Source organism: Triticum aestivum, chromosome 2A, assembly GCF_018294505.1.
Source record: "Triticum aestivum cultivar Chinese Spring chromosome 2A, IWGSC CS RefSeq v2.1, whole genome shotgun sequence".
NCBI classification, from domain to species: Eukaryota; Viridiplantae; Streptophyta; class Magnoliopsida; order Poales; family Poaceae; genus Triticum; species Triticum aestivum.
In genome coordinates, this window is record NC_057797.1 from 546,478,622 (window position 1) to 546,549,380 (window position 70,759).

The 70,759-nt window shown below is 45.6% G+C and overlaps 4 protein-coding genes and 1 pseudogene across 7 annotated transcripts; 3 read left to right on the top strand and 2 right to left on the bottom strand.

Annotated features, from left to right (window-relative positions):
- Positions 1-5,959: 5,959 nt before the first annotated feature.
- On the top strand, positions 5,960-11,020 carry LOC123189353 (mitochondrial phosphate carrier protein 3, mitochondrial). Its single transcript, XM_044601746.1, has 6 exons — positions 5,960-6,425; positions 6,948-7,309; positions 7,398-7,441; positions 10,073-10,287; positions 10,387-10,511; positions 10,618-11,020. Exons 1-6 carry the CDS (start codon positions 6,120-6,122, stop codon positions 10,676-10,678), a joined length of 1,113 nt encoding a protein of 370 aa, XP_044457681.1. The 5' UTR covers positions 5,960-6,119; the 3' UTR covers positions 10,679-11,020.
- A 970-nt stretch (positions 11,021-11,990) lies between these two features.
- Positions 11,991-18,125, top strand: LOC542878 (zeaxanthin epoxidase, chloroplastic). Of its 2 annotated transcripts, none has more exons than XM_044601747.1 (16): positions 11,991-12,642; positions 14,476-14,638; positions 14,749-14,823; positions 14,925-15,025; positions 15,111-15,226; positions 15,373-15,584; positions 15,764-15,855; positions 16,028-16,142; positions 16,349-16,452; positions 16,671-16,716; positions 16,807-16,871; positions 16,978-17,067; positions 17,160-17,214; positions 17,347-17,435; positions 17,528-17,615; positions 17,748-18,125. In XM_044601747.1, the coding sequence occupies exons 1-16, from the start codon at positions 12,164-12,166 to the stop codon at positions 17,826-17,828; spliced, it is 1,971 nt and encodes a 656-aa protein (XP_044457682.1). In that variant the 5' UTR covers positions 11,991-12,163; the 3' UTR covers positions 17,829-18,125. The 2 variants fall into 2 exon arrangements, with proteins under 2 accessions (XP_044457682.1, XP_044457683.1); XM_044601748.1 differs by lacking the exon at positions 11,991-12,642 and adding an exon at positions 13,289-13,993.
- A 166-nt stretch (positions 18,126-18,291) lies between these two features.
- LOC123189355 (mitochondrial uncoupling protein 3-like) lies at positions 18,292-21,211 on the top strand (annotated as a pseudogene).
- A 676-nt stretch (positions 21,212-21,887) lies between these two features.
- On the bottom strand, positions 21,888-27,214 carry LOC123189354 (probable protein phosphatase 2C 40). Of its 3 annotated transcripts, none has more exons than XM_044601750.1 (9): positions 26,692-27,194; positions 26,432-26,603; positions 26,055-26,205; positions 25,891-25,954; positions 25,237-25,344; positions 24,579-24,704; positions 24,221-24,468; positions 22,533-22,735; positions 21,888-22,453 (listed from the first exon to the last, which is right to left on the bottom strand). In XM_044601750.1, exons 1-9 carry the CDS (start codon positions 26,911-26,913, stop codon positions 22,419-22,421), a joined length of 1,329 nt encoding a protein of 442 aa, XP_044457685.1. In that variant the 5' UTR covers positions 26,914-27,194; the 3' UTR covers positions 21,888-22,418. The 3 variants fall into 3 exon arrangements, 2 of the variants coding, with proteins under 2 accessions (XP_044457685.1, XP_044457686.1); XR_006495709.1 differs by lacking the exon at positions 21,888-22,453 and adding an exon at positions 22,808-23,032 and having other exon boundaries at positions 26,692-27,214; XM_044601751.1 differs by lacking the exons at positions 21,888-22,453; positions 22,533-22,735 and adding an exon at positions 23,046-24,002 and having other exon boundaries at positions 26,692-27,212.
- Positions 27,215-50,349: 23,135 nt separating this feature from the next.
- Positions 50,350-55,353, bottom strand: LOC123189356 (uncharacterized membrane protein At3g27390). Its single transcript, XM_044601752.1, has 9 exons — positions 54,820-55,353; positions 54,610-54,718; positions 54,158-54,353; positions 53,930-54,063; positions 53,164-53,452; positions 52,937-53,043; positions 52,642-52,819; positions 50,895-51,349; positions 50,350-50,809 (listed from the first exon to the last, which is right to left on the bottom strand). Exons 1-9 carry the CDS (start codon positions 54,944-54,946, stop codon positions 50,644-50,646), a joined length of 1,761 nt encoding a protein of 586 aa, XP_044457687.1. The 5' UTR covers positions 54,947-55,353; the 3' UTR covers positions 50,350-50,643.
- Positions 55,354-70,759: the final 15,406 nt, after the last annotated feature.

The following is a 70,759-nucleotide window of genomic DNA, read 5'->3' on the forward strand; positions in this document are numbered from 1 at the left end:
CATAAGGCCCATAACTTCTCTCGGGGGGTTCCGGTAACCTCCCGGTACTCCGGAAAAATGCCCGAACCACTCGGAACCATTCCGATGTCCAAACATAGGCTTCCAATATATCAATCTTTATGTCTCGGCCATTTCGAGACTCCTCGTCATGCCCGTGATCACACCCGGGACTCTGAACAACCTTTGGTTCATCAAAACACATAAACTCATAATACCGATCGTCACTGAACGTTAAGCGTACGGACCCTACGGGTTCAAGAACTATGTAGACATGACCGAGACTCACTTCCGGTTAATAACCAATAGCGGAACCTGGATGCTCATATTGGTTCCTACATATTCTATGAAGATCTTTATTGGTCAAACCGCATAACAACATACGTTGTTCCCTTTGTCACCGGTATGTTACTTGCCCGAGATTTGATCATCGGTATCTCAATACCTAGTTAAATCTTGTTACTGGCAAGTCTCTTTACTCGCTCTGTGATGCATCATCCCGTAATTAACTCATTAGTCACATTGCTTGCAAGGCTTATAGTGATGTGCATTACTGAGAGGGCCTAGAGATACCTCTCTGATAGACGGAGTGACAAATCCTAATCTCGATCTATGCCAACTCAACAAACACCATTGGAGACACCCGTAGAGCATCTTTATAATCACCCAGTTACGTTGTGACGTTTGATAGCACACATGGTGTTCCTCCGGTATTCGGGAGTTGCATAATCTCATAGTCAAAGGAACATGTATAAGTCATGAAGAAAGCAGTAGCAATAAAACTGAATGATCATTATGAAGGAAATATGCCCTAGAGGCAATAATAAAGTTATTATTTATTTCCTTATATCATGATAAATGTTTATTATTCATGCTAGAATTGTATTAATCGGAAACATAATACATGTGTGAATACATAGACAAACAGAGTGTCACTAGTATGCCTCTACTTGACTAGCTCGTTGATCAAAGATGGTTATGTTTCCTAACCATGGACATGAGTTGTCATTTGATAAATGGGATCACATCATTAGGAGAATGATGTGATTGACTTGACCCATTCCATTAGCTTAGCACTTGATCGTTTAGTATTTGCTATTGCTTTCTTCATGACTTATACATGTTCCTATGACTATGAGATTATGCAACTCCCGTTTACCGGAGGAACACTTTGTGTGATACCAAACGTCACAACGTAACTGGGTGATTATAAAGGTACTCTACAGGTGTCTCCTAAGGTACTTGTTGAGTTGGCGTATTTCGAGATTAGGATTTGTCACTCCGATCGTGGAGAGGTATCTCTGGGCCCACTCGGTAATACACATCACTATAAGCCTTGCAAGCATTGTAACTAATGAGTTAGTTGCGGGATGATGTACTATGGAACGAGTAAAGAGACTTGCCAGTAACGAGATTGAACTAGGTATTGAGATACCGACGATCGAATCTCGGGCATGTAACATACCGATGACAAAGGGAACAATGTATGTTGTTATGCGGTTTGACCGATAAAGATCTTCGTAGAATATGTAGGAGCCAATATGAGTATCCAGGTTCTGCTATCGGTTATTGACTGGAGACATGTCTCGGTCATGTCTACATAGTTCTCGAACCCATAGGGTCCGCACGCTTAACGTTCGGTGACGATTTGTATTATGAGTTTATGTGTTTTGATGTACCGAAGGTAGTTCGGAGTCCCGGATGAGATCGGGGACATGACGAGGAGTCTCAAAATGGTCTAGATGTAAAGATCGATATATTGGACGACTATATTCGAACATCGGAAAGGTTCCGAGTGATTCGGGTATTTTTCGGAGTACCGGAGAGTTACGAGAATTCGCCGGGGAGTATATGCGCCTTATTGGGCTTTAGGGGAAAGAGAGATGAGAGGTTGTGCGCCCCCCAATGCTTAGTCCGAATTGGACTTAGGGGGAAGGGCGGCGCCCCCTCCTTCCTTCTCTTCTCTTTTCCCTTTCCTTCTCTCCTACTCCTACTACTTGGAAGGGCTCCTAGTTTTACTAGGAAAGGGGGAATCCTACTCCCGGTGGGAGTAGGACTCCCCTAGGGCGCGCCATAGAGAGGGCCAACCCTCCCCTCCTCTACTCCTTTATATACGGGGAGGGGGCACCCCTTGGAGACACAACAATTGATCATTGATCTTTTAGCCGTGTGCGGTGCCCCCCTCCACCATAATCCACTTCGGTCATATCGTAGCAGTGCTTAGGCGAAGCCCTGCGTCGGTAGCATCATCATCACCGTCATCACGCCATCGTGCTGACGGAACTCTCCCTCGAAGCTCTGCTGGATCAGAGTTCATGGGACGTCATCGAGCTGAACGTGTGCTGAACTCGGAGGTGTCGTGCGTTCGGTACTTGGATCGGTTGGATCATGAAGACGTACGACTACATCAACCGCGTTGTGCTAATGCTTCCGCTTTCGGTCTAAGAGGGTACGTGGGCACGCTCTCCCCTCTCATTGCTATGCATCACCATGATCCTGCGTGTGCGTAGGATTTTTTTTGAAATTACTACGTTCGCCAACACATTATGCTAAGCTAATGGATGGGTCTTGTCCATCACATCATTCTCTAATGATGTGATCCCATTCATCAAATGACAACACATGTCCATGGCTAGGAAACTTAACCATCTTTGATTAACGAGCTAGTCAAGTAGAGGCATACTAGGGACACTCTGTTTGTCTATGTATTCACACATGTACTAAGTTTCCGGTTAATACAATTCTAGCATGAATAATAAACATTTATCATGATATAAGGAAATATAAATAACAACTTTATTATTGCCTCTAGGGCATATTTTCTTCACCTTGTGGGTCCCGCGGAGCTCCTCTAAACCCTAATCTTTGGCCTATAAATTCCCAAATATCCCCAAACCACCAGAAGCGTCCACAAAAAATACTTTTCCGCTGTCGCAAGCCTCTATTCCCGTGAGATCCCGTCTTGGGGCCTTTTCTGGCAATCTGCCAGAGGGGGGTTCGATCATGGAGGGCATCTACATCATCCCTATTGCCCTTTCGATGAAGCGTGAGTCATTTACCTCAGACCTACGGGTCCATAGCTAGTAGCTAGATGGCTTCTTCTCTCTCTATGATCTTCAGTACCATGTTCTCCTCGATGTTCTTGGAGTTCTGTCCGATGTAATATTCTTTTGCGGTGTGTTTGTCGAGATCCGATTAATTGTGGATTTATGATCATATTATCTATGAATATTATTTGAATCTTCTCTAAATTCTTATATGCATGATTTGATATCTTTGTATTTCTCTTCGAATTATCGGTTTGGTTTGGCCAACTAGATTAGTATTTCTTACAATGGGAGAGGTGCTTAGTTCTGGGTTCAATCTTGCGGTGTCCTCACCCAATGACAAAGTAGGGGTAGTGAGGCATGCATTTGTATTGTTGCCATCAAGGATAAAAAGATGGGGTTTTCGTCATATTGCTTGAGTTTGTCCCTCTACATCATGTCATCTTACTTAAAGGCGTTACTCTGTTCTTTATGAACTTAATACTCTAGATGCATGTTGAATAGCGGTCGATGTGTGGAGTAATAGTAGTAGATGCAGAATCGTTTCGGTCTACTTGACACGGATGTGATGCCGATATGCATAATCATTGCCTTAGATATCGTCATAACTTTCGCTTTTCTATCAATTGCTCGATAGTAATTTGTTCACCCATCATATTATTTTTCTTCAAGAGAGAAGCCTCTAGTGAAACCTATGGCCCCTGAATCTATTTTCCATCATATATTTTCAGATCTATAAACCACCAAAAATACCTTGCTGTAATTTATTTAATTTACTTTGTTTTACGTTTTAGTAATCTTTTATATCTATCTCTATCATATCTCATCCTTGCAAGTGACCGTGAAGGGATTGACAACCCCTTTATCGCGTTGGGTGCAAGTGTTTGATTGTTTGTGCAGGTGCATAGATTGGAGACTTGCTTATACCTCCTACTAGATTGATACCTTGGTTCTCAAAACTGAGGGAAATACTTATCTCTACTTTGCTGCATCACCCTTTCCTCTTCAAGGAAAAAACCAACGCAAGCTCAAGAAGTAACACACGACACTTAGCAGGAATCAATGTCCTAAGACAGTTGATGAGCATGTGTAGATGACTGGAGCTCCATATGCCTAGGCAACTTGATCCATCATGTATGCTATGACATGTAGAAGACCAAATGTTTCTTATGCGCTAACTGTTAGTAGAAGGTACCAAAGTGATCCCGAAGTGGCTCACTGTTAAAAATATTCTTAAGTACCTTAGAAGAACAAAGGACATGATCATTGTCTATGGAGGAGATGAAGAGCTTGTTGTAAATGGTTACACCTCTGTAGATGAAGAGCTCACTGATAATTTCTCCATTGCCACCTCTGTATCTGTTCTTTATATCTGCAACGACTTGCTTGGCGTCGAAAGTGATGACCAAATGATGCAACTAGAGATCCTTCACCAAGGCAAGGGCCTCTCTACATGTGATAGTTTCCAGGGTCGATGGATCATCGACTCCTCCAATAACCAGTGAAGAACCGCCAAGATAATTTCCTTGTCTATCCCGATAAAATGCAGCCCCAACTCCTCCTCTCCTCCTTAGCACACTGGCATCAACATGTATCTTTGTGTAGCCCTCTAGTGGTGCCTTGGGGCGATGCGGGCGAGCCCCACTGAAGCCAACGGCTTGAGTCGCTTCTGGTTTCTTTTCCTTAAGCATTTCCAGTTCACTAATGAACATTGCGACAAACGCATGTATCGACTGGGGGTTCTGAAACACCCCTTCATGGATTGCTTTGCGGCTTGCCGACCACAACGCCCAGAGGGTAACAGGAAGTAGGACAAAGAGGTCATGAGGCAGCTCCTCCATGAGAGTAAACAACCAACACTTTGCATTAAGTTCTGTAGTTGTAGTTATTTTATGCGCCAGCTCTTCATCTGCTAACACCCACGTGCATCTCGACATGGTGCAATCTACTAATGCGTGTCTCCACGAGTCTGGTGCCCCGCACAACCTGCATGTTGTAGTGCCGGATATGTCTATGAGCAATCACGTCTTCGGCTGACAGCGAATGTTTAGACAAACGCCAAAGGAACATCCTAACCTTGCCCGTGACCTGCGTTTTTCATAAATACTTCCATGAACCTTCATCACTATTTGTACCGGACGAGCCGACATCACCGTTCAACCAAGCTTGCCACCTTGTTTTTGTGGCCACTAACGTTTTATAAGGTGACTTAACTGAGAAGCATTCATTCCTCTCAAATTTTGAGCACCAAAAATATGCCAGGTTTCGTGTACACACGGGGATCCCCATAATAACCTTTGCATCCATAGGCATGAATATTTGTTCAATGTGTTTGTTTATCCATGTTGTGGAAGTGGCGTCGATGAGATCGGAAACTAGTTCCAGTGGGTTGGGTACTAGACATCTATAAGGCATCTTAATGGTCTCTCTGCTACCTATTCGTTTTATTAATCCTTTCTCTAGGATATGCCAGCCCTCAACAATAGCTAGCTCTGCACACTTGGCTCGGGTGACCTCCAAGTGTTGCATCAAGAACAATGGCATCTGAATAATATATACTCTTTAGCAGACGTGCACCAAGAGATTCAGAGTGTTGAAGTAAGCGCCACGCCTGCTTGGCTAACATTGCCAAATTAAACAATTCAAAATCCTTAAAGTCGAGACCACCCATACCTTTTGGCTTTGTCATTGATTTGGAGGAGACCCTTTGCTTTGAGTAAGAACATCTTTCTCCTCATATTTTGTTATGCCTGAATGGGCTTTATTTTTGGTAGGTTTTCTTACTGGGTGGGCCGGATCAGCAGAAAATCATGCCCACCATTAGACCCGGCCCACCATCTTACATGAAAGAGAAGAGGTGCCCATCCGTGTCCTCCGTTATAAAACCACCACTTCCTGGGAGCGAGGTGCCCTAACAAATCGCGCAGCCACCGGTCTCCCCTCACCGCGAGCAAGTGGCGGCGAGCCTCACGCTCGCCTCCCTCCCCGCAACCCACAAGACAACCCAGCCCCGACCCCGAGGGGAAGAACCAAAGCACCCGCGACGAGCGCACGCGTAGCAGCCCAACCGCAGCCATGGCCGTCTCCGATAGGTCGCGCAACGCGCTGCTCCCCAGCTTCCTCTACGCGGCCCCCTCCGCCGCCGCCGCCTCCACCCCTTTCTCTGCGGCCGCTGGCATTGGTGGCCGCGGGCTCGTCGCACCGTCCCATGCGGCGGCGACGAGGCCGGCGGCGTGGGCGCGGGCGCCTAGCGAGCCGTCCCGGAAGATCGAGATGTACTCGCCCGCCTTCTACGCGGCGTGCACGGCCGGTGGCATCACCAGCTGCGGGCTCACGCACATGACCGTCACGCCCCTCGACCTCGTCAAGTGCAACATGCAGGTAAGCTTCTATTAGAGCCTTCTTGTCCCCGCGGTGCGTCAATGTATCCCTGATATAAACGAATGATATACCGGAGGCTGGTTAGGTTCTGATCGCGTGCGTTTGTCTCCAATGCATAATGCGTCTGGAGTATGCTACGTAGCATATCCTATGCGTTATGTGGTTCTGTTGTCAATGGATTCGTACACATCGCATATTATTACATCAGTTTGTCTTATGATTCCTGTACGTGATGCTATCTGGGCTAAAATGGTCCTGACAATGTGTTTGTTAACTGCTTGTGGATATTTCTATTTGGTTGGGCGGGATACTGCAAAGCTGCTTGTCCGTAGACCCAGGGTTGGATCATGTAATTGTTTACATTTGTTACATTTTCAGCAATTAACTGTTGTTGCGGACCAACTGTGAATGATTTGTGTATGCGTGCGTGTGTGTTTTGTAGGCGCAATTGATCGCCCTCCTATGTTTTATCATTGTACGGAACCAGTTAGTAATGAAATGTCACTTTGCCTGTTTTATTAGATTGATCCAGCCAAGTACAAGAGCATCTCTTCTGGATTTGGTGTTCTCTTGAAAGAGCAAGGGGCAAAGGGTTTCTTCAGAGGCTGGGTGCCTACTTTGATTGGTTACAGTGGTCAAGGCGCCTGCAAATTTGGTTTCTACGAGTTCTTCAAGAAGTATTACTCAGATATTGCTGGACCTGAGAATGCAGTCAAGTACAAGACTTTGATCTATCTTGCTGGCTCTGCTTCGGCTGAGGTTATTGCAGATGTTGCCCTCTGCCCTATGGAGGCTGTGAAGGTTCGTGTGCAGACACAGCCTGGTTTTGCAAAAGGTTTATCTGATGGGCTACCTAAGTTTGTCAAGGCTGAAGGATATGCTGGGTAAGTCAAGGCAAGTGACTGAAACATTGAAATCTATTGTTCTCTGTAACTGTAATCTCACTCTTCTGAAACAATGCTGGGTATGCAGATTGTACAAGGGAATTGTTCCTCTCTGGGGCCGTCAAATTCCATGTAAGTATCTACTATCTACTCCCTGCTCTGTTGTCACCATGAATCCAGATTGCTTTCCTTAGGAGACATTTGCTAGTTGCTACTCTAAATCATATAATGTTTGGGCAGTGGGCACCCTACTAGACAGTCGCTACTCTTAATAATATAATAAATGTCGAAAACTAAATTTATTTGAAGAATGTAATAACCAAGTTGCTCTGTTATTGACGCATAAGTTGTGCCCCCTAGAGTGCATATGGTGATAGGAGTGTTACTTCTGCTATCAGGGATACAGTGGAGTGCACTAATCATGCCTTATTATATTCTTGATTTTTGAACATGGTACTATACATTCACGTAATTAAGGGAGCCTAATTATTTGCATGGACATCACAGTCATGCATTTAATTGCACACAGTTCCTCTTGAGATCATAGTATGATTTCCAAGATTTTATGTGTGCATATATTGATATTTCCACACTGCTTGAGCTATACCCATTAAACTGGGCATAGGCTCCAATGGAGTGGTGTACACTATTTATGGACAATGGTCTCATTTCTTGCCGGTGACAAATCTTATTGTCTTTAACATACAGTGATATCATGCATTTTCATCATCGCTTTAAGTCTTTTAAGTGTTACACTTCAATTTACAACTGTCTTGTGTGTGTGCAATTCTAGTATATTTTCGCTAGAATTTTTGTGGCACATTGTTCCTGTTATTCGTGAAATCATACTATGATTTCCAAGATTATATACGTGCATATATAGATTTTCCACACTGCTTGAATTCTCTCTGCTGTTCTGAAGTGAAAGTCCAATTAAGTACTAGCATATATTTATGTGTGGGTAGCAACCTCCCAACATTTTTTTCATTTGTTAAAACATTCTTTCATGGTAACCCCAGTATGGTTTTTTCTTGAATATTAACTCTGTTGCACATAGTCATGTTCTTCTCGAAGTCACACAATGATTTTCGAGATATATTTGTGCATATACAGAATTTTCACACTGCTTGAGTTATCTCTGTTATACTAGAGCGAAACTCCAATTACGTGGCGTACATGTTTGTTAAGATTTTACTTTTTGTTTGTTAACACATCTTTCATTGGGACTCAAGTATAGTTTTTTCTAGAATATTAACTCTTCGTTGCACATAGTATTGTTCTTCTTGAAATCACGCAATGACTTTCAGGATTTATTTTGTGCATACACAGAATTTTCACACTGCTTGAGTTATCTCTGTTATACTAGAGTGAAACTCCAATTACGTGGCGTACATGTTTGTTAAGATATTGCTTTTTGTTTGTTAACACATCTTTCATTGGGACTTCAGTATAGTTTTTTTCTAGAATATTAACTCTTCGTTGCACATAGTATTGTTCTTCTTGAAATCACGCAATGATTTTCAAGATATATTTGTGCATACACAGAATTTTCACACTGCTTGAGTTATCTCTGTTATACTAGAGCGAAACTCCAATTACGTGGCGTACATGTTTGTTAAGATATTACTTTTTGTTTATTAACACATCTTTCATTGGGACTTCAGTATAGTTTTTTCTAGAATATTAACTCTTCGTTGCACACAGTATTGTTCTTCTTGAAATCACGCAATGACTTCCAAGATTTATTTGTGCATACACAAAATTTTCACACTGCTTGAGTTCTCTCCGTTGTACTAGAGTGAAACTCCAATTACGTGGCGTACATGTTTGTTAAGATAGATTGCTTTGTTTATTAACACATCTTTCATTGGAACTTCAGTATAGTTTTTTTCTGGAATATTAACTCTTCGTTGCACATAGTATTCTTCTTGAAATCACGCAATGGTTTTCAAGATTTATTTGTGCATACACAGAATTTTCACACTGCTTGAGTTCTCTCTGTTGTACTAGAGCGAAACTCCAATTACGTGGCATACATGTTTGTTAAGATAGATTATTTACTTTTATGCTATGAGAATTTGCCGCTCTTTGGTGTTTCCGTACACATTTATCTTTGGTTGTTAGCACTTGAGCTTTATTACGCTTACGCAAAAAGTCAAATACTAATAATATTGCCTTGAATCGGGACTTGCAAGTTGCAACTGTTTAAATGTGCGTAATTCTGAGACCACACTGATTTTACATATTTTGTTTGCCTGCACAAATATTGCACCCTACTTGTGTCACTCTGGTGTTGTGAAACTAGACTCCACTGGAGTGTTCTGCATTAGACAAATATTTATGATGCCTGCCTCAAAGCAGGCGAACACGATGTCCCAAAAAAAGAAGCTGCAGTATAGTTGTTTCTTAGTTTCATTTCTTTTGTTTCTGTTTGCTCCTTTTACCTTTTATGTAGGCAGCTAGAGCTAGACTCCAATTAGGTGAATTCTGAACTACTCCCTCTGTAAAGAAATATAAAGAGCAAATGGAAATAGTAACAGCACCATTGCTGTTGTGGTTTTCTGTTGTCTCCTTGTTTCTGGCATAGCCATGGTCAAGTCAATAGTAATGGAGAATTACTTGCAGTTTAGATTATTTTTCCTTTTGGTAGATTGGTTATGTATATTATTCTTTTGCTTCAACACTGAACACTGGAGATGTGGTAGTCTGCAGCGCGATCAAACTACTAGCTTAATCAGCATCTGATCATTTTGTAAAATGCAGACACTATGATGAAATTTTCCTCCTTCGAGACGATTGTTGAGATGATCTACAAGTACACAATTCCTGCCCCCAAGAGCGAGTGCAGCAAGTCTCTCCAGCTCGGAGTGAGCTTTGCAGGGGGTTACGTTGCTGGAGTGTTGTGCGCAATAGTTTCGCACCCAGCTGACAACCTTGTTTCATTCCTCAACAATGCCAAGGGAGCAACTGTGGGCGACGTGAGCTTTCCTACCTTGTAACTCAAGTCATTGGCCACCTTTTATGTTTGTCTTGGTTTTGTTTCTTATTACAGTAGTATATATTTTTTGCGTGTGCAGGCTGTGAAGAAACTTGGTCTGTGGGGTCTGTTTACTCGTGGTCTCCCTCTGCGTATCGTGATGATTGGTACCCTCACTGGAGCTCAGTGGGGCATCTATGATGCTTTCAAAGTCATGGTTGGACTGTAAGTATTCCATTTTTGTTGGTCCTCGTGCGCATTGGGCCAGCTATTAGTCTTGCTCAGGGTAACTTACCCTAAAAAAACCTTAATTGTGCTTTGGCTTGTGCAGGCCAACTACTGGTGGAGTTGCTCCGACTCCTGCTGCCGCTGGAGAGCAGCTCAAGGGCTGAAGCTTTGATTCTATACTGCATATAATATCTGACAAGACTTTTTGGCGCCGAATTGGATGAGATGACGAAATAGCTCATCTTTCATCCTTTTAAGAGCAAAATTTGATTTTTTTTTCAGGACTGCCTAGCCGCGGCCCTGGTAATTAGAAGTCCAAGACAGTTTAGGAACAATTTTCGGCACATGATCGTCTGGTTTAGGACGATTGCCTGGAACCATAGCATACGTTGCCCATTTTTTTGAATTGTTATTATATGTCTCAGCTAATCCTGGCAATAAAAGCTGTAATTAAGCGCTTGCTTAGGGTTATATATTGCTGGACTGGCTTCACCATCTTGTTGTTACATTGCTGTGTTTTGAGTCTGCTGTGTTAGAAGGTGTTGTTGCGATCTCGCGGAAAATGCGCAGAGCAACACTGCAATTGACTTACTGGCGCCCGATCGTTCATCAACCAAGCAAACCGCCATTGTCGGCAATGCGCGTCTGGGTACTTCGTACAGCTGTTGTACCGTCGACCAAGTAAAAACCAAGCGTAGGGTTGTTCTACAGTCGACCAAGTAAGAAAGGTTTGAAACAAGGCGCTATTTTCGTACGTAGTAGAATGGCAAGATATGCTGGAGCGTCGCTCTCTGAAACAGACGCCCGGCACTTCCTCAAAAATAATAATAAAATGAAACAGACGCCCGGCACTTCCTCAAAAAAAATAATAAAATGAAACAGACGCCCGGCAAGAGAAGGGATGAAGCCATACGCCAAGCAGGAAAAAGATCTCCGGACTCGTATGAAATACCAAGCTGCCACGTCTCATCGCCTGCTTCTCTAGTTAGTCTCCCGATCCCATGTGGCAGCCTACTGCTGCTACACAGAGGCACGCAACGCAAACTCTGTATGTAGCATCTGCAAATATAGAACGAAAGATTACTCCATACCGCATGGTTAGCGTGGCTGAATGGAGGAAAGACCCGCAGACACATGGCATGGAATCAACGAAAAAAATATGAGAATATGAAACAACGAAATACAACTTTATTAGAAAAATAAGGCCTTGTATAACTCTTGCATGAATACAGGGGGTTGTGTCGATTCTAATAATCCAACTTTGAGTTGTCAATAATCTAAAATGGGTAACACCGTAACAGTGAGTTGTTTTACTCGGTAGCTTTTAGTACTAATAACTACCTTTGCACAACGGTATAAACTTTGGCACCCTGTGTTACGCGCGCAGAAGATGGCAGGCCAGGATGATCAGTCCGATCCGACCTTCCAAATGGAATCCAGCGACTGGCTGCGGTTCGTCCTCCTCTCGGTCGCTCACCACCACCAGTCAGTCCCCTCCCCTTCCCCTTCACAGCTTCACTCCCTCTCCCCCTTCCACAGCCGAGAGTTCTAGAAGCCAACCATAACACTTCCCCTCCGGCCACAGCCTCTCCATTCTCCTTGGGCAATCCCGCGGTAGCGAGCTCGACTCGATCGGACCAGCGGGGTCCATGCCCATGGCGCTCCTCTCCGCCACCTCCCCCGCCAAGACGCTCTTCTGCCACGAGGAGCAGTACCCGGCGCAGAGCGGCCTCCTCCTCTCGGCCCCGCAGTCCAGGAAACAGAGGGCGCGCACCAGCGCCAGGCTGGTGGCGGCAATGCGCCCGGCGGGCGCGGCCGCCACGGAGACGGCCTCTACGGCGGGGGCGACCAGGAGCGGGAAGCCTCGCGTGCTGGTGGCGGGCGGCGGCATCGGGGGCCTGGTGCTGGCGCTGGCGGCCCGGCGCAAGGGGTACGACGTGACGGTGTTCGAGCGGGACATCAGCGCGGTGCGCGGGGAGGGGCAGTACCGCGGGCCCATCCAGATCCAGAGCAACGCGCTGGCGGCGCTGGAGGCCATCGACATGTCCGTGGCCGAGGAGGTCATGCGCGAGGGCTGCGTCACCGGCGACCGCATCAACGGCCTCGTCGACGGCATCTCCGGCTCATGGTACGTCCGTCCAACTCGACTCAAATCAGCCGTGCCTTGCCTGCTTATCAACCGCTGCTCACCTGCTCTCTCCCTGCCTGTCGCTTGCTTGTTGTGCCTTGGCCGTTGCGGCACTGCTAGTAATAAGTGGGCAACGTGCGCAAACCGATTCCACTGCTGATCCCGCGACCTCCACCGCGCACCCAGACGAGACGAGACGGCGCCGCCCCACCCGGCCGGGCAACAATGAAATGAAAAGAGCCTGCGCGCGGCGGCTTCCCGTTCGCCCGTAGGCGTGCCCACACGGCCGCCCAAACGCACCGAGGAGGCCACCACCACCAATCCTGGACTGGACTCCTTTTCTCACCACCACGGGACACCCACGTACACCACCGACTCGGCTCACCTCCGGGCTCCGGCACAGGAGAAATCCATTCCTCCGTTTCCGTGCCCGGTCCGTGGTGTCGGCCCGCATAACAAAATGGGAAAAATTCGCTATCCGGGCACGGCACGGCGCGTCGGTACGGTACAGCCCCCCCTCTGCCGGGTTGCGCCCAATGAATCCATGTTCGCGAGTACCGGTGCCCGGCGGTCTCATCCCCATCCCATGTGTCTCTCGCCTAGTAGCTGCCCCATCCCATGTGTCTCTCGCCTAGTAGCTGCCCCATCCCGATCGCCAGGCTAAAATAGCCAGCCTCCCGGGGACGTCTTCTCCTTCTCCTTCTGTGAAGCCAGCCTGACTGACTGCCCATTTGGAGCTCCCTCCAGAGCATGTCCACTGAGACTTTTTAGAGAAAGAAGAAGGAAGAGTCAACCCAACGCTGAACGGCAGCGAGCATACTCTGCTTATCACAAGCTCCACAGCTTCCACTTCCTGGCTGCTTGTCTACTGTCGCCAATTCCTCATGCCATGCTCCAGCTGCACGCGAGTGTCTCCCACGGCGATCTCCGCCACCTCTTCCTCCTCCCGGACAGTGCTCCGCATACTCCCCTTCCGCTCCCCGCGCGCGCCGTATGGACGCCGGCTCTGCCTTTCTGGCTCCGTACGGTGCACTGCGGAGGTCGTTGACGCGGCAATGCACGCGCCCAAGGCGACGGGGCCAAAGCCGCGCGTCCTGGTCGCCGGCGGGGGGATCGGCGGCCTCACCTTCGCGCTCGCGGCCAGGCGGAAGGGCTTCCAGGTGCTCGTGCTGGAGAGGGACATGAGCGCCGTCCGCGGGGAGGGCAAGTACCGGGGCCCCATCCAGCTGCAGAGCAACGCGCTCGCCGTCCTCGAGGCCGTCGACATGCCCGCCGCCGACCAGATCATGGACGCCGGATGCATCACCGGCGACCGCGTCAACGGGATCGTCGACGGCATCTCCGGCTCCTGGTCGGTACTAATCACGTCCCGCTTCCACTCACACGAGCAGCCCACTGCTTGGTTGCTTGTTGGGATCATGAACTACTACCAAGGATTTGTCCGCTTGCGCCTAAAAATGTTGGGATTTCTCTCTGGCATCAAGTTCTTGTGCAAGCTAGCCTAACAAGACTCTGTTCACGTGGTACAGTGCACTATCGCCACTTGGTACAACCCGATTGGTAGCAGTTCATGCTCACCTGCTTTAGTACGCCATACCATGGCAATTAGTACAGCTCACACTTGATTGGTTAATCGTAGTAGACCTACAATTAGTCAATGATAGCAACACGAGCGAATGAATAACACAATGTAATTTGTTGCTTACTTATCGATGTTGATTTGTATAATTAAATTACATGTAGAGTACTTAGTTGTGCTTATTCTACTGCATATTTGAATTTGCTAGTTGATCAGCTTCAAGATTCATTTGACTGAGCCATGTTGGTATGCAGGTACATCAAGTTTGATACCTTCACTCCTGCGGCTGACAGAGGGCTCCCGGTCACAAGGGTCATTAGCCGCATGACGCTGCAGCAGATTCTTGCCCGTGCTGTCGGCGACGACGCTATAATGAACGATTGCCACGTTGTCGACTTTACTGATGATGGCAACAAGGTGAATCATCAATTCAGTTGTCTTTGAGTGGCCATCTCCGTGCAAAACTGGTTCTCAATGTTATTGAAAAAGTCCAATGTTTGTTTGTAACATTCACCGGATAAGTGCAGGTTACCGCGATATTGGAGGATGGCCGGAAATTTGAAGGTGATCTCTTGGTTGGAGCAGATGGCATATGGTCAAAGGTAATGCAGTCAGTTGCCTTTTCAAAAACAGGATCAAAGTTGACCTTAATAGAGATTTATCTTTTTGAGGGACCTGAATTAATATTTACTTCATTGGATAGGTGAGGAAGTCGCTTTTTGGCGAAACGGATGCATCTTATTCAGAATACACTTGCTACACCGGAATTGCAGACTTTGTGCCTCCTGATATTGACACAGTCGGGTATGTGGCTCAGATCTGAGAAATAAGTGCTGTCATTTCCTCTGATTGGAAATACTAATGCGCTTCCCCTTCTTCCTCTGTGAAGGTACCGAGTGTTTCTTGGTCACAAACAATATTTCGTCTCTTCAGATGTTGGTGGTGGTAAAATGCAGTGGTATGCATTTCACAAGGAACCTGCTGGTGGTACCGATCCTGAGAATGGTGAGTGTCCAGAGGGAAGGTTTTGCACTAAGTTAGTTAAATGTTACCTTCCTCTATAGTCTATGATGCCAATGAGGGACATATAGTTGATAGGCATTGCCTATGTGCTTGTCATCCATGCATCCACTAATGCTGTATATTGACAGGCAAAAAGAACAGACTGCTCGAGATATTTAGCGGTTGGTGTGATAATGTCATAGATCTGCTAAATGCAACTGAGGAGGAAGCAATTCTTCGCCGGGATATATACGATCGGCCACCTACTATCAACTGGGGGAAAGGTCGTGTCACCTTGCTTGGTGACTCTGTCCATGCTATGCAGCCAAATCTGGGACAGGGTGGTTGCATGGCTATCGAGGTACATAATTACTTAGCCATGCGTATGATATCATTGTCATTATCAGAAATTCAGCATGGTGGATAGGTTTCCTGCCTTGGTGTTGTGAGATACAGTACTCGCTGATCAATAACTTGTCACTTGTTATAGGATGGTTACCAGCTACTTGCTGCTCTAAAATAACTTGTCACTTGTTATAGGATGGTTACCAGCTGGCTGTAGAGCTTGAGAAGGCCTGGGAAGAGAGTGTCAAGTCTAGAACTCCTGTGGACGTTATTTCCTCCTTGAGGAGGTAACTATTTCTTTCCTTGTGTTGTACTCGTAGCATGTTAGTTTGTTCAGATGGTATTGCTTTTAGCATCCAGTAGAATACTAACAGAATCCAATTCCAAAGCTGCCCTATTATTATGTCCTTGGTAAGTCTGACTGATGGGCATGGTATTTGTTTGCATGTTTGTCTGCAGTTATGAGAAGGAGAGAAAGCTACGTGTTGCTATCATACATGGATTGGCAAGAATGGCGGCAATCATGGCTACCACTTACAGACCATATCTAGGTGTGGGTCTGGGACCTTTGTCGGTAAGTCAAGAACTACACAGCTTTGTACTTCTAAACATATTTAGTTGGTTTTTGTCTCTCGGCCTGATTAAAACTGCTTGTTGAGTTGGCCACCCGTGATTTTATTGGACATATGAAGCAAGGTTTAAAACTAGATTACCTGCTTCATAAGAGTATTATCAAACAATGCAGACTAAAATTACTATATGGATATTTGTCACATGTAGTTTTTGACAAAGTTGAGGATACCGCATCCTGGAAGAGTTGGCGGCAGATTTTTCATCAAGGTTGGAATGCCTTTGATGCTGAGCTGGATTTTAGGTGGCAACAGGTGATTCTTTTGAGCTATAAGTTTGTTTCCATTTCGAGCTCATAAGTAAATAGTGCTATACTTTTTAATGGAATTTGTAAATACAGAACAATATTTGATTTTCATTAGGGTTAGATACCTTCTCACCATGCACAGAAGGACTTCCCAATTGTCTCTTCTTACTCACCATCTATTAATCATGATGGAAATACGATATGAATATTGTTTTTGATATGCAGCTCAAAGCTGGAAGGAAGACCGTTAAGTTGCCGGCTTTCTGACAAGGTATATTTCTAAAAGACATGTAAACACTAATAACTACTACAAAACAAGATAACTATTTGAAAATCTCTGACATTTAGCATCCCACTGTAGGCAAGCAACCAGCTTGGTCGATGGTTTCAGGATGACGATGCATTGGAACAAGCTATGGGTGGAGAGTAAGTTCATTGCCTATCCTCTGGTTTCATTTTGAACCAGACATGTTCTGCATACTACTTTCAGCGCCTTTGAAAAGAGTAGTTATTTGAGTGACACTATTCACAGGTGGTACCTCTTCCCTATGAGCTCTGGAGGCGACTCTGCCTTGCAGCCCATTCGTTTGATCAGGGATGAACAGAGGACACTCTCTATTGGGTAGGTGTACATAGCAAAAATATTTCTCTTTATACAGCACTTTTTTCCTCAAGGCGTTGCAGAATAAAACAAATGTCTCTTTTTCTTGGCAGAAGCAAACCAGATCCGAGCAATTCTGATTCTTCGTTGTCGTTCCCCTTGCCACAAGTAAGTTATTAAGATGATATGTGGCAAATTTTTAGTGTAACCCGTTTAATCCTCAAAATTGCACACATGGCTGCATTTTCCTTTGTCGATAAACTTGTTAACTTCCCTTTGATCTGTTGAACTTCCTTGCAGGTATCAGAGATCCATGCTACTATCACATGCAAGAATAAGGGTTTCTATTTGACCGATCTGGGAAGCGAGCACGGTACATGGTTTAACGAGTAAGTTCTGAGAGCAGCCTGATTCCACTCTCTTGCTCCAGAAGTCGAAACTTTACAATGTTAACCCGTTCTCTTGCGTGTGGAATCTCCAGCAACGAAGGCAGACGCTACCGGTTACCTCCAAACTTCCCAGTTCGTTTCCACCCTTCCGATGCCATCGAATTTGGCTCAGACAAGAAGGTAGCCATATCCTGTTCTCCATATCTTTCTTACCTTTGCTTCCTATCTGCCCGATGATCCAGTCAATCATGATTCGTCGTGGAATGCCCACTTCTGGATTCAGAACTCTGATCAGTTTGTGCAAATTTGCAGGCCATGTTCCGGGTGAAGGTGCTGAGCACGCTTCCGTACGACTCCGCGAGAGGAGGGGGAGAAGTTCTGCAGGCAGCATGAGTGGGGACTTCAACGACCCCTTGTCACCAGCCACTGTACAGCATTCTTCAGTAAACAGCCGACACTGCATCATGGAAAGAAAAAGAATTGTAACTTTTGCACTCATCCAGATACCCAAAGCAGGATTTTGAGTAGCTTCTGACAGAATTACTACGTTGCAGTTCTACGAAAAAGAACTGAGGGTGTACAATAGGGTAGGCAATTTTTAGCTGTTGCCACTGTAATACTGTACCTAGTACAGTACATTGTTGTGCCTATTAACACGTGTTCATACTGAAAGATAGAAATATTGCGTAATCAAGCCGAAGGCAATTATAGCATGAACACCATGACGCAATGGACCAAAGGAAAAACACCATGATTCGTTCCAAGGCATATGCACCAGTAGTCTGTAGTTCGATATTTTCTCTTCGTGGTAAGAGCGAGAGTTAGGACTTAGGACCCAGGAATCAACTTAGTAGAAAAAAGTAATCGTCAGCAGCTGAACCTTAGGATCATGACGGCGGATCCAAGACACGCGGTGGTGTGGTCTTCGCTGCCGCGGCCGTGGCTCGCCGTCGAGGTGCGGGATCTGGGGCGGGACCACTCGATCGTAGCCCCGCGCAGACCGACTCTACAGCCGTTGGATCATCCTTGGTCGGCCCAGATGTACGCTCGGTAGGTATGTATACTCCACCGGTACGCCGAGTGAGGTGTCTGCCCTCGTAAGCCATGTCACCTCGGGCCGCCGGCGACCGCCGCGAGAGCGAGACCCTAGCCAAGGTCTCCCTCTCGTCGGTCTCGGCCGCCGCGGCGGAGGTCTCCACCTTCCCCCTCGACGCCCTCAAGACGCGCCTCCAGCTCCACCGCAGCACCGGTGTTGGTGGCGGCGGCGGCGGCGTCGTACGCGTCGCGGGCGAGCTCGTCCGCGACGGGGGGCTCTACCGGGGCCTCTCCCCCGCTGTCCTCCGGCACCTCTTCTACACCCCGCTCCGCATCGTCGGCTACGAGCACCTCCGGTCCTCCCTTGCCGGCGGGGGCCGGGAGGTGGGCCTCCTCGAGAAGGCGGGTGCTGGGGGAGCCTCCGGCGTCGCCGCGCAGGTAACATGTCTCTGTGAATATCAGATCCGTCGAAGTGCTTTGCTCTTGTGCCTGCACGGCGGTGTGCCATTCGGCTTAGCTAATCAGGGAGCTTTTGATCTGTGCTATGATGGAGAAATGTGATCTCCTGAACTAGATTGAGAACTTGGTAATATTAGGCTTTCAAAATAGTAAATCTGAAATCATGTCCGTTGGAGAACTGAGAGAATGTATCTCTGAAACTAGCATGGCTGTTTGGATGCCGTAACAAAGCTATTCATTTTAAACACTGCTAACCATCGCCATTCTTTTACATACTCCCTCTGTAAAGAAATATAAGAGCGTTAATGATCTATAAATGCTCTTATATTTCTTTACGGAAGTAGTGGTGTAAACGCTCTTATATTTCTTTACGGAGGTACTAGTACGTATGAAGAAGTGTATTAGGGTGTATCTTTTTCATTACAACTTAAATTCCAAATATTGCCGGCATTCCACCTTATCCTCATGTGATGACTATATTTGGTAATACCTCCGTGACACATGAAGCCACAGTGGGGTCCATCTTGGCTGTGGCATCAACCTCAATCATGTCCGTTACATCGGCTGATAATGCTTCAATGAACTATAAGATTGTGATCAAAACTTGTAGTGGACACGGTGCGTGTCACACACTCTACTTCAGTGTGACTAGGGACTAGGGATTGCAATTCACAGTGTAGGATTTGGGACTGAGGTCCAGGGTACTCAGTGATGCCCCATCATGGTTTTTTTTTTGAACCGGGCATAACCACTTTCCATGAACTGAATAACGGAAATACACATCAAACTAGTGTCAACAGGGGATGGGAAAGGGGAAAGCGAGTTCAACGCATCGCCGGGAAACCCACCACAGGAACTCCCCTATGAGATACCTGCTATGGGGCGAAAACCCGACGACACCCAAGCCTCACAAAAGAGCTACGCAGAAAGTTCAGGGAACAGGCTCCACACACGAGCACTCCCAACACTCACGCAGGAGCTGAGGACACACACAGTTTAATCCAAAAGGAAGGCAATGCCTAGCAGAAAGCTAAAGTAAACCCTGCAGCAATATGAAAGATGACGCTGCTGTAGCTCATCGATCAGGTCGCTGCCCAGTCGTCCGTGCCCCATCAGGGTTGTGAAGTTGCTGGATACAATATTGTTTGACTAGCACTCTCATCCAGGCCTCAATCGTATTCCTCACTGCTGGCTTCACAATGGGCAAATAAGTGTGAGGTGCGGTGTTTCTGATGGCCAGATGAGAAATTATGTACGGATTTGAAACAGTATCATCTAACTGGACTAGTCAACATAACCCCCTCCCCCTCCCCCTCCCCTGAACAGTTGGCAGTTCATCACTACTTGTATGGTTGTATCCCTGGAAAAATATGTGATTTGAAGAAGGAGAGACAGCCAGTGATGAGCATGTTATAGTCCTTCTGATCTGGAGTCAGAGGTGCTACCATTGAGCAGTGTTATAGTTATCTGCTAGATTTAGAATCATGGTCTCTTAACAAATGTAAGTATTGCCCTATATATTGCTATCTAACGCAATAGTTAATGTGCCTCCTACTTTGCAGTGCAGGTGGTGGCAAGCCCAGCTGATCTCATCAAGGTAAGGATGCAAGCAGACAGCAGATTGTTGGCCCAAGGCATCCAACCTCGGTATACAGGGATCTTAGACGCCTTCACGAAAATCACCCGTGCAGAAGGTCTGTTAGGACTTTGGAAGGGGGTTGGTCCTAATGCCCAGCGAGCATTTCTTGTCAACATGGGCGAGTTGACCTGCTATGACCAGGCAAAGCATTTCATCATCCGCAAGCAGATCAGCGACGATAACTTGTATGCTCACACACTAGCCTCTGTTGCCTCTGGTCTGTGTGCGACTACATTGAGCTGCCCAGCGGATGTGATCAAAACCAGGATGATGAACCAGGGCCTGGAGGCGAAGGCTCTATACAGGAATTCTTATGATTGTTTGGTCAAGACCGTCAAACATGAGGGCCTGACAGCATTGTGGAAGGGCTTCTTACCTACATGGGCCAGGCTTGGCCCCTGGCAGTTTGTGTTCTGGGTTTCCTACGGAAAAACTCCGACAAGCATCAGGTATTTCTTCGTTCTGATAGTGCTGGCTGAGTTTTCATGCAAGAGGCATACGGATCAAAGACACTGTTATTTCTGAACCTTTAGGCTGTGGCTACGTATTACTGTGCCCTTGTGCATTTACGTTTAAATTGGGCCTGAACTCTGTATATCTGATGGTGCAGCAGCCAGCGCATAGATTTGTCATCCCTTACAAATCACATTTTCTCATTTTGGGTGCTATTTATGCACTCCCTGTTCAGACAAGAATTCGAAAGCTCGCCCTTTTGTGTTCATGTGCGCACAAGCAGTCATCTTGCTCTGCAGAGCTGTTGCAGATGGTTGGTATCTCTTGCACCACAATATGTGTATGTGTGCAGACCAGGTCGCTTCTGTCCAGTTCTTTTGAGGAGCTCAAGTGGATCCTCGGAGCCATTTGCCAGGGCGATGTACCTGCTCTATCATCTTCGTAGAACAGCGACTCATGAGCATTCGAATTAGATGCAGGGAGGAATCTAAGTCGTTGCGGGAATCCGTTAAGCATGCGCATAAACAAGGAGGTAAATCCCGGTAGGCACATAAAAATTACTCCCTCTGTAAAGAAATACTCCTACTAACTACTGTACTAGTGATCTAAACACTCTTATATTTATTTACAGAGGGGGTACAACCAATTCAAACACCCTTACAAGTGTAACACAGACTGAACTGTAGTGCTGGGCAATTATCAGCAGTTCCTATGGCCATCTAATTGAGCAGCGTGGAGGCAAAGAATCCATGCTTTATCCTCTTGCCCATATTGTCAAAATCTAGAGACAAGGAAAACCATAAATTTTGCCAGCTGGAAGAGTGAGCCGTCACGTCATTCACAAGGAAAACAGGGGTACAAAGAAATGGTGAACATGTCCTGTTTACTCACAGCTAATCCTTAGGTGTTAATTACAGTATTGAATCATGGAAGATACGGCATGATTCTGACAGGGAACGGGCCGAGTGACCTTAATTCAGATCTGCCCAAAATGAAATTCAGGATCTCACAGCTAATCCTACTTGACAAATACAATGCCGCGGCTATGTGTCACACTTCTATACGATGGATAATTTACATGATGGCTGGCTGACCTTAGAAGAGAACAGCCGTTCTTAGTTAAACATGCCTTTGGCCTGAGAGAAAGCCCACTGAACATGTTGGTACCAACAGGCAATTCCCTTTGCTCCATAGCATTACAAGACGAGTATCTTGTGCTTTGGCTCTTCAACACAGGTCCCTCCCTCCCTGTCAATCCAGTTGTTCATCTTACATCCTAACTCCATGATAATACATCTAACAGATCAACCATTGCAAGAATGCCAAGTGTCAGCTATGCATCGGTCTTTCGGAATATCGTTAGATGGTTGCTTCAAGATGACTCTTGCCCTCGGTTACTACTCGCTTGACCCACTGTTTCTTGAGGAGGAATCTGCAGGTATAGCAAGATTTATTCCAAATGTGGCTTTCAACCTCACAAATAGCTCACAAGATGGTGGAAGATATAATACCGCGTGAGGGCCGCTTTCCCTCCATTGCTTCTTTCTTTTCCTGGCAACTGTGACAAAGGAACGGACCATCCCAGGGACACACCTTTCCTGGCTTTGACAAACCCTCGTGTATCGATATCCCTTGACCAGACTCTAGCTCTACTTGACAAATTGCACATACAAAGAGCTTGAACATATTTCGGACTGGATACTCGGAGTCTAGCCTGCATTCACCAGAAGTAAAATGTCAGCAATTAATAGACAATGACAATAAAAAAGTTTGAATGAGACCCAACTGGTAAGGCATTCAGCTTCATAAGGTGTTTCCACATAGAGCGAAACAGGCGCTTTGCTTTTCTGCTTGTTTGCATTTTCATCTCACCCCTGAAACTCTAGAACCGCTTGAATTACAACCTCAAACTATTGAAATATCCACTTTTTACCCTCAGCTGGTTCCATGAGTAGTTTTGGGTGGCAGGCCGTCCAAGCATTGCCATGCCACTACCGTGGAGAAACAAACACTACGAGAACAAGCAATATAAGACAAACAGAACCATTGGGATAAAATAACTTCCACAAAAGAGAAAATACTTAGAAGCCAGAGAAAAATAGTACAACAACAAAGCCGTTCAGTCCCAAAGAAATTGGGGTAGGCTAGAGTTGAAACTCGTAAGATCTCGAAACCAAGTCATGGATAGCTAACTTCCACGCAATCCTGTCCATGGCTAGTTGAAACCCTGTCCATGCTTGAGAGAAAAAAAGGCAAAGGCAAAGTTTTTTTTTACGATGTGGAAGTGAGGTTGCAGACCTGTGGCATCCATGTGGGCCGCAAGGCACTTGTGAAACCACTTGAGGTGAAACTGAAGCATTTCAATAGTTCAAGGTAGTATTTTAAATGGTTTTAAAGTTCAGTGTTGAAAAGTGAACTTTCGCCATAAGTTTAGGATTGGATGGTTGACATTTCTTTCTCTTTTGATGTTTGTGTCAAGTTCTGGATGAACACTATGGTTGGGGAGTTTGAGTTGTCCCGTTGTTGTCAATCTATGGTGGAACCCAACAAGGCTTATGGCAAAATATGGTGTTTTCACGAGACATGACAATTGTTGCCAATCAAACATCGAATCATATTTTTTGACAAAATAATCTTGAAGGACTGAATCCAAATATTTAGCAATGCTACAAAAGAAGTATAGCGTCCTACAATAATAATTGTCGAAAGAAGACTTGTTGCCTGGTTGATAAAATGTAATGCTAGCCAAATATACTAAATTAAACACAAATGTAACATGTGGTACCCAATCACAGCAACACCTGTACCAACCTGACTTCAGTCTAAAGGGCTATGCCCTGTTTCATTGAATGGTAAGGTGTTATATAGTAGAAAACCCATACCCAATGCTCAATCGAAATGATATTTTCTATTAGATGTATGGCATCGACCGTTGTCACAGAATCTAACAGAACCTGTGTTCCAGCATATACAATTTCAGCCTGCAGAGTAAGGTCTCTTCAGTTGAATATGACAAGGTGTAACTCAGGTGACATCTTCAGCTCAAATGGTATGTCACATGTTACCAAAAAGCTAAACCACTGCTAAACTCAGGTTTCCCAAGTACGAGTTATTGTTTAGTCAGGAAGCTTTGGGTTCACCATATAATTGTGTGTGAACTAGTATGGATCCATCGACACAATGGAGAAAGGGAACATACCATCTTAGCAGAGATGGGCATCCATCCTCAAAGACTTCCTCCACCAAGTCGGGCTCAGAAGTACGCTCCGTATCAGCACGTGATAATGTGTCTGATGTTCTTTTTCTGATGAATATATTTTTCAAAAGACTAAAGCCATTCCGTGCCTTCTTTCGAGAATGTATAGTGGATTTCGGTTTTTCTGGCGGTATTATGTCAATAACAATACAAGTTGTATCATCCCTTAATCCTTTTGCATCCACTGCTTCCTGCAAAAGATCAACAGTAAATAACAGTTTTATTCTAATGCACAATGACACACGGTACAAACTGAGGATTCCAGGTAGTGTGCCAGAAATGAGGGGTTAAGTGGCTGTACTTTGACAATTTGATCCGCTGCAGCCTCTGGAGGAAGCCCTCGTGCGCAACTAAAAGCCATTTCCGCAGTCAAGGCATCCCAAACACCGTCACTTGAAATAATTAGACGACCTCCAGCACTAGATAGCTGCAGCAAGCATTAGAAGACATTAGTATTTCGAAAATATGATTAAAAAATCTTCAGAAAAACACTTTATTATGCCGACTTTTCACACATGGGTGCAGACAAAACTTTTTGCAAAATGCACCTTGTATATTTCAAAAGGCAATAGGGATTTTGTGTAGATGTGCCACATACATGTGCACTTGAGAAACATCAAGCAAAAATATGAACTATTGTGAACCACAAAAATCTGTACTGCTACAAGACACTTGGTATGTTTGCAATATGTCATATCTTTTCTGTACAAATACACAAAATAGAACTAGGATTTTTTTTCAGATGGTGTTGAATTTTACAGGTTGTGCTTCTGCAATAGGTTGCAGAAGCACCCATGTCTATCAAATTTACACAAAAAGGACATTTCACGAAGTGACAAGAAAATAAAGATGACAAAGACAACGAGAATATTCAGACAGTAGAACTTCTGGTGCCTATCACTTTTATTGTGACGTTTTGAATTTGGTTCTGTATAGAACAGACATGAAGAATTTTTTACCTTGATCTGCTTCACAAAAGGAACAGGAATGATAAATTCACCAACATCCTGATCACCAATTGATCTTGATAGGCATAAACCTCCTGGCCAACATCTAAGGGGGCCAATCTGGTTGGGCAATAAAGGAAAGAAGGGTCAAGCTAAAGGTGTGAATCAGACCTATTAACACAATTATGGTTCAGGGAAACATGAGAAAATATATATACAACATATGTAATCGGGATAATGTGCAAGCGCAAAGTTTTGAAATGAACCACCGAACGGTGAACACTCAACGGCATGTAGAGTAAGGCACTCATTAAAATTCCATAGGTACACAAAATATGGAAAGAGTGGTTCTAAACCAAAATTAGTACTTGTATAATAAGTAAGTCGATTCATTAGTCCCCACAGATTAAAATTACAAAGAAACTATCGAACAATTAGAAAGGGGCGAATTTGAAGTAAACAGCAAGCCCTGGTCGCCAAATGAAAATTCCACGCTTAATAACTTGCTACAAGTCAAATCAGTCGCTAACGGATAGCAACACTTTCGTAGCTACATCTTTCCAAAGTCATCAAAATATAAAGATTCAACTTTAGAAAGTTCCTTGGCTGCCAACACGTAAAATAGAGGGAAAAACTTGAGCAGAAGCAAAAGATGAAGAGCAAAACCTCAGCTCCACCAACAATATTTAGCCTGCCAACTTCACCTCCACATTCTGTTACACGTCCAACTCTACAAATGGAAACCAAAAAGTGATAAGAAGCAGCGACATATATTCATGAATAGAGCAACGGAATTGATGAATTTGTGATATAGTATAAACAAATCTTACTCCTCCCCGCTAGCATCAAAACGATGATCAGCCGACAAGTAGTAAATTGAACCCTCTGCTTCAAGGACACATCGAGAATCACCGACGGATGCGGCGGTCACAACGGAGCCGTCGATTATGACGAGCGTCACGGTTGTCCCCGAAGAGTGCGCTGAAAGGCAGGAGTGGACAAACAAGGTTCAGCACTGGTACTACTGCACCGGTGTACCAGGAGAGCATGGACATGCACAAATTTGAATTGATGACCTCCCAACTGAGGTGGGCATAGAGCTGTGTGTACTTGTAGACATGGCAGTAATTGGTGGTGGTAGTAGTACTACACTAGGAATGGAGGGTCTTAATTAGCTCCATGTATAAATGGTCGCAGGGGATTTGACCTCTTGTCTGGAAATCCTTGTCGGTCTTGACGAAGCCGGCGACGAGCGCCCTGGGCAGCGCGGCGAGCCACTCGTCCCTGGTGAGGTGGGCGGGGACGCAGCCGAGCACATTGGCGAGGAGCCGCTCCTTGGCGTAGACCGCGGCGGCGGCCCCGTTGTGGCCGTCGAACATCTGCAACCAGGCAGGCACCTGTCAGAGCAGATCACCGGGCGAGATGAACAAGTGAAATGCAGCGGACGCGTGGGGAGGGGGAGCTTACGGCGAATGCGGAGAAGGAGGCGCCCGGGTGGCGCTCGCAGCCCTGCTTGAGCAGCGCGTAGTCCTCGCCCTTCCTGGCCCGGGCCGCCTGCCCCGCCGCGACCCCGGGCCGCTCGCCCCCCGCCGCGTCGGCCCGCTCCGCCGAGGCCTCCCGCAGCAGCAGGTCGGCGAGCGCCATGCTCCCGTGGCGCCGCCGGGGCGTCCTCGCCTCCGCCACCGCCATCGTCGCTCAGATCCCCGCCGCGGATCCTGCGCGCATGGCAGGCGGGCAGGCGGGCGGGCTAGCTGGGTGGGCGAGAGAGAGCACGCGCGCGGGACGGGTCTCTGGGTCGCGCTGGCAGGCAGGCAGGCAGGCAGGAGGGTTGGCCTGGCGGTGCGGTGCGGTGGTGGTGTGGTCGGGTAGCAAGCGGCCCCGAACCTTTCCGCTGGCTTTTTTGCCTGGGCGCGCGCGAGCTGTTGCTTTGCGGGATCGGCGAGGGTGGTGGGGGTGGGGGGGCCGGCACTCACATGGGGCGCGCCGCTCCGGGAGAGAGAGAGAGAGGAAGACGACGCGCAAATCCAGCCCGCTCCCACGCGCGCCGTCCCCGGCCGGACAAATTTATTGCGCGCCACCAATCAGGTCGCCCTGCCTTGCGTTTTTAACGGACGCGCCGCGGCAGGCAGCCAGGTGGGCCGCCTCTGGCTCTGCCGTTATCACACCACGAGGTCCGGCATTTTTCTTTTTCCTTTTTTTTTTGGTAGACAGAGAAGAGAAGAGAAGAAGGCGTCGTCGTCTACGTGCCCGATCGTAGTCCCGAGTGAGTCCCGTGAGTATCTACAAAAACGAGTTTGGACTATGCATGGTTGGATCGACATAGGGGAAGAGGACGTGGAAAAGTAGCAGCAACAGGTGGCTGCGACCTTGATATATTCTGAAATTGGCTTCACCAAAGTACCCCACTTTAGAAAATCTTATACCTAAAGTTTGTATGTGCGACCATTTGCTTGGAACTTCACCGGTGTGAGTTCCCCGTTGGCTAAGAGCATGTACAACCGAACTTTGCAAATCTGGCCCCTCAAACGTCCGCGAACGCAGACAGTAACCGGTCATGCCTCAAATTAGCCATTCTACGTTCGTCTCTCATATTTCAACCCTTAGATTCATAGAGAGCATGGTAGCGGGCAATGTGTGCCATGGCCTCCTCCTCCAGTGGGTCAGGCGGCGCTCTCGGTGGATGGTTCCTTTTCTGTTCATGATGGCTCTGAAGCGACTGGTATGGTGCTACGACGTCATGATGGTTCGGTCATCTTTGCTGCTTATAGGGTTTTATTCAGATGCAATGATGCTCTTGAAGCGGAGATCCATGCGCTTATGCAAGGCATGGCTTTAGCTCTCCAACACACAGAACTGCAAGTGATCGTCCAGTCAGATTCAATTGAGGCTTTGTCCATCTTATCAAATGAGAATCTCTCACGTTCAGCTTATGGGCACTTGGTAGTTGAGATCAAGGCCCTGATGGAGGAGAGGGGGTTTATTCCCCAGAAGATTTGTAGGGATCAAAATAGGGTAGCAGATTGTCTGGCTAATTGTAGTCGTACTGCTGTTTGGCTTTAGAGAGGCCCTCCATGTATCGAGGATCTCTTCCCAGTAGATTGTAATCCTATAATTTTGAAATAAAACTCCTCTTTGCCGCAAAAAAAAAGACTCATACAGAGCATGCAAAAAAATAAACCCCTGCGTGCTACTATTTGGCGCCGACTGGACGGGCGGGTAGGAGGGTTGTGGCTCATCCTCCTCCTGCTCTACCTCATCCATGTAGGCGAGCATCTCCGCCCCCTCCGCGGCCTGCTGCGCCTCCATCTCTTGCCGGCGACGGCGTCTGGCCTCTGCAGCCGACCCCGACCGGAGGGAACCGAGGATGGCCTGCTGCTCCGCCTGCAGATCCGCATCGCCAGCGTCTCCCACATCCTCTCCTCCTCCTCCTCCAACTCCTCTCCCGGATCACTACATCCGGAGGCAGCTCCGCGGCGATCCAGGCTTCGCACCTAGCCCAGATCTGCTCAAGGAGCTTGAGCCGGCGCTCCGACGTCAGAAATGGCTCGCTCCTCACCCAGTGGCGTGGGGCATGGCTACTAGGCGGACAGGTGGAGTGGAAAGTGGCGGCGGCACCGGATAGGTGGAGGGAAATGTGGATGGATGGTAGGGTTTCGGTGCCGCCGATCGTCTTAAATAGCCAAGCTAGGCACTACGCGGCCCGCCGGAGCTGCGCCACATGGCGCCAGCAGTCCGATGGAGGAGACGGGCTTCGGACCGTCGGGTTCCCGGGCATTTCCAGGTGGGTCCCCGCCGTCAGTCCGACGTGGCGGGCGCGCCCATATCTATCTCATGTTTGGGCTGGATATAAGGGGCGCCGATCAGCCCGGGCGTTTAAGACCTGTTTGAGGCATCCGTCTGGGTCAAAAATGAAGGAAATATGCCCTAAAGGCAATAATAAAGTTGTTATTTATATTTCCTTATATCATGATAAATGTTTATAATTAATGCTAGAATTGCATTAACCGGAAACTTAGTACATGTGTGAATACATAGACAAAACAGAGTGTCCCTAGTATTCCTCTACTTGACTAGCTCGTTAATAAAAGATGGTTAAGTTTCCTAGCCATAGACATGTGTTGTCATTTGATGAACGGGATCACATCATTAGAGAATGATGTGATGGACTAGACCCATCCGTTAGCTTAGCATTATGATCGTCTAGTTTTTTGCTATTGCTTTCTTCATGACTTATACATGTTCCTATGACTATGAGATTATGCAACTCCCGAATACCGGAGGAACACATTGCGTTCTATCAAACGTCACAACGTAACTGGGTGATTTTAAAAATGCTCTACAGGTGTCTCCAATGGTGTTTGTTGAGTTGGCATAGATCGAGATTAGGATTTGTCACTCCGTATATCGGAGAGGTATCTCTGGGCCCTCTCGGTAATGCACATCATTATGAGCCTTGCAAGCAATGTGACTAATGAGTTAGTCACGGGATGATGCATTACGGAACTAGTAAAGAGACTTGTCGGTGACGAGATTGAACTAGGTATGATGATACCGACGATCAAATCTCGGGCAAGTAACATACCGATGACAAAGGGAACAACGTATGTTGCTATGCGGTTTGACCGATAAAGATCTTTATCGGTGTCAAAACCGGCGGATCTTGGGTAGGGGGTCCCGAACTGTGCGTCTAGGATCGATGGTAACAGGAGGCATGGGACACGATGTTTACCCAGGTTCGGGCCCTCTTGATTGAGGTAAAACCCTACGTCTTGCTTGATTAATATTGATGATATGGGTAGTACAAGAGTAGATCTACCACGAGATCGGAGAGGCTAAACCCTAGAAGCTAGCCTATGGTATGATTGTTGATGTGTATATGATCTATCGACTAGCCTGGCCCTGGTTTATATAATGCACCAGAGGCCTAGGTTAACAAGAGTCCTAGCCGAATACGCCGGTGGGAGAAGTCCTTGTCTTGATCGCCAAGTCTTGTGGAATCTTCCTTGTATGCGGCAGCTGTACGAACTGGCCCATGAGTATACGGCCACGGGGGTCCTCGGCCCAATCTATTAGATCGGGAGATGACATGGTGAGTACCCCCTAGTCCAGGACACCGTCAATAGCCCCTTGAACCGGTCTTCAAGTTAGGGACGCTCCTCGATTCTTTCGAACTGTTCTTCATCTTCGATCGTCGGTCTTGAAAACTGGTTCAACAAATCTTCTTTATCTTCGATCTTGAGGATCGTCGAAATTCATTTACACATCGGGTATCTGAGAGCCCCTTTAAGTTTCCGGCCTTTACCAATGCCTTGTTATTTTTATGCCACACCTCGGGTTTGAGGTTGTTCCCGGGCGGCAGCGTCCTCTTGCGTCCGAGCTCCAACGCTGGACTGTATTCGAGGTATCTTTTACAACCGAGCACCAACGCCGGACCGCTTCCCAGCTCCAACGCCGGACTGTATCCGAGCTCCAACGCCGGACTATATCTGAGGTGTCGTAAATCACCTTGGTTCAAAGAAGTTTGAAGGAGTTTAGCCGAGCTTAATGCCGGAAATGCCCTCTATGGAGCCAGCCACTAGCGCCCGAGCTTTATGCCGGGCTGCTTCCGAGGTGGTGCACCACCCCGAATGTGGGCCGATTTTTGTGAATATTTTTTATTGGTGCAATTTATTCTCTGCCGAGATATATAGCCAGTAGACCTCAAGGTGTGTATCGGTCTAAAACCCGAGATGCACCTGAAGGATGGCGTAAGACCGCTGATCCCAGTAGCCGCTGAGACCCAGGTTGATTTGCAAAATCGGCCTGAGGATCAAGTCCAAGCTCGGCAGAATACTTCGGGGCACTAAAAGCGGCGTGCTCAGTCCTCGAGACTCGGTTGGGTGCGGCCGACCATCCTGAGGATCAAAATCTCCTCGAAAAATATATTGCACATAAAATTTTCTGCATTGGACAAGCAATGCAGTAGCCCCCGAGACACTGGTCGGGTGGTAACACCAAATCAGGGGATCAATGTGCCCCTTTAATATTTGTAAATAATAAGCCCAAAGCCCAGTAGCCCCCGAGCCTTAATGCGGGCATGGGTGGCCGAATTAAGGATCAATATCCATAGTAAAATCACAAATTATGTGTAATGACTCTATGTATCCAAGTACTTCACGTCATTAATGCTCGGATCCGCATTGTACAAAACTTTGTTGACCGACCATCGGCTTCCACCTCCTCGGCCAGTAGCCGAGGAGTGTTTGTCCTACTATATAAGGCCTTTATGAGGGCAAAGATTTATAACAAACAAGGCAATCTGGCCATACGGTTTTATAAACAAAGGTACGCAGAGAGTTATATTACTGTTTAATAGAAGAAATGTCTTCCAAAGAAAATAGTCCCGCTACCGGTTCCTTTCTTTGGGTTGTCATGCTAAGCATGATCATTAAACCTCAGCTCTAATGTAAGAGCAAAATATTGAGGATTTAGTTTGGGAGGCCAGTTAATAGCCCCCGGTAGTGTTCGGCGACAGTCGGGGCCAAGCCGTAAACACTTCGGCCAATGTTATGAACGACCCATCATTTAACATAGTCATCGGATCACTGACCAGTTTACGCTTATTGTAAAAGTCAGTTTTCAGCTTTCTCCACTGAGGTGCTTAACCATGTGAGCTGGAAGCACAATCGCAGTGGTTCTCCCTTTGCACGCCTAGCCGAACAAAACGGAACGTAGGAAGCAAGTGCAGGAGCCGGGCAACCCAACTATTGACCGAAGACACAATTCGAAACCGATGCATATATAGCAATATCTGAGAATGTTTTTGCCGAATCCCTAAAGGTGTCCAGCGTTGCACTGCGAGACTAATGCTGGAAAAGCACAAATAGTTTAAAAGTGCACAAAAGCTTGGAAAACCAAGAAACGTCAGTAAAAACATGACGTCCGAACAATATCAAGTGTTCGGTGCCAATCCGAAAGTTGGTCTTAGAAAAAAGAAGTGCTTATGTCGTGCTTTAACATGATACATCCTATCTCAAGAGTTCGAGCGGGTCAGCCTACGACTTCAACCTCCTATCCCGAGGGCGGAGTACTTCTCATCAGGTCAGTTTAGCAAACTAAACTCTAGCGGCTTTGAGAGAGAAATTAGGCTCCCCGGCTAGTGACCGCACACTCGTATCGAAAAAAGGAGTGATAAATAATAATAATAAAACTTTGCAACAACTAAGAAGAAGAACACTTATTATAAAACGACTCAAATAAACTTAAGAGCCCCCAAGTGACTTGGGTAGAAGAATGATTGCATGTACCGAAGTACTTATGTCATATCTATGTTCAACCGAACTTTAAACGCGTCTTAACCGACCGTCAGCTTCTCCCTCTTCAGTTAAGGACTGAAAAAGTGTTATGTACTCCATCGGTCGAGAATATCGACGGTGTTTCCAATAACCAGGCAATCAAGCCATAAGGCTGTAACAGACAAAGCGCCCTCAGGGAACTCATGCTATATTATCGTGAAGTGTAAGAAGCATCTTCGAAGAAAATAGTACCCCCACCGATACCTTTCTTCGGTGCTCATTGTTATTATGAGACTTGTGCAATAGATTTTTTATACTCATGAGTTCCGTTGTGTGCCGACCATCATTGAAAACAATAAGAGCGCTAGCTTTCGGCTTCACCCAGTCTGAGGTCCGGCTCGGGTGACCCAATCGTGACAATCGCAGAGGTGCTCCCTTTACTCCCTAGCCGAACAATCGAGAACGTAGGGGTAAACACAGGAGCGAGGCAACCCAGCTTGCAAATTGCTTAAGTCAATATGGTGCATATTGTGGCGTAATACACGAACAAGGAACGAAGCCGTACAAGTATAATCATATGCAAGAGGAAAAGCTTCATAAAGGAAGCCCCCAAGTAAACGAGGTATTTGAATTTATGCGTCACAAACAAAGTTTGGACAAGGAAATTTTTACACGCAACTTTTTGAAGGAAATATGCCCTAGAGGCAATAATAAAGTTATTATTTATTTCCTTATATCATGATAAATGTTTATTATTCATGCTAGAATTGTATTAACCGGAAACATAATACATGTGTGAATACATAGACAAACAGAGTGTCACTAGTATGCCTCTACTTGACTAGCTCGTTAATCGAAGATGGTTATGTTTCCTAACCATGAACAAAAGAGTTGTTATTTTATTAACGGGATCACATCATTAGACGAATGATGTGATTGACATGACCCATTCCATTAGCTTAGCACCCGATCGTTTAGTATGTTGCTATTGCTTTCTTCATGACTTATACATGTTCCTATGACTATGAGATTATGCAACTCCTGTTTACCGGAGGAACACTTTCTGTGCTACCAAACGTCACAACATAACTGGGTGATTATAAAGGAGCTCTACAGGTGTCTCCAAAGGTACATGTTGGGTTGGCGTATTTCAAGATTAGGATTTGTCACTCCGATTGTCGGAGAGGTATCTCTGGGCCCTCTCGGTAATGCACATCACATAAGCCTTGCAAGCATTGCAACTAATGAGTTAGTTGCGAGATGATGTATTACGAAACGAGTAAAGAGACTTGCTGGTAACGAGATTGAACTAGGTATTGAGATACCGATGATCGAATCTCGGGCAAGTAACATACCGATGACAAAGGGAACAACGTATGTTGTTATGCGGTCTGACCGATAAAGATCTTCGTAGAATATGTGGGAGCCAATATGAGCATCCAGGTTCCGCTATTGGTTATTGACCGGAGACGTGTCTCGGTCATGTCTACATTGTTCTCGAACCCGTAGGGTCCGCACGCTTAAGGTTTTGATGACAGTTATATTATGAGTTTATGCATTTTGATGTACCGAAGTTTATTCGGAGTCCCAGATGTGATCACGGACATGACGAGGAGTCTCGAAATGGTCGATACATAAAGATTGATATATTGGAAGCCTATATTTGGATATCGGAAGTGTTCCGGGTGAAATCGGGATTTTACTGGAGTACCGGGAGGTTACCGGAACCCCCCGGGAGGTATATGGGCCTTAGTGGGCTTTAGTGGAAGAGAGGAGAGGTGGCCAGGGCTGGGCTGCGCGCCCCTCCCCCCTAGTCCGAATAGGACAAGGAGAGGGGGGCGGCGCCCCCCTTCCTTCTCTCTCTCCTCTTTCCCCCTCCCAAATCCTATTCCAACTAGGAAAGGGGGGGAATCCTACTCCCGGTGGGAGTAGGACTCCTCCTAGCTGGCCGCACCTTCCCCTGCTCCTTTATATACGGGGGCAGGGGGCACCCCTAGACACACAAGTTGATCCATGTGATCATATTCTTAGCCGTGTGCGGTGCCCCCTTCCACCATAATCCTCGATAATATTGTAGCGGTGCTTAGGCGAAGCCCTGCGGCGGTAGTACATCAAGATCGTCACCATGCCGTCGTGCTGACGGAACTCTTCCTCGACACTTTGCTGGATCGGAGTCCGGGGATCGTCATCGAGCTGAACGTGTGCTAGAACTCGGAGGTGCCGTAGTTTCGGTGCTTGATGGTCGGGCCGTGAAGACGTACGACTACATCAACCGCGTTGTGCTAACGCTTCCGCTTTCGGTCTACAAGGGTACGTAGATCACACTCTCCCCTCTTGTTGCTATGCATCACCATGATCTTGCGTGTGCATAGGAAAATTTTGAAATTACTACGTTCCCCAACAGTGGCATCCGAGCCTAGGTTTTATGTGTTGATGTTATATGCACGAGTAGAACACAAGTGAGTTGTGGGCGATATAAGTCATACTGCTTACCAGCATGTCATACTTTGGTTCGGCGGTATTGTTGGACGAAGCGGCCCGGACTGACATTACGTGTATGCTTACACGAGACCGGTTCTCCCGATGTGCTTTGCACAAAGGTGGCTAGCGGGTGACAGTTTCTCCAACTTTAGTTGAATCGAGTGTGGCTACGCCCGGTCCTTGCGAAGGTTAAAACAATACCAACTTGACAAACTATCGTTGTGGTTTTGATGCATAGGTAAGATTGGTTCTTGCTTAAGCCCGTAGCAGCCACGTAAAACTTGCAACAACAAAGTAGAGGACGTCTAACTTGTTTTTGCAGGGCATGTTGTGATGTGATATGGTCAAGACATGATGCTAAATTTTATTGTATGAGATGATCATGTTTTGTAACCGAGTTATCGGCAACTGGCAGGAGCCATATGGTTGTCGCTTTATTATATACAATGCAATTGCGCTGTAATGCTTTACTTTATCACTAAGCGGTAGCGATAGTCGTGGAAGCATAAGATTGGCGAGACGACAACGATGCTACGATGGTGATCAAGGTGTCGCGCCGGTGATGATGGTGATCACGACGATGCTTCGAAGATGGAGATCACAAGCACAAGATGATGATGGCCATATCATATCACTTATATTGATTGCATGTGATGTTTATCTTTTATGCATCTTATCTTGCTTTGATTGCCGGTATCATTTTAAGATGATCTCTCACTAATTATCAAGAAGTGTTCTCCCTGAGTATGCACCGTTGCGAAAGTTCTTCGTGCTGAGACACCACGTGATGATCGGGTGTGATAGGCTCTACGTTCAAATACAACGGGTGCAAAACAGTTGCACACACGGAATACTCAGGTTATACTTGACGAGCCAAGCATATACAGATATGGCCTCGGAACATGGAGACCGAAAGGTCGAGCGTGAATCATATAGTAGATATGATCAACATAGTGATGTTCACCAATGAAACTACTCCATCTCACGTGATGATCGGACATGGTTTAGTTGATTTGGATCACGTGATCACTTAGAGGATTAGAGGGATGTCTATCTAAGTGGGAGTTCTTAAGTAATATGATTAACTGAACTTAAATTTATCATGAACTTAGTCCTGGTAGTATTTTGCAAATTATGTTGCAGATCAATAGCTCGCGTTGTTGCTTCCATGTGTTTATTTTGATATGTTCCTAGAGAAAATTGTGTTGAAAGATGTTAGTAGCAATGATGCAGATTGGATCCGTGATCTATGGTTTATCCTCATTACTGCACAAAAGAATTATGTCCTTGATGCACCGCTAGGTGACAGACCTATTGCAGGAGCAGATGCAGAATGAACGTTTGGCTAGCTCAATATGATGACTACTTGATAGTTTAGTGCACCATGCTTAAACGGCTTAGAATCGGGACTTCAAAGACGTTTTGAACGTCATGGACCATATGAGATGTTCCAGGAGTTGAAGTTAATATTTCAAGCAAATACCCGAGTTGAGAGATATGAAGTTTCCAACAAGTTCTATAGCTAAAAAGATGGAGGAGAATCGCTCAACCAGTGAGCATGTGCTCAGATTGTCTGGGTACTACAGTCGCTTGAATCAAATGGGAGTTAATCTTCCAGATAAGATAGTAATTGACAGAATTCTCTAGTCACCATCACCAAGTTAGTAGAACTTCGTGATGAACTATAGTATGCAAGGGATGACGAAAATGACTCCCGAGCTTTTCATGATGATGAAATCGATGAAGGTAGAAATCAAGAAAGAGCATCAAGTGTTGATGGTTGACAAGATCACTAGTTTCAAGAAAAGGGCAAAGGGAAAAAGGGGAACTTTAAGAAAAACAGCAAGCAAGTTGCTGCTCAAGTGAAGAAGCCCAAGTCTGATCCTAAGCCTGAAACTAAGTGCTTCTACTGCAAAGGGACTGGTCACTGGAAGCGGAACTACCCCAAGTGATTGGCGTATAAGAAGGATGGCAAAGTGAACATAAGTATATTTGATATACATGTTATTGATGTGTACTTTACTAGTTTTCAAAGCAACCCCTCAGTATTAGATACTAGTTCAGTTGCTAAGATTAGTAACTCAAAACGGGAGTTGCAGAATAAACAGAGACTAGTTAAGGGTGAAGTGACGATGTGTGTTGGAAGTGGTTCCAAGATTGATATGATCATCATCGCACACTCCCTATACTTTCGGGATTAGTGTTGAACCTAAATAAGTGTTATTTGGTGTTTGCGTTGAGCATGAATATGATTTGATCATGTTTATTGTAATACGGTTATTCATTAAAGTAAGAGAACAAAATTGTTGTTCTGTTTACATGAATAAAACCTTATATGGTTACACACCCAATGAAAATGATTCATTGGATCTTGATCGTAGTGATACACATAATCATAATATTGAAACCAAAAGATGCAAAGTTAATAATGATAGTGCAACTTATTTGTGGCACTGCCGTTTAGGTCATATTGGTGTAAAGCGCATGAAGAAACTCCATGCTGATGGGCTTTTGGAATCACTTGATTATGAATCACTTGATGCTTGCGAACCATGCCTCATGGGCAAAATGACTAAGACTCCGTTCTTCGGAACAATGGAGCGAGCAACAGAGTTGTTGGAAATCATACATACTGATGTATGTGGTCCGATGAATATTGAGGCTCGCGACAGGTATCATTATTTTCTGATCTTCACAGATGATTTGAGCAGATATGAGTATATCTACTTGATGAAACATAAGTCTGAAACATTTGAAAAGTTCAAAGAATTTCAGAGTGAAGTGGAAAATCATCGTAACAAGAAAATAAAGTTTCTACAATCTGATCGTAGAGAAGAGTATTTGAGTTACGAGTTTGGCCTTTAGTTAAAAACAATGCGAAATAGTTTCACTACTCACGCCACCTAGAACACCACAATATAATGGTGTGTCCGAACGTCATAACCGTACTTTATTAGATATGGTGCGATCTATGATGTCTCTTACTGATCTACCACTATCGTTTTGTGGTTATGCATTAGAGACAACTGCATTCACGTTAAATAGGGCACCATCTAAATCTGTTGAGACGACACCGTATGAACTATGGTTTGGCAAGAAACCTAAGCTGTCGTTTCTTAAAGTTTGAGTTTGCAATGCTTATGTGCAAAAGTTTCAACCTGATAAGCTCAAACCCAAATCGGAGAAGTGCGTCTTCATAGGATACCCAAAAGAAAATGTTGGGTACACCTTCTATCACAGATCCGAAGGCAAGATATTCGTTGCTTTGAATGGATCCTTTCTAGAGAAGGAGTTTCTCTCGAAAGAAGTGAGTGGGAGGAAAGTAGAACTTGATGACGTAACTGTACCTGCTCCCTTATTGGAAAGTAATTCATCACAAAAACGGTTTCTGTGACGCCTACACCAATTAGTGAGGAAGTTAATGATGATGATCATGAAACTTCAGATCAAGTTATTACTGAACCTCGTAGATCAACCAGAGTAAGATCCGCACTAGAGTGGTACGATAATCCTGTTCTGGAAATCATGCTACTAGATCATGATGAACCTACGAACTATGAAGAAGCGATGGTGAGCCCAGATTCCGCAAAATGGCTTGAAGCCATGAAATCTGAGATGGGATCCATGTATGAAAAACAAAGTATGAACTTTGGTTGACTTGCCCGATGATCGGCAAGCAATTGAAAATAAATGGATCTTCAAGAGGAAGACGGACGCTGATAGTAGTGTTACTATCTACAAAGCTAGAATTGTCACAAAAAGGTTTTCGACAAAGTTCAAGATGTTGACTACGATGAGAGTTTCTCACTCATATCTATGCTTAAATCTGTCAAATGGATAAACAAAGCTGCATTCCTTAATGGATTTCTTAAAGAAGAGTTGTATATGATGCAACCAGAAGGTTTTGTCAATCCTGAAAGTATTAACAAAATATGCAAGCTCCAGCGATCCATCTGTGGACTGGTGCAAGCATCTCGGAGTTGGAATATACGCTTTGATAAGTTGATCAAAGCATATAATTTTATACAGACTTGTGGTGAAGCCTGTATTTACAAGAAAGTGAGTGGGAGCACTACAACATTTCTGAAAAGTATATGTGAATGACATATTGTTGATCGGAAATAATGTAGAGTTATTCTACAAAGCATAAAGGAGTGTTTGAAAGGATTTTTTCAAAGAAAGACCTCGGTGAAGCTGCTTACATATTGAGCATCAAGATCTATAGAGATAGATCAAGACGCTTAATAAGTTTTTTCAATGAGTACATACCTTGACAAGATTTTGAAGTAGTTCAAAATGGAACGGTCAAAGGAAAAGTTCTTGCCTGTGTTACAAGGTGTGAAATTGAGTAAGACTCAAAACCCGACCACGGCAGAAAATAGAAAGAGAATGAAAGTCATTCCCTATGCCTCAACCATAGGTTCTATAAAGTATGCCATGCTGCGTACCAGATCTATTGTATACCCTACCACTGATTTTGGCAAGGGAGTACAATAGTGATCTAGGAGTAGATCAATGGACAGTGGTCGAAATTATCCTTACTGGAATAAGGATGTGTTTCTCAATTATGAGGTGAAAAAAGGTTCGTCGTAAAAAGTTACGTCGATGCAAGTTTTGACACAGATCTGGATGACTCTAAGTCTCGATCTAGATACATATTGAAAGTGGGAGCAATTAGCTAGAGTAGCTCCGTGCAGAGCATTGTAGACATAGAATTCGCAAAATACTTACGGATCTGTATGTGACAGACCCGTTGACTAAAATTATCTCACAAGCAAAACATGATCACACCTTAGTACTCTTTGGGTGTTAATCACATAAACGATGTGAACTAGATTACTGACTCTAGTAAACCCTTTGGGTACAGGTCACATGACGATGTGAACTATGGGTGTTAATCACATGGTGATGTGAACCATTAGTGTTGAATCACATGGCGATGTGAACTAGATTATTGACTCTAGTGCAAGTGGGAGAATGAAGGAAATATGCCCTAGAGGCAATAATAAAGTTATTATTTATTTTCTTATATCATGATAAATGTTTATTATTCATGCTAGAATTGTATTAACCGGAAACATAATACATGTGTGAATACATAGACAAACAGAGTGTCACTAGTATGCCTCTACTTGACTAGCTCGTTAATCGAAGATGGTTATGTTTCCTAACCATGAACAAAAGAGTTGTTATTTGATTAACGGGATCACATCATTAGAAGAATGATGTGATTGACATGACCCATTTCATTAGCTTAGCACCCGATCGTTTAGTATGTTGCTATTGCTTTCTTCATGACTTATACATGTTTCTATGACTATGAGATTATGCAACTCCCGTTTACCGGAGGAACACTTTCTGTGCTACCAAACGTCACAACATAACTGGGTGATTATAAAGGAGCTCTACAGGTGTCTCCAAAGGTACATGTTGGGTTGGCGTATTTCGAGATTAGGATTTGTCACTCCGATTGTCGGAGAGGTATCTCTGGGCCCTCTCGGTAATGCACATCACATAAGCCTTGCAAGCATTGCAACTAATGAGTTAGTTGCGAGATGATGTATTACGGAACGAGTAAAGAGACTTGCCGGTAACGAGATTGAACTAGGTATTGAGATACCGACGATCGAATCTCGGGAAAGTAACATACCGATGACAAAGGGAACAACGTATGTTGTTATGCGGTCTGACCGATAAAAATCTTCGTAGAATATGTGGGAGCCAATATGAGCATCCAGGTTCCGCTATTGGTTATTGACCAGAGATGTGTCTCGGTCATGTCTACATTGTTCTCGAACCCGTAGGGTCCGCACGCTTAAGGTTTTGATGACAGTTATATTATGAGTTTATGCATTTTGATGTACCGAAGTTTGTTCAGAGTCCCGGATGTGATCACAGACATGACGAGGAGTCTCGAAATGGTCGAGACATAAAGATTGATATATTGGAAGCCTATATTTGGATATCGGAAGTGTTCCGGGTGAAATCGGGATTTTACCGGAGTACCGGGAGGTTACCGGAACCCCCCGGGAGGTATATGGGCCTTAGTGGGCTTTAGTGGAAGAGAGGAGAGGTGGCCAGGGCTGGGCCGCGCGCCCCTCCCCCCTAGTCCGAATAGGACAAGGAGAGGGGGGCGGCGCCCCCCTTCCTTCTCTCCCTCCTCTTTCCCCCTCCCGAATCCTATTCCAACTAGGAAAGGGGGGGAATCCTACTCCCGGTGGGAGTAGGACTCCTCCTGGCGCGCCCTCCTCCTGGCCGGCCGCACCTTCCCCTGCTCCTTTATATACGGGGGCAGGGGGCACCCCTAGACACACAAGTTGATCCACGTGATCATATTCTTAGCCGTGTGCGGTGCCCCCTTCCACCATAATCCTCGATAATATTGTAGCGGTGCTTAGGCGAAGCCCTGCGACGGTAGTACATCAAGATCGTCACCACGCCGTCGTGCTGACGAAACTCTTCCCCGACACTTTGCTGGATCGGAGTCCGGGGATCGTCATCGAGCTGAACGTGTGCTAGAACTCGGAGGTGCCGTAGTTTCGGTGCTTGATCGGTCGGGCCGTGAAGACGTACGACTACATCAACCGCGTTGTGCTAACGCTTCCTACAAGGGTACGTAGATCACACTCTCTCCTCTCGTTGCTATGCATCACCATGATCTTGCGTGTGCGTAGGAAAATTTTGAAATTACTACGTTCCCCAACACTTTTTTTCCAAAAAAGTATAATTCTTGGTCGAACCGAACACAAGTTAGAAATTAAAGCTTTGAGCATGAAAGCGACTTAGCTGGTTGATGTGTTCCGTATTGATGACGCGGTCCGAGCTTGATGCGGGGCAAGGTTCCATCCCCCAAGCCGGTCCCGAGGTGGTGGAGCGGAGAGCTCGACACGCTGAAGTGGTGACATAGCACGGTCAGTGCAGACCGGCAGAGTGACGTCGAAGTCCCCGGATCATTTTCCTGTGCACAAAAAATAGTGCAAACCGGAGATAATAATAGTAATGATAAATTAAAAAATGTTGCATAATAAATAATTTATGCAAAGTAAGGAATATAAGAAATATGGCCTAGCGGCGAAGTCAATGTCGATGCAGGGCGTCGGCGTGATGTAGTAAAGGTGTGGCAAAGTCTGAATCACAGGTCGGTTCGAGCTCCGGATGTGGCGTTCGCCGGACTATGTACGGAAACTGACCGAACCACCACGCGGCCGTCGTTAATGCGGTCACCATTTGATAGACCTGTGTACATATCATGGACAAACCAGAGTAATAATTCCTTAGAAAAAATGAACCCAGCAAGCAAAAAATACTGGAATTAATAGAACCTGGTTTATTTGTTGTAGCAATCCGAAGGAAGATGATTTCCAAAATTGGGACTCGCTCCGCACACCCATTGCCTGATGGGCAATAAAACGACGGCATGGCAATGCTGGTAAAGGTTGACTCGCCGAGGCAAAGCCCTCGGCCCAGCTAACGTGACGGAGCTGGTCGGCTAGTGACGAAAGCGTCCGGAGTAGGTTGATGAAGAGATGGCGAAACCCCCGGTCCAGCCGAGATGTCGAAGTAGGTCGGCGTGATGGACACCAGCTTGAAGAAGCAATAGTGTGGCTCTGTCGATGCAGGTCGTGACGTGGTCGATGCCGGCTTGATGAAGCGACCGTGCGGTGATGCCGGTATGCCCGCTCCGTGCAATCCGTGGGGCGGCGATGTTGATGATGATTTATCCTTCGCGATGCCGTACTCTTGTTCGGCTTGCCGAGATGATGATCCGAAGAAGTTGAGCTCGGCTAAAGTGACGACGTGTCTAGCGCAGGTCGACAGTCGTGAAGTAATATTGCCGGACTGGTTTGACACCAGCATGATGTTGAAGATCATGTTCAAAAGATCTTAAAGTTAGTGCGATGTGTTCGGGAACAAAACACAATACCCCATACAAAACTTCCTTCAAAAGGGATGTCCAAAACTCCGTTCATAAAAAAGATGAACTCGGGTCGGATTCGTTTTCGCGCAGAAAACAGATCCGAAAAGTGATGCACTAATCGGAAGGTTCCGAGAGTTTGGACGGTCGGATCGAGCTGAAATTTTGAGAGGTGGTAGATATAGGAATTCCGCAGCCGATCAATGGTTGGATTTTCCAAAGGACGTCCGAGCTAGAAGCTGGACACCACGCCCTAAACTCATCCAAATTTCCGTCCAGATTTGACAGGGCTTTGGTATATCATGGATTGCTACCTCCATCGGAACTCGACAAAATTTTCCAGGGTTGTTGTAGACTCAATTCCGCAAAATTCCACCAAAGCGATCGTCAAAGCGATACTCGAGGAGGTGGTGGCGGCAGATACGAGTTCGCTGTCCAAAAAAACAGCACGGTCGCTTGAGGGCAATGTTGACGTTGAGCCCCCGAGCTCCATGGATGATTCCTCCATGATCTTGATAGAGATCAGAGTTGATGTTTGATGAAGGCCCTCGTCAGAACATGGTGATCCGAACATAGAGCGCAGTTCTTTGGTCGAACCAAGGTGACCAGTCGAGCTAGTGACGAAGATGCCGAAGTCGCGGTTGATCTGCAAGCGAGCCATCGATTCTTTTGTCGATCACACATCGGAACTCTCAATGAAAGCACCAATGTCGGTGTCAAAACCGGCGGATCTCGGGTAGGGGGTCCCGAACTGTGCGTCTAGGATCGATGGTAACAGGAGGCATGGGACACGATGTTTACCCAGGTTCGGGCCCTCTTGATGGAGGTAAAACCCTATGTCCTGCTTGATTAATATTGATGATATGGGTAGTACAAGAGTAGATCTACCACGAAATCGGAGAGGCTAAACCCTAGAAGCTAGCCTATGGTATGATTGTTGATGTGTATATGATCTATCGACTAGCCTGGCCCTGGTTTATATAATGCACCAGAGGCCTAGGTTGACAAGAGTCCTAGCCAAATACGCCGGTGGGGAGAAGTCCTTGTCTTGATCGCCAAGTCTTGTGGAATCTTTCTTGTATGCGGCAGCTGTCCGAACTGGCCCATGAGTATACGGCCACGGGGGTCCTCGGCCTAATCTATTAGATCGGAAGATGACGTGGTGAGTACCCCCTAGTCCAGGACACCGTCAATCTTCGTGGAATATGTAGGAACCAATATGAGCATCCAGGTTCCGCTATTGGTTATTGACCGGAGATGAGTCTTGGTCATGTCTACATAGTTCTCGAACCCGTAAGGTCCGCACGCTTAACGTTCGATAACGATATGTATTATGAGTTATGTGATTTGATGTACCGAAGGTTATTCGGAGTCCCATGTGTGATCACGAACATGACGAGGAGTCTCAAAATGGTCGAGACATAAAGATTCATATATTGGAAGGCTACATTCGGACACCGGAATGGTTTGGGTCGTTTCGGATAAGTTTCGGAGTACCGGGGGTTACCGGAACCCCCTCCGGGAAGTTATTGGGCCTTATGGGCCTAGTGGTGGAAGAGAGGAGGCGGGCCAAGTGGTGGCGCGCTCCCCTAGCCCAAACCGAATTAGACTAGGGCTAGGGGGTCAGCCCCCCTTTCCTTCTCTTCTTCCTCTCCTCCCTTCTTCTCCTACTTGGACTAGGAAAGGGGGAAACCTACTCCTACTAGGAGTAGGAATCCCCGCCTTGGGCGCGCCCCTTGAGGCCGGCCCTCCTCCTCCTTCCCTTCTTTATATACGGGGGAGGGGGGCACCCCATAGACACACAAGTTGATCTTTAGCCGTGTGCGGTGCTCCCCTCCACAATTTTATAGCTTGGTCATATTGTCGTAGTGCTTAGGCGAAGCCTTGCGTCGGTAACTTCATCATCACCGTCAACATGCCGTTGTGCTGACGAAACTCACCCTTGGCCTCAGCTGGATCAAGAGTACGAGGGACGTCACCGAGCTGAACGTGTGCAGATCGCGAAGGTGCCGTGCGTTCGGTACTTGACCGGTTGGATCGCGAAGACGTTCAACTACATCAACCGCGTTACTAAATGCTTTCGCTTTCGGTCTAGGGTACGTAGACACACTCTCCCCTCTCGTTGCTATGCATCTCCTAGATAGATCTTGCGTGATCATAGGAAAATTTTGAAATACTGCGTTCCCCAACAACAAAATCATGACCGGTCAATGACCGGGCAGGCTGCCCGGGCGTTTAAGGCCGGTTTGGGGCGCCCGACTGTAGATGCTCTAACTTTGAAAGTGAGGTGACCGGTTTAGCGCATTGATGTCATTGTAAGATCCAGACATCCCAAAATAGACATGGCAAATTCATCTCTCTCGATAGGCCACGACCTCAGGAATGATGGTGGCATTCTTGTTGTGTCCTCTGAACTGTCCATGCCATTCTGCATGGCAATTCTTTCACTTTTAGTGCATGCAATCAATGGAGCCAAGCATACCTGGAAACCCACGGGATTGTTTATATCCAAAAGTCTCGTCGTGTACTGACCATTGGGTGCACTCAAATACTTTGGACCAAACACTTTGACTACCGCCTTCCAAATTGTCTGAAGAAATTGAAATGCTCTCCCATTGCCAAGTTATCATCAATGGAATCTTCCGGAATACCATAGGCCATCATGAGCTATGCGGCAGTGACCTTCTTCTTAGTGCTATGTCCAAGCAATCCGGTGCAATTCCTTCTTTGTAGGAAGGAATGATCATGTTGCTTCACAACACTGCAAATGTGAATAAACAAGATCGTAGACATTCTATCTAGCTAATGAGGATTTGGGCCAAAGTAGTTGCACATCAATCGGGTGCCCGCCTCTTTCCGTTCTCTCCATAGAAACCACTGTCGAAAATCAAACCGCCATGCTTCAGCCTCTTGTTCTTGTGCATCGTCATCGCGATATAGCAATATCTTCCTCCTTGGTCAAGTCAAATTCCTCATCCAACGAGGAATCATCGCAATAGTTGGAGTCACAAGAACTCATCTACAATACGAAACTATCTATCAAGCTAAAATTCTACAATTGCATACAAAAAAACGCAAACGATTTTTTTACCTTTGTAAGAATTTCGTCGAACACCTTGTGGGCGAGGAGGGATATCCGGTTGGCGGGTCCTCAGTGGCTAGTTGTTGTCGGGAGGAGATGTAAAAGGCCATGTGGTGTCCTCCGTCGGCGTGGGGAAGGCGACGACATCGCGTTGTCGCCACCCCAAGCTCGTCATCAATCCGTTCGGCCATGGTGATCGGGCAGCAAGAACCAGCGGACGCTAGGCCACCCGGAGGGACACGGTCGAGTTTCTACAGCCATTACGGGCGGCGGAGTGCCGGCCGTCATGGGCGGATGCAAAATCAGAGCGGTGACGGCCGTCGAGGTAGCGGAGGGGAGCGATGGGGTCGGGGTGGCGGAGCGACGGCGGTGGCCTTCAGCGGGGTGGAGATCCGGCCGGGCACGGGAGTGAAACGGCCGTGGGCGATCATCCCGGGGCATCCACTCGTTTTTTGTGACAACATCGGAAGTGTTGTATGTTTGAGGCACTTTGTGTTGTATTTTAGGGCTGCTCAAAAAAACTACAATTTTTGTGGTTGGTAACTGTTGGAGGACGTTTTTCTTGCGGGAAATGATGGAAATCAACCCACCGATAAACGTCTCATGTTACATAAAAAAACGTCTCATGCTAAAAAATAAGGAAGCTGTTGGAGATGCTCTAATCGATGCCCGCTGACCTAGAGCGGATGTAATCAAGGAGGGCTTTCCTTTTCCTTCGCAAAAAAAAAAAAGCTTTCCTTTTCGGTTCCTCGTTTTTCTTTCCAAGTTAATATGTTCACATGGATGGATGCAACCAAGGAAGGAAGTGGTTGGTTGCCTTGCTTTGCATTGCGGTTTCAGCCAGCTGTGCGCTTGTGCTCGCTCCTTGGTGCCTTGTTGCCTCCTTTCCTGTTTCACCGTCGGCAACTCACGGCATGCTGTTTTCTTTCGACGACTTGGGTTCCATCGTTTTCTGCTCTAGACTAGACTGGATGGCGATTGGGCCCGTGAATTGTGGAGGGCCGGCCGCTGACTGGCACGCATGGCGGAGAACGCTTCTTCGGTCCGCCGGCCGTGGCTCTTGGTCGTGGGATGGATCGTGGATCACACAGGTCACAACTAGGCTTATTCTGGTCCCGAACTCTATTGTCAGAGATTCACCTCCTGTTTTAGAAATGCAGCAATTCGCATTGAGGTGCATTGGTTTGAATGCTGGGGCATGGGTGTACTATTCCAGTACTGTGTTCAGCTATGACGAGGTCGGCCTCCAAGTTTCGGTGACATTCACAGGTCCGGTTTCTGAGTTCCGACCTACCAACCGGTTTGTGTACCAGCTAATAGACCACCATTTTGGGCCCTACTCCAAGCACTAAAACTTTCATTGTCTGATTTAGTTAGTAGGGTAGGCCGAACACATTCACGAGGGTGTGTTTGGTAGCATGTATGGACATAGCCTAGTTGTTCTTATCTCATACATGCTGAGTGTAGACATGCTAAGTCCAAGCAGTTGCTGTTGTTTGGCAGTGATGTATGCGTTGAGACATGCTGAGCTGAGATTTTGTTTGGCAGCCTCTATGTGTTTAGACATGCTAAACAATTTCGAATTCTGAATATTTTTTTTGAATGATGAACAAAATCGAAAAAATGTCAACACAAATTTAAACATATTTTGATATTCTAAACTTTTTTGGGAAATTAAAATAAATTTTGAAATTCTGTTTTTTTATTTGAACATATTTGAAATTATGAGTTTTTTTTGAAAATTTAAACAAAATTTGAATATTTTATAAAAAAATTAAAATTCTATTTTTTTCAAAATTCAAACAAATTTTGATTTCCTTTTGAAATACCAAACATTTATGATTTTTTTAGAAAAATTGAAATTTCAAATATTTATTGAAAATCCAAAGAAATTTTGAAATTATGATTTTTTTTGAAAATTTAAACAATTTTGAAATTCATTTTTTCATTTCTTCTGAAATTCTAAAGTTTTTCGAAAATTTAAACAAATTTTGAAATTTTGATTCTTTTTGAAAAAATAAATATATCCGGACATGGTCTGGTCGATGGGGACGAGTGTCAGGGCCAGCATAGCTGCCTCCATGCACCCTGTCTGGGGTGCATGAGATGAGTATGGCTGAGGGCACTTTTATGCATCAGATGAGCATAGCTCAGGTGAGCCTATGCACCCTACCAAACAAGTAAAAGTGGGTCGGATTAAAAACTTTTGCCCTCATGCAGCCTTCATGCACCCTACCAAACACCCCCTCGGTGTCTCGGTGGGTGGTAGTACGTGTTGCCTGATTTACGAGTAGTAGTAATTTTTACTAGTACTACCCAAGGACTTCAAGTAGGTGTTGTGTCAATGTGTGTGTGTTGGTGTAACATTCCAAATTTTCAATTTAGATGTTAATAGAAGCATACCATTATTTCATGCATATTTGGATTTTGCATCTTCATTTGAAGCACAAAAGCTATTTTTGGGGAATTATTCAAATCCTAAAACTAATTTAGGGAGTTATTTTAAAAAATATTTTGGGGGAATTATTCAAATCCATCATGGGATCAATTTTTTTTTCTATTCTCATGATATTATTTAAAAAAACTCAATTCATGTGCTTTAATAAAAATAAAATGAGTGAAAATTTAAGGGCTAAACGGGTCGTAGCTCGATAGTTTTTGTAGAACACCATATAGCTTTTATTTAAACGATGTTGACAGGGATACAAGCTATAGGTGGGGGTGAGGTGGGCCAAGAGAACGTATCTGGTGCAACAGACCCTGTTACATTCAAAAATGTTCAAAAAAATCCAAAAAATATTTAGTGCATTGGCACAATAGCAATGTATGTTTTCATGAAAATTCAAATCAAAATTGAAAACATTGGTCGAGATACAGAAATGACAAATTTGACATCAGTGCGCCAATGGGCCAAAACCGAAGCCCAACTTGTGTTATGTACTATTCAGTATCAAATTTGACATTTTTTATCTCGAGTAATGTTTCAGATTTTGATTTGATTTTTTGTGACAACATGCATTGGTGTTGTGTCAGTGCACTAATGTTTTTTTTGGGGATTTTTGAACATTTGAATGTGTAATGGGGACCGGTGCACCGGTAGCACCAAATTGCCCCCGTGCACCAGATACATCTCCGGTGAGCCAAACATGACACCCACTCTCCACAGAAGTTGCTACTTTTACAAGATTCTGTGCTTCTATATTGCATGATTGATATTCATGACTAATGGACACCTCCCGGAACAACGCCTTCTTCGACATAATCTTCTTGATCAACGAACCATAATTGCATGGTTTATCCTCTTTAATATTGCGTACCACTTTTAGACAATCCATAGCAATTTGTAGCGGGAGAGGTTTAGATCAAGAGCTAGAAACATTGCCTCACTACAAGCAATGGCTTCAAGCGTCGCTGGATGTGTAAGACCTTCAAAAAGGATTGACGACACACCCAAATATGTCCCACTCGCGTCACGGCAAAATTTGACTGACAGCCCCCTTCCATTCTCCTCGGTCTATACCTCCATCAACATATATTTTGGCAACTCCAATGTCAGGAGCTTGCCAACCACCATGAGCAGGCCTATGAGCTTGCCAACCAACACTACATTTTCTTTGAATCGGCGAACATTTTTAAATTTGGGAACAATTTTAAAATTCACTAACTTTTTTGTTTTGACTAACTTTTTTGAAATACATGGACAGTTTCCAAATTCATGGACATTTTCTGAAACAGCGGTCATTTTTTGAATCGATGAGCTTTTCTTGAAATTTGGGAACATTTAAAAAAATCATGAATGTTTTTTGAATTCATGAATATTTGTTCAAAATCACGAACATTTTATGATTTAGAATTTTTTTTAAATTCATGGACATCTTTTGAATATGCAAACATTTCTTGAAAATCACGAATATTTTGTGAAGTCAACGAATATTTTATGATTTTCCAAACATTTTTTGAATTGAAGAACATTTATTTGAAAATTCACACTTAAAAAAATTGAAACTTTTTGATAACCCTAAACTATTTGGAAGAAGAAAAAACAAAAACAGCAAAGAAAAGAAAAGAATGGGCCTGCCCAAAAATGAGCTCCCGATGAATCTCGGGGTTCACAAGAGCAGAAGTTTCTCACAAAAAGGAAAACAAGCGCAAAAGAAAATGAATAAATGATGCACAAGAGAAAGAGACCTTTTCTCTAAAAAAACGATGCAAGGGGAAAGAAAGTGGATAGCAGCTGGCTGCTTCGTGTGTTTCTCCTCAAAAAAGATTTTGTCAGATTTTGGCCCCGTCAAACCCGACGTATTCTCGCTCATATAGGTTACCATCATGCCAGCAGTGAACGCAGCCGGCCAAAGACGCAACAATGCAACACCTACCAAGGAACCAAACAATTCCCTAAGAAGTGAAATGTATACACAAGAATTTACAGCACAACTGAAGACCGTGCCTCAAGTTTCGGCACATGCATCATCTCAAATCCTAAAACACAACAACTATACACACTCCCACTACCCAAAGGGTAAAAAAAAAACTACTACGTATACTACACACAGTCACAGAAGCTCCTAGTAGACTTGAAACAGGAGAGGCACAGACAAAAACGGCGTGCGATAGATGCCTATACTTACTGAAGAGAAGAAGAAGCAAAAGACGACGGACGGCATTATCTACACTTCGAGGCGTGTGATCTCGAAGGAGACCGACGGAGCCGACGCCGACGACCCGAACGAGCCTTCCCGCTCCACCGCGTACGCCACCAGCAGCTTCACCACATGCCTGTACCGCCGCCGGTACGTCGGGAACTTGGACATGCTCCTCACTATCCCCACCATCCTGCCAGCAGATCAACAACAAACTGACATGTCAAATACTAAAATTCCATAGCAGAAACAAGCAGTTGCTGCAGGGGACAGCGCACCTTCTACTGATCGCCTGGATCTGCGCGGTCCTGACAGGATCTCGGGGCGTCTCGGCGCCATTGTCCCACGCATCCGCACCGGCGGTGGCAGAACCACCGCCGACGAAAAGCGTCGACTTCTCCAGGAACCTCACCTCCTGCTCGGTCATCTTGAGCACCTGTATCTGGTCCTTGAGCACCAGCACGGGGTGGAAGAACCAGTCCAGCAGCAGGTCCTGCGGCCGGTTCTGCTGGTCCACCTCCACGCCGTTGCCCAGCAGCAGCCCCGCGGAGCCGGCCTTGATCGACTGCAGGACGGTGCACAGCATGTCGTAGGAAGGCAGCCCCAGGTTTATCGTCTCGTTGCCGCCGTCTTTCGTTCTCAGCCACTCGGTCAGGTCCACGCTGGTTATGACATTCAGGTTCAGCAGGTCCCTGCCCCTCTGCTCGCACGACTTCATAACGTTTTCCCATATCTGCAGATCAAGGAGAATGAATGATTAGGGATTCAGGCAGGACTTGACATTCAAGATGAAACACCATGTACACTGCGGTGTAGAATTTTTTTTGGTGGCACCTTCTATTTGTTCAAAAATATATGCATGGTGCAAAATCTGGTATTGTAGGTGAAATCCACTTACCTCACATCTAAAGCAGAGGTAAACCTAGTACATCTACTTATTTATGTTTTCTCCTTCGCATCTGCATCTCTCATGGCATTTGAGCCAAATTTTTGTACAGACTCATCTATGAACGGAGGGAGTATATACATGGCATGTGTTATCCACGTTGGAATCTCTAAAAAGACTTATATTTAGGAACGGAGGGAGTATATACATGGTGCAGAATCTGGTATTGTAGGTGAAATCCACTACCTCTCACTTAAAGCAGAGCTAAACCTAGTACATCCGCGTATTTACGTTTTCTGCTTCGCATATGCATCTCATGGCATTTGAGTACAAAATTTGTACAGACTCAACTATGATCTGGTACCTATTGTATTTTCAAATAACGTTAAAAGAAGCTTCTAGTTTGCTCTGAGAAGATAGAAATTCCAGCATTGATCAGAGAGGAAGGTGTAAAAGAACAACAGTTATTTGGGTTGGTACACATTACACACAAACTGCAATGGATATGCTTATGTTAGCGTTATACCTTTTTTTTGGGGAAAGGGGGCTGACAAGCTTTCATATCCTTGAATCAAAGTCTATATTCTAGTTGTGGCCACTGGCGAGGTCAGTAGCTACCATACAATTCTGTAAGTTCAATAGGCCGGCATCCATCGCTTCTTTTCAATGATAGATTCAGCAGTTATGCTGTTCAACTATTCGTTCTGTTAGGTCTTCCTTGCATTTACAACATTTCCTCAATTAGAACTAGCTCGCTTAATGTAAGAGACCATGGACCCCAACAACTAACATATGCTTAACATTCCCTTGTTTGACGGTACCATTTCATTTGTGGTATTATTACTTCAGTCGGGACTAGCTCACACCTAATCTACGAGAGCATGGATGAGAGAATGAAAATGTATAGCCATGCATCAAAGAGGAAGCATGGATTGAAAAGTGTATCCATTGCCTTTTCTTTCCAGACATGTGAACAACATTGATGTTACTGAAACAATGAATGCACTTATTGCCAAGTTTGAGTATCTTCCAGAAATTTTGCTCAAAGAGGGAGCTGCATATAGTGACGCTTCTTGGTGTTTTTGGTGAAATAAGACGGGCGTTGGTTGGTAAGAATTAAACATGGGTGACAAACGGACCTGGACCATTTTGACCTCTTGTATCGCCTCTCTGACGGACCTCGCCGGAACCAAAGTGGGAACCAGCATTGCCGGAGCTTCACTGGATGAACTAGGGTGCTCACCTCCCCTGACAGAAACATTTGGCCGGACCGAGAACTCGGCGGAATCGGGCAATTTCCTCTTCCGGTAGGAAGGCCTGGTGGAAAACAAACTTGAACCATGAGAAATGAATAAAGCAGCACACAACAAAGTAGAAGCTACAACCTACAATACAACCCAAAGTGTTCAAAAACAGCAGTAGAGAACACTTTACTTTGGAAGAACAGTCCCTTCGCGAAGGTAAAGCCAGTCGTTGGTGTACTCGTCAAACTCGGCGACCATGGTCACCACGTACGAAGCCCCCCGCCGGAAGGACTTCTCCTGCGACGACGAACAGACTTGACCACATCAGGCAATCTCTTTCGCGCGCAGCATGGAATCGGACGCGTGGGAGACGGGCAAGAAATGGCACGGCACGGTGGCAGTGGCAAAGAAAGAGACCTGGTAGACGATGACCGCTCCGTAGAGACCTACGAAAATGCTGGAGACGACGGCCAGCAGGACGCTCCCAACCACCACCAGGGGCCAGAAAAGGATGGCGAGGCCGGCGATGGGCACGCAGACCGGCTCCAGGAAGGGGCCTTCGCGGCTGATGAGGTCGTGCAGCAGCCTCTGCCAGCCCTTGAAGAGCATGTAGGGGCTCTTGATCAGCGCGATCACCGTGTAGAGCGGTATGTCCACGATCAACCCCAGGAGGCCGACGAGTATGCACGACGGCACGTCCAGCAGCCTGCACAAACACCACAGCACATTTTCTTTTCAGGGTGATTTTTGGCGTGCACAGCTAGCTAGTTCACCATCGCTTTCATTGTCCAGCTTCAAGCAACTGTAATTATAATGTGATGTGCAGTGATCATGACGGGGCGATCGACCCAGATTTTACAGGCTTTACTATGCTTCATTAAGTCTAGAATGGCAAGCTGCCAGGGCATATTTTTCTTATGAAAAATGTATCACTATCAGATAGGCACGTCCTTGTCACACAAGATCACAGCATGAAACAAAATTTCTTGTCACACAAGATGATACCATGGGACAAAATCAGCTTCAGACAGGTCATCCAGTGCTAATATAACAATAAATACCATCTTATAGTATTATCTAACACGATAATATCAACAGCTTCAGACAAAAATCTTGAATAGGTTTAGACAGGTAACCCAGTGCTAATATATCATTATGTGGTCTAACACGATGGTATCAATACCTTATGGAGAGGGGCTCGCGGTCCTGGGCGCACTCGCGGAGCTCCTTGAGGTAAACGGGGTAGGAGTGGAAGCACATGTCCGCGAAGTCCCTCACCACCGTGCAGCTGCCCTTGATCGTCCCCCACGTCCCGTCCTGCCACCGCCGAGAAACCAAAATCAACCGTCGATCTCTCACTCAATTTTCACAGTTAGCAGCGACCGGTCGTCCCTTAGAAGTTTGAGCTTACCACAATGCCATGCACGAACTTCTTGGCCTCGCTCTCCTGCCGGAACGCCTCGAAGGTGGAGATCCACGGCGTGAAGAAGCCGTAGCCCAGCGCCACCAGGGCGCTCCCGAAGATGCCCAGGCCGAGCCAGAGCCCGAACAGCACCGGCAGCGCGATGGCCACCGCCAGCTTCAGGCCCGCGTTGATGCGGTCCGTCCTGGGTTCAGAATGCAGAGCAACGCAACCAACAGCGATCGATCAGTTTGACTATTCTATCTCATTCTCATGTGGCGGATCATCTGATTCGCCACTGAAATTCGAAGAATCGGCAGCCGAATCGGGTCATCGAAACCTCGGCCAAGCCAGAATCAGAAGTTTGCGCCCAGAACTGAACATTCAGCGGAAGGGATCGGAAGCTCGGAACCAACAAAGAATGCTCTGTTTCCAGCACACGAGAAGCAGAATGGGCTTACTTGATGAGCGAGTAGATGGTCCACCAGACGTGCGCCGGGAAGAGCACGAGGATCACGCCCACGTTCCCCAGTATCATCAGCGCCGCCGCCACCGGGCCGACCACCATCGCTGCACACCCATTTCCCCAAGAACGAGAAGAACAGTAAGCCACACCGGCAGAAACAAAGGCGCGACCAATATTCACAGGGAGGAAGAGAATAGGCACATGCCTTTGATTCCGCCGAGCAAGAAGGCGGCGCAGAAGGAGAAGACCACGTAGGCGACGCGCAGCGAGTCGTGCATCGGCCCCATTGGCTCCGCGTACTTGCCCGCCACCCACGCCTTCACCGTGCCCATCGAACGCCCCCGCCGCGCCGCGCCTCCTTCACGTCCAGGCCGCCAAGACCGGCGCAGCCCCCCGCGAGAATCAAGAACAGCCGCGGCTTTCTGCCGCTTTGGCAGGACGGAGGGCACAAAGGGGGGAGAGGACAGAGCAAGATAGATAAAAAAGAAAAGCTCTGGCCCTCGCTTTCGCGGGAATCTGCGACCGGCGCAGGCGGAGCAGAAAACTCAGCTTGCGTGAGAAGCCGTATGGGGAAGAAAAGACGCTTATAAGGGGTCCTTGATCCGCCGGCCGGGCGGGTCAAAACGGCGGCTGCGCTCTCCAGGTCCCCGCTCGCCAGCCCGTGAGTTGAGTCGAACCAAATGTTGCGAGGAGAAAGAAGACGCGAGAGAGAGGGAGAGAGGGGAACGCGGAGAAGTTTCGGGGGTTTTGCCTTTCGGATTTATTTATATTTTTTGCGTAGGAGTAAATAAACTGCCGGGACGGAAGGAGTTTTGTCCGTTTGTCTGGATAGTTTCGACTGGCGCGCGCTGTGACGTAGTGCCGACTAACGGCGTTAGTGTGAAGGAGGTCAAAGTTGGCGGTCAAGGCGACAAGTTAGTGACCCTGGCCGTGTGGTTTGCTTTTGATTGCTGTCATTTTGGTCATCATCCATCTTTTTTCATAAAGGACATCTCATTCTATTGATATTTTTTTGATACATGGCGATTTTATTATCTTAAATGTAGCATCAAACAGATACAAAGTAATATGAATAACATTTGGTCTTTGTATGATTATAATGCATACAACCAAATTCAAAAGTCTGACAAAAAATCATAAATAAAAATTGATAAATCGGCAAAAGTAGAGTCCCATTGCCTATGTCAAAGGTGGTGGTGGATTGATCCAAAGGTTATGCTGTCATCCATGTTGGAAAAACAAAACCCTTCGTAGACACCTGCTCCAATCACGTACACACCGTTTTGAACAACGATTGGTACTTCGATCTTTGTAGCATACACCACGTACGTAGCAAGTGCATATACAAGAAAATAACAGGCAGAGGAGAAGCGTTTTTTTCATTAAAAAACACATCATTTCTACATAGTCAAGTCGACCAAACTAAGGCATACAGTTCTCACCCTTATTACCATTTTGAATCTATTTAGAATACCATCCAAACCAAAAACCAAAAATATTGGCAACACTTGTGGACGGATGCACATTTGACGCTATTTGGGTGACTGGCCATGTATAACGTGCAAACTTGCATTAAAAAAGAGGTGTTTGATTGTCTCGTCATGAGTACAAACTCTTACTCCCTTGCTAGTTGCGTTGTGCAAGGTTGTCTTTGGTTAATAGAACTCCCCTATGAAGATACCACATGAAGTTTTTCACTTCTAATGGAATCTTGGACTTCCAAATTTTCTTGTTATTACTCACTGGTACCTCAAGATTTGTGAGTGCACGGCACATAGAGTCTACACTGAAAGACACTGATGTAGTAAGTTTTCAGCGAAACACATCTCGACCTTGTGTCAGGTAAATTGAATCTTGTCGGGATAAAAGATTATGCCATGACACAAGTCGGGGGCCAATCAAATCCCGACTGAACAAAATATTCAGCGGGGATGAACTGAGCACTTGCACAATAGTATTATTCTTATCACGAACAACGGTATATAAGGTTGGATATTATTCTCGGAGACTGGCAGTGCCTAGCCAGATGTCTTTACAACAATGAATCTCCGGGCGTCCTTTATCACGAAAGACCCAAAGCGAAAGAGACGTTTCTTTGCCGCCATTAGGTCAGCACAAAAGTGCGAGTCGCCAGGTTTTAAAAATGCCTTGGACACCGCTTTTTGGCCTAGATACTTGTTGCGCAACATGGTTTGCCAAACACCATCGTCAGTAAGAAATTTGAACAACCATTTACTGAGTAGGGCCTCATTCTTGACATGTAGGTCATGAACAAACCACGCTTCATTTTGCCAACCTGTATGTTTTTTTCTTTTCATCGTCTCTTTGCCAAAAGAATCTAGATCTAAAATTGTCTAGTCTTTGTAGGACCCTTTTTGGAAGTTGGAAGAAAGAAATCATATAGAGAACCATATTTATAAGGACGGAGTAAACCAAAACCGTCCTCCAATTGAGAGCAGTTTGCCTTTTTAAATGCTCAACCGTTTCTCTAGACGCTCCTCTATATGCTTCCACTGCAATGGTGAGGCGCTGATAATGAATCGGTATTCCTAAATATTTAATTGGGCATTGGCCATATGCGCAACCAAATAGGTAAGCATAATCGGACGACGCCTCAACGGATCCTCCAAAGTAGAACAATTCACTTTTATGAAAGTTTATTTTGAGACGCAACATTCTCAAACGCTGAAAGCAAGGATTTCAGGTTTTGAGCCTGGTCCAGATCATGTTCCATAAAAAGTATTGTGTCGTCGTCGTATTGCAAAATAGAGAGGCCACCATCCACAAGGTATGGCACTACTCCTGCAATCTGGCCATCCTGCTTGGCGCACTCAATCAGAATAGTCCACATGTCAGCAATAATGTTAAATAACATTAGGGACACTGGGTCACCCTGCCATATGACTATTTTGGTCTGAAAGTAATGACCTACATCATGAAGGAAATATGCCCTAGAGGCAATAATAAAGTTGTTATTTTATATTTCCTTATTGATGATAAAGGTTTATTATTAGTGCTAGAATTGTATTGATCGGAAACTTAAATACATGTGTGGATACATAAACAAATATCGTGTCCCTAGTGAGCCTCTACTAGACTAGCTACGGGTGAGAAGGTCTCATCGTAGTCAACTCCTTGAACTTGTCGAAAATCTTTCACAACAAGTCGACCTCTCTAGACAGTAACATTACCGTCAGCGTCAGTCTTCTTCTTGAAGATCCATTTATTCTCTATGGCTTGCTGATCATCGAGAAAGTCAACCAAAGTCCACACTTTATTCTCATACATGGATCCCATCTCAGATTTCATGGCTTCAAGCCATTTTGCGGAATCTGGGCTCATCATCGCTTCCTCAAATTTCGTAGGTTCATCATGCTCAAGTAACATGACCTCGAGAACAGGATTACCGTACCACTCTGGTGCGGGTCGTACTCTGGTTGACCTACGAGGTTCGGTAGTAACTTGATCTGAAGTTTCATGATCTTCATCATTAGCTTCCTCATTAATTGGTGTAGGAATCGCTGGAACTGATTTCTGTGATGAACTACTTTCCAATTCCAGAGAAGGTACAATTACCTCATCAAGTTCTACTTTCCTCCCACTCACTTCTTTCGAGAGAAACTCCTTCTCTAGAAAGGATCCATTCTTAGCAAGGAATATCTTGCCTTCGGATTTGTGATAGAAGGTGTACCCAATAGTCTTCTTTGGGTATCCTATGAAGACATAATTTCTCCGATTTGGGTTCGAGCTTATCAGGTTGAAGCTTTTCCACATAAGCATCGCAGCCTCAAACTTTAAGAAACGACAACTTAGGTTTCTTGCTAAACCACAGTTCATATGGTGTCGTCTCAACGGATTTAGATGGTGCCCTATTTAACATGAATGCAGCCGTCTCTAAAGCATAACCCCAAAACGATAGCGGTAAATCGATAAGAGACATCATAGATCGCACCATATCTAATAAAGTACGGTTACGATGTTCAGACACACCATTACGCTGTGGTGTTCCAGGTGGCGTGAGTTACGAAACTGTTCCACATTGTTTAAAATGAAGACCAAACTCATAACTCAAATATTCACCTCCACGATCAGATCGTAGAAACTTTATTTTCTTGTTACGATGATTTTCCACTTCACTCTGAAATTCTTTGAACTTTTCAAATGTTTTAGACTTATGTTTCATTAAGTAGATATACCCCTATCTGCTCAAATCATCTGTGAAGGTCAGAAAATAACGATACCCGCCGCGAGCCTCAACACTCATTGGACCGCATACATCAATATGTATTATTTCCAATAAGTCAGTGGCTCACTCCATTGTTTCGGAGAACGGAGTCTTAGTCATCTTGAGGCATGGTTCACAAGCATCAAGTGATTCATAAGCAAGTGATTCCAAAAGTCCATCAGCATGGAGTTTCTTCATGCGCTTTACACCAATATGACCTAAACGGCAGTGCCACAAATAAGTTGCACTATCATTATTAACTTTGCATTTTTGGCTTCAATATTATGAATATGTGTATCACTATAATCGAGATTCAACAAAAATAGACCACTCATCAAGGGTGCATGACCATAAAAGATATTACTCATATAAATAGAACAACCATTATTCTCTGATTTAAATGAATAACTGTCTCGCATCAAACAGATCCATATATAATGTTCATGCTCAACGCTGGCACCAAATAATAATTATTCAGGTCTAAAACTAATCCCGGCGATAGATGTAGAGGTAGCGTGCCGACAGCGATCACATCAACTTTGGAACCATTTCCCACGCGCATCGTCACCTCGTCCTTAGCCAATCTTTGTTTAATCCGTAGCTGTTGTTTCGAGTTGCAAATATGAGCAACAGAACGAGTATCAAATACCCAGGCGCTACTACGAGCATTAGTAAGGTACACATCAATAACATGTATATCAAATGTACCTTTCACTATTCCATCCTTCTTATCCGCCAAATAGTTGGGGTAGTTCCGCTTCCAGTGACTAGCTCCTTTGCAGTAGAAGCACTCAGTTTCAGGCTTAGATCCAGACTTGGACTTCTTCTCTTGAGTAGCAACTTGCTTGTTGTTCTTCTTGAAGTTCCCCTTATTCCTTTTGTCCTTTTTCTTGAAACTTGTGGTCTTGTTAACCATCAACACTTGATGCTCTTTCTTGATTTCTACCTCCGCAACCTTTAGCGTCGCGAAGAGCTCAGGAATTGTCGTTTCTATCCCTTGCATATTATAGTTCATCATGAAGCCTTTATAGCTTGGTGGAAGTGATTAAAGAACTCTGTCAATGACACTATCTTCAGGAAGATTAACTCCCAACCGAGTCAAGTGGTTATGATACCCAGACATTTTGAGTATATGTTCACTGATATAACTATTCTCCTCCATCTTGCAGCTATATAACTTGTTCGAGACTTCATATCTCTCAACTTGGGCATTTGCTTGAAATATTAATTTTAACTCCTGGAACATCTCATATGCTCCATGACATTGAAAACGTCTTTGAAGTCCCGATTCTAAGCCGTAAAGCATGGCAAAGTGAACTATCGAGTAGTCATCGACTTTATTCTTCCAGACGTTGATAACGTCCGGAGTTGCTCCTGCAGCGGGTCTTGCACCTAGCGATGCTTCCAGGACGTAATTCTTTTGTGCAGCAATGAGGATAATCCTCAAGTTACGGACCCAGCCCGTGTAGTTTCTACCACCATCTTTCAACTTAGCTTTCTCTAGGAACGCATTAAAATTTAAGGGAACGGTAGCACGGGCCATTGATCTACAACAACATAGATATGCAAAAACTATCAAGACTAAGTTCATGATAAATTAAAGTTCAATTAATCATATTACTTAAGAACACCCACTTAGATAGACATCCCTCTAGTCATCTAAATGATCACGTGATCCATATCAACTAAACCATGTACGATCATCACGTGAGATGGAGTAGTTTTCAATGGTGAACATCACAATGTTGATCATATCTACTATATGATTCACGTTTGACCTTTTGGTCTCAGTGTTTTGAGGCCATATCTGCATATGTTAGGCTCCTCAAGTTTAACCCGAATATTCTGCACGTGCAAAATTGGCTTGCACCCGTTGTATGTGAACCTAGAGCTTATCACACCCGATCATCACGTGGTGTCTCGGCACGACGAACTGTAGCAACGGTGCATACTCAGGGAGAACACCTGTACCTTGAAATTTAGTGAGGGATCATCTTATAATGCTACCGATGTACTAAGCAAAATAAGATGCATAAGGGATAAACATCACATGCAATCAAAAATATGTGACACGATATGGCCATCATCATCTTGTGCCTTTGATCTCCATATCCAAAGCACCGTCATGATCTCCATCGTCACCGGCTTGACACCTTGATCTCCATTGTAGCATCGTTGTCGTCTCACCAACTATTTCTTCTATGACTATCGCTACCGCTTAGTGATAAAGTATAGCAATTACATGGCGATTGCATTTCATACAATAAAGCGACAATCATAAGTGTCGTGGAATTGTCACGGTAGATGTCCTAGTGTAAGGACTTAGTCGCGAGGCCAACGCATCTATGTGGTAGCTTGAAGGGGTTGAGCGGAATCGAGAGACGCAACATACAAGACGAGGATTTAGACAGCTTCGGGCCCCGGGAAACATCATCCGGTAATAACCCTACGTGCTGTTTGTGGCTAGGTCTCATTATGATCATGAGGGAGTCGCCGGAAGCCGGCTCTCCTCTTTGTGTCTAGCCCTAGATATTATTTCTTATTGCTTGTCCCTCTTTGGGGAGCCCTGCCCCTCCTTATATAAGTTAGAGGGGCGGGTTACATGTGGAGTCCTAGTAGGACTAGGATTAGTCTATCTTCTCTTACAAGTTGATTACAAGTCTGGGTCTTGCTTCCTCGTAAAGGAGATATTCCTCACGCCTTTCCTCTTAAGCCGGCCTACCATAACGTAGCCGGCCTTCTGGGCCTTGAGCCTCTTGGGCCCCCGGGTCTTGTCGCTCCTTTGATCCGCTTGCCAGGTCACCCATAAGTCGCCAGGCTCGGGCGGGTCACTTAGTGAGTCATCCAGTCAGGGCGGGTCATTAGTGAGTCGCCAAGTCCGGCCGGGTTATACATCTGGCCAGATCATACCGCGGGGTATATCCCCGACATTAGCCCCCAAGTTTAATTTGGATTTATCCATGTTAAACTGATCTGCAACATAAACACAAGAACAAATTGACAGGTTGCACTTCGGGTTAAATATTCTTGTAAGCCGGCACTTGATCATCCTTAAGTCCTTGTCATCTCCTTCTTCTGGAAAATCCGGGTCAATGGACCAACTTCGTAGTCAATTTGCTTGTAGAAGAAATATTGTAAATAAAGCATCCATTTGAGTCGGCCTTCAATGCTCTGACTTGACAAAAATATTGGTCTTCAAATATTCAACTTATATTCAGCCGACTTGAGATATAAAACTTGTCGGTTTATGATTACCAAAATTGCCGGGTTATAAATAGATGATGCCGAGTCATAATTGTTGCCGATGCCGGTTTATGATTTTTGCAGACACCGGGTCAATCCGATTTACTCAAACTGAAAATTTGAAGATATTTCTCCCTTATATCCATAATACCTGTAGGCCCCAAGGGCCGGTTTAATCAGCATGAATAAGTCGGGACTTATCACCATGGCTTTAAATGAAATCCAGTTGTGTAGCCCCCATGAGTCGGCTATAGTCATAGTAGTGTAGTCGGGTCATCCTAGAATTGTCTTAAGCAAAGAGCAATATGCATTAGCCCCCAAGTGTCGGGTCATTATGTAATAATGAGCAGGGACTTTGTAAATATGATGATGTAAATTTGAGCAGTAACGTGTAGCCCCCAAGGGCCGGCTTAGTAAGATAATACTAAGCTGGGACTTTTCATTGAAAATAATATCATATGATGTAACCCCCATCCTGGGGCTTGAACCCACGTCCACAAGGTTAAGAGCTTTATGCTTTACCAACTGAGCAGTGGATCCTTCAATATATAATGGAATAAGGCTTGTGTATCTTGAATTTTAAAAAGAGCAATTGGTAGCCCCCAAGGGCCGGCTCATTACAATGGGATGAGTCGGGTCTTCAATAAGGCCAATAAAAATGACTTTGCATTAGCCCCCAATTGTCATGGTGCATGCTTGCAGCGACATGAGACTTGCATATTTGATGTAACCTCAACTTGAATAATGTAGCCCCCAAGTGTCGGGTCGTAAGCCTGCAGCGACTCGGGACTATTTCCTCCATTGTAAAATAAATCATGCCCATTGATAAAGATAATAGCTGTGGCGCTAAAGCGACTTTGAAAACCTCAATCATAATACTGGTTATTGATAATCATAATAGAAATCCATCCATGTTGGCTATTCAAAATTTCAATAATATAATCCGGTATGAAAACCTCAATCATTCAATATCATCATTGAAAATCCAGCCGTGTTGGCTATTTAAAGAATTCAAATACCTTATCTGTTGACAAGTAAATCCGGAGTTTAAATACCCGGCGGCTCTTGGCCGATGGAGATTCAATATGCCTTCATTGTAAACCGGAATTTTCATGACCTGACGGCTTATAGCCTTTTGAGAAAAATCCAGAACGGATAATCATTTTGAAGCATCAACTTTGGTAATGAGCTTGAACTTAATCATTTACATGTCATATTTCTGCAAATCCTGCAGAGAGTTTAAACAACATATGACCTGGCGACTTAGCGTCAAAACCAGGGCAGGTCATAATATCTCACATATAACTACTGTGATATTGAATTTGTACTGCCGACTTACATAAGCTGTGCAGTAAGGGTGATAACCCAATCCTTAGAAGCCAATGCTTCCACATAGATGATGATTGTCATAAACTGGAGACTTATAGTCAAAAGTCAAGCCAGGTTAAGCATAAACACTTATATATATTTGAGATATAATCCCAAAAAGGTCTCAAGTTAAGTAATTGTGGCTGCAATAAACTTTACCAGAGACAGAATAAAACTTTTTGAGGCTTCTGATTCGGATACGATCAGTAAACCGTTCCAAAGGGGTTAAGCTAAGATTCGAATACGATCATATAGCCCCCAGTGGCTTTGGCGATGCCGATCAAGAGGGTATCGACAGCTATGTTCTCTTTGGTTCGAATATGATCTATGTTTGAACATGAAGCCCCCAAATGACCTTAATAGTTGTTTAACGACGCTGATTCGAATACGATCCACGTCGATTCCCAAAAGGGTTGAGCTATGATTCGGATACAATCAAGAAGCCCCCAAGTAGGTTCGGCAGTTTGCCAATCAAAAGGGTATCGATAGCTATGTTTTCTTTAGTTCGAATACGACCTATGTTTGAACAAGAAGCCCCCAAGTGACCATATAAATTTTGGCATTGCGCCGATCAAGAGGGTATTGATAGCTATGCTCGATGAGCAGGAAGCCCCCAAGTGATCATAATAAGATAAGCCGTAAGGCAGGATATCCAAGTTTGAACCGCGCATCATGGCAGCAAGTTCTTTTGGCAACCTTTAATTTTTCTGAGAACTCGAACTTGCGAGAGATTTAAATCTTTTTGAATCCGGAACTTTAAACCGGATTTGAGAGCTTCAAGCTTTGTGGGAAACAGGTTTACCTTGAACCGGATTTTGAACCGGAATCCTTTCTTTTAAGCCGGAAATTTCCTGACGGCCTTTAAATATTCGTCAAAAGGACAGTAGCCTCCGGGGCCGGGCTATTTTTTCTTCCAATCACCTGGAGTTCTTGAATTCATTGAAACCGGCTAATTTTGCCGAGCCATACCATTGTAGCCCCCGAGTCTCAAGATGACTCGAAGAGTTGGCTTAAGATTCTCCATATTTGACCATAGCAGAAGGTGTATATCATTAGCGTTGATAACGCGATGTGAATCCACAGAAGGTTGACGTGACTGCGGCGGGTTAAAAATGATCCCGCATGAGCCGTGTCAGCAACTCGGCCAATGGTTCCTTTCAACTGGTTGTTTGAAGTTTAACCAAACTGTAGTGGCGGCGATTTGTGCGCCTGCCCATTGAGCCATTCAGTGCAGACGGCGGTTGATAATATATGATAATTTGCCTCCAATTTGTTGGAAGAGAAAAACGGGCTTCCCAAGCAGTGACTTGCTCATACTCAATAAACAGCTCATGCAGACAGATGTGGCCCGATGTGTTGATGTAGACCAGGCCGCAAGAGGCGGACGGTAAAGACAACCGCAACATCTGAGGCGGCACAAACAGATGAACCGGCCGTGGCGTTGTAAGCCGGTGTGGACGGGCAAGTTGTCCTCCTTGTTGTAAGCCGGCGTGGTCGCAAGAGACGGCCGCGGAATTGTAAGCCGGTGCGAGAGTCCGTTGAGTAACAACGACCACTTGTGCCAAAAGATGCTGGCGTGCCTCCATCTCCGTGGTATAATATCACCTTTTGTCATAAATAATTGCCATGCATAAACAATATTGCAGACCAAGGCAAAGGTAAACCGCTCTTTGATAAAAATAATATGGGCTAATAAAATATATTTTAAATGGATATCACCTGATGTGTCAGGTCGGAAATAATCCGCCATGAAGTTGATGATCACTAGGTGAAGTTAAAATTACTTATGGGTGAGTCGACCGCATCGTTTGTAAGCCGGTGCCGACGGGCGAGTTAATTGCAGGCACGGTAAGCCGCGCGGGCGGCGAATCAATCGCGGATGCGGTCTCAGCGAGTTGATGTAGATTGAGCTGCACGGGTGACAGTTTGCGCGCACGCGTTTAACAGCAAGCGGGCGCGGAGGCCCGTGCATGATGATGCTAACATATATTTCATAGACATAGCATGACACCATCTTTATAATAAATCATTGTCCCTGCGTACAGACAAATACGTAAAGTACAGTAATTCTTTTAAAAGAATTTAATATGTACTAAAAATAGACCGGACTAATATCACTTGATTATCTGGATGATAGATTATGCCCTTTGGATAGATGATCCATATGCAAACTAAATACTGGTAACGATGGACCAGTATAACCTCACATTATTTAAAATGGCAACCTGTGGTAGTACTTTTCACGTGAGATGTTTTGGAAAATCAATGGTTGTTGGGGCCGTGCCGCTGCCACTCTCTTGCCGCTCCAGAGGCGTCGGCGTCTTTGGCAGAGCCGAGGTGCTCGAAGGCCGCACAAAACCGGAGGACTTGCACGTGCAGAGGCTTGTAGAAAAAATGACTCGCCACGGGTCTGGAGCGGTGGAGACCCGACCAGGGCGGCTCGAGACGAGGCCGGGCGTGGCTCGGCGTTGACCCGTCGTAGAGGAGGCGGCTCGACAGTAGTTTGAACACCGCGGGCGACTCGTCAATGGAGCAGAATCCGGGAAGAGGCCGATGCGGCGAGCCGGCGACTCGTCGATGCGAGCAGGGCATGGCAGCCTGCGAACCAAGGCAGGTCAGGGCACAGCTGTAAAAACGGTGATGGAGCCCAGCGATTCGATGCGGTTCCAGGCAGAAGTGGCGCCTCAGGTTGGAAGCGACGGCGACTTGGAAACACGGCCGTGACGGCTCGTCGAAGCGAGGCAGGCAAAGTGCGGTAAAAAGCAGTCAGTGGCTGGAGCTGGGCGGCTTAAATCCGCGTCGGCAGGGGCGGGTTGCCACAGCGATGTTGAGGGCGGCAGCTTTACGAGGGCAGCAGTGGCCTATTGGTCTCTGGCCGACTTGGGATGAATCTGAAGAACGGGATAGCTCCGGCGCGACAGCTCGGGAAGGCCCCACGCGAGGCAGAGCTGCAAGCCGGCAGAGGGCGGAGAGGCACTGCGAGCCGGCGGCGGCAAGGCGGCCTGTGGCGCGGCTGCAACAGCGGAACCCGCGTCCGTCTCCGCTTCCAAGTCGTGGCTGATTTGATGAGTCCATGTCCGTGTTCCCTTCTGGGTATTAGCTCCCTTTTTTTCAGCGTTGACTTTTCTTCCATCTGTTTGATTGATATACATGCTTGCTCGTACGTACAGAAGTAATATACTTGCCAATTGATTTGCAGTCTCCGATCGTCATGCCAGGGAATAGCAGCGGTTTCCTTCGAGACTTTACCTTCTTGTGAACAACATCTAACGTGGATACCAAAAAGGAGTAGCAATCTGACCCGGCTACTCCAGTGCATATGCCGCGGGGGATAAAAAAAATCTTGTCACTCTTGTCGACTTGCAATGGCGACTCACGGCCACGAACAGATCGTAACCCTAATTTTCTCTTGAACCTCGGGCCAATATTAGACTTGACTACTCGCCTTCGAAACAAGTGACAACGTAAATCCTCCCGCGATGGCTTCTCTTCATCCGAAGAAATTGCTAACTTCTCGATCCTTAGGAGAGATCCCTTCAAAAACTCATCATCACCGTGCGCCGGCCCCATGGTGGGCGCCAACTGTCATGGAATTGTCACGACAGATGTCCTAGTGCAAGGACTTAGTCGCGAGGCCAACGCATCTATGTGGTAGCTTGAAGGGGTTGAACGGAATCGAGAGACGCAGCATACAAGACGAGGATTTAGACAGCTTCGGGCCCCGGAAAACATCATCCGGTAATAACCCTACGTGCTGTTTGTGGCTAGGTCTCATTACGATCATGAGGGAGTCGCCGGAAGCCCTCTCTCCTCTTTGTGTCTAGCCCTAAATATTATTTCTTGTTGCTTGTCCCTCTTTGGGGAGCCCTGCCCTTCCTTATATAAGTTAGAGGGGCGGGTTACATGTGGAGTCCTAGTAGGACTAGGATTAGTCTATCTTCTCTTACAAGTTGATTACAAGTCCGAGTCTTGCTTCCTCGTAAAGGAGATATTCCTCACGCCTTTCCTCTTAAGCCGGCCTACCATAACGTAGCCGGCCTTCTGGGCCTTGAGCCTCTTGGGCCCCCGGGTCTTGTCGCTCCTTTGATCTGCTTGCCAGGTCACCCATAAGTCGCCAGGCTTGGGCGGGTCACTTAGTGAGTCGTCCAGTCAGGGCGGGTCATTAGTGAGTCGCAAAGTCCGGCCGGGTTATACATCTGGCCGGGTCATACCGCGGGGTATATCCCCGACAATAAGGCTCCTGCCAGTTGCCGATAACTTTTACAAAACATGATCATCTCATACAACAATTTATATCTCATCACGTCTTGACCATATCACATCACAACATGCCCTATAAAAATAAGTTAGACGTCCTCTACTTTGTTGTTGCAAGTTTTACGTGGCTGCTACGGGCTTCTAGCAAGAACCTTTCTTACCTACGCATCAAAACCACAACGATTTTTCATCAAGTGTGCTATTTTAACCTTCAACAAGGACCAGCCGTAGTCAAACTCGATTCAAATAAAGTTGGAGAAACAGACACCCGCCAGCCACCTGTGTGCAAAGCACGTCGGTAGAACCAGTCTCATGACCGCGGTCATGTAATGTCGGTCCGGGCCGCTTCATCCAACAATACCGCCGAATCAAAGTAAGATGTTTGTGGTAAGTAGTATGACTATTATCGCCCACAACTCTTTGTGTTCTACTCGTGCATATCATCTACGCATAGACCTGGCTCGGATGCCACTGTTGGGGAACGTAGCATGCAAATTCAGAAAAAATCCTACGATCACGCAAGATCTATCTAGGAGATGCATAGCAACGAGACAGGAAGAGTGTGTCCATGTACCCTCATAGACCGAAAGTGGAAGCGTTAGGTTAACGCGGTTGATGTAGTCGAACGTCTTCACGATCCAACCGATCCAAGTACCGAAACGTGCGGCACCTCCGTGTTCAGCACACGTTCATCTCGATGACGTCCCTCGAACTATTGGCCCCGCAGAGGGTCGAGGGGGAGTTCTGTCAGCACGACGGCGTGGTGACTGTGATGGTGATGTGATCCACGCAGGGCTTCGCCTAAGCACTACGACGCTATGACTGGAGGAGTAAACTATGGAGGGGGGCACCGCACACGGCTAAGAGAATTCTTGGTCTCCTAGTATATAAGGGGGGGAGGAGGAGGCTGGTGGCCTGGAGGGGCGCGCCAAGGAGGGAGTCCTACTTGGACTCCTAGTCCAAGTAGGATTCACCCCCCTTTCCTTTCTCCATCGGAGGAAATAGGAAGGAGAGGGAGAGGGAAAGGAAAGAGGGGGGCACCCCCTCCTCCTTGTCCTATTCGGACTCCCTAGGAGGGGGGCACGTGCCACCCCCCGCGGGCTTCCCTCTCTCTCCCTTTAGGCCCATGTAGGCCCGATACTTCCCCGGGGGGTTCCGGTAACCCCTCGGTACTCCGGAAAAATACCCGAATCACTCGGAACCATTCCGATGTCCAAATACTACCTTCCAATATATGAATCTTTACCTCTTGACCAGTTCGAGACTCCTCATCATGTTCGTGATCTCATCCAGGACTCCGAACAAACTTCGGTCACCAAAACACATAACTCATAATACAAATCGTCATCGAACGTTAAGCGTGCGGACCCTACGGGTTCGAGAACTATGTAGACATGACCGAGACACATCTCCGGTCAATAACCATTAGCAGAACCTGGATGCTCATATTGGCTCCTACATATTCTATGAAGATCTTTATCGGTCAAATCGCATAACAACATACGTTATTCCCTTTGTCATCGGTATGTTACTTGCCCGAGATTTGATCGTCGGTATCATTATACCTAGTTCAATCTCGTTACCCGCAAGTCTATTTACTCGTTTCGTAATGCATCATCCCGCAACTAACTCATTAGTCACATTGCTTGCAAGGCTTATACTGATGTGCATCACCGAGAGGGCCCAGAGATACCTCTCCGATACTCGGAGTGACAAATCCTAATCTTGATCTATGCCAACTCAACAAACACCTTCGAAGACACCTATAGAGCATCTTTATAATCACCTAGTTACGTTGTGACGTCTGATAGCACACAAGGTGTTCCTCCGGTATTCGGGAGTTGCATAATCACATAGTCAGAGGAATATGTATAAGTCATGAAGAAAGCAATAGCAATAAAACTTAACGACCATTATGCTAAGCTAACAGATGGGTCTTGTCTATCACATCATTCTCTAATGATGTGATCTCGTTCATCAAATGACAACACATGTCTATGGTCAGGAAATTTAACCATCTTTGATTACGAGCTAGTCAAGTAGAGGCATACTAGGGACACTCTGTTTGTCTATGTATTCACACATGTACTAAGTTTCCAGTTAATACAATTCTAGCATGAATAAGAAACATTTATCATGATATAAGGAAATATAAATAACAACTTTATTATTGCCTCTAGGGCATATTTCCTTCACACCATTGATGACTAACCCATCTCACGTGATGATCGGACATGGGTTAGTTGATTTGGATCATGTATCACTTAGATAACTTGAGGGATGTTTATTTAAGTGGGAGTTCATTAGTACTTTGATTAATTGAACTTAATTTATCATGAACTGAGTCTTAATAGTTTTGCATATCTATGTTGTACATCAATAGCTCGTGCTACCATTCCCCTGAATTTTAATGCGTTCCTAAAGAAATCTAAGTTGAAAGATGATGGTAGCAACTACACGGACTGGGTCCGTAACTTGAGGATTATCCTCATTGCTACTCAAAAGAATTATGTCCTTGATGCACCGCTAGGTGATAGACCTGTTGCACGAGCTACTAGAGATGTTATGAACGTCTGGCGGGCTCGATCTGATGACTACTCAATAGTTCAGTGTGCCATACTTTACGGCCTAGAACTGAGACTTCAAAGACGTTTTTGAACATCATGGAGCATATGAGATGTTTCAAGAGTTGAAGTTAATATTTCAAGCAAATGCCCGAGTTGAGAGATATTTCAAGCTGCCGGAATTCTCCCCCTTTATGTGAACCTTGCATATTATGAGAGAAAATGTATTACAATTACTCCCAAAAGCATTATTATGCATAAAAACATCATAAATATGTTGGGAAACGTAGTAATTTAAAAAAATCCTACGCACATGCAAGATCATGGTGATGTATAGCAACGAGAGGGGAGAGTATCGTCCATGTACCCTCGTAGACTGTAAGCGGAAGCGTTATGAGAACGCGGTTGATGTAGTCGTACGTCTTCACGATCCGACCGATCCAAGTACTGAACGCACGACACCTCCGAGTTTAGCACATGTTCATCTC

Bases quoted from the DNA above. Each gene is read 5' to 3' on its own strand.
- LOC123189354 (XM_044601750.1), bottom strand. From the start codon at position 26,913: ATGGCGGTGGCGGAGGCGAGGACGCCCCGGCGGCGCCACGGGAGCATG. The intron at 26,604-26,691 runs GTAAGCTCCCCC...GCCTGGTTGCAG, and splicing joins CCTCCTTCTCCGCATTCGCC to ATGTTCGACGGCCACAACGG. The intron at 24,705-25,236 runs GTAAAAAATTCT...TGCTTGCTGCAG, and splicing joins CTTTTGTGAAGCAGATCAAG to CTATCTAGTGCTGGAGGTCG.
- LOC123189353 (XM_044601746.1), top strand. From the start codon at position 6,120: ATGGCCGTCTCCGATAGGTCGCGCAACGCGCTGCTCCCCAGCTTCCTC. The intron at 7,310-7,397 runs GTAAGTCAAGGC...CTGGGTATGCAG, and splicing joins AAGGCTGAAGGATATGCTGG to ATTGTACAAGGGAATTGTTC. The intron at 7,442-10,072 runs GTAAGTATCTAC...TGTAAAATGCAG, and splicing joins CTGGGGCCGTCAAATTCCAT to ACACTATGATGAAATTTTCC.
- LOC123189356 (XM_044601752.1), bottom strand. From the start codon at position 54,946: ATGGGCACGGTGAAGGCGTGGGTGGCGGGCAAGTACGCGGAGCCAATG. The intron at 53,044-53,163 runs GTCTCTTTCTTT...TCGTCGTCGCAG, and splicing joins GAGCGGTCATCGTCTACCAG to GAGAAGTCCTTCCGGCGGGG. The intron at 51,350-52,641 runs GTCCGTTTGTCA...CTTGATCTGCAG, and splicing joins AAGAGGTCAAAATGGTCCAG to ATATGGGAAAACGTTATGAA.
- LOC542878 (XM_044601747.1), top strand. From the start codon at position 12,164: ATGCCCATGGCGCTCCTCTCCGCCACCTCCCCCGCCAAGACGCTCTTC. The intron at 16,453-16,670 runs GTGATTCTTTTG...TTTGATATGCAG, and splicing joins TGGATTTTAGGTGGCAACAG to CTCAAAGCTGGAAGGAAGAC. The intron at 16,717-16,806 runs GTATATTTCTAA...ATCCCACTGTAG, and splicing joins GTTGCCGGCTTTCTGACAAG to GCAAGCAACCAGCTTGGTCG.